This window comes from Paramisgurnus dabryanus, chromosome 22 (assembly GCF_030506205.2).
Source record: "Paramisgurnus dabryanus chromosome 22, PD_genome_1.1, whole genome shotgun sequence".
Taxonomy (NCBI): Eukaryota; Metazoa; Chordata; class Actinopteri; order Cypriniformes; family Cobitidae; genus Paramisgurnus; species Paramisgurnus dabryanus.
The window spans coordinates 6,610,994-6,673,757 of NC_133358.1; the positions used below are offsets into that span (position 1 = coordinate 6,610,994).

The following is a 62,764-nucleotide window of genomic DNA, read 5'->3' on the forward strand; positions in this document are numbered from 1 at the left end:
AACCCAGCAGTTGGGTTAAAACAACCAATTATTTTGGTCATTTTAACCCAGAAATGTGTTCTATCCTATAGTTACCCAGCCCTGGGTTAAAAACAACCCAATATTTTGTGGTGTATTAATATATTGAGTTTGATTATTACTGAAAGCTTAAATTTAAATAGTAAGCTAACTGGAAATAAAATTATAATAATTAATATTAATATCCACTGAACCGATGCTGCCTTCACGTGCTATCGTAATTATGGTAAATACCAAAATCCCACTTGGAAAATGCACATGAACACCCCTCATGTTGTATTTTCCACTGGGCAACTCGTAAAATATTTTGATGCCCGAGTTGCCGAGATGAGATTACCTTTGACCTTTTCAAAATGGCGGAGAGCAGCAGCAACGTTGTGAATGGTTAAATGACAACAAAAGCAATGGTAAATACCAGTTCACAAATGGAAAATGCACTTGAACGCAGCAAACTGGTAAATTCTAGTTCACAAATGGAAAATGCACTTGAACACAACACGCTGGTACATACCAGTTCACAAATGGAAAATATCATCTTTCCCATAGCACGTGAAGGCAGCAATAGTCATTTATAAAACATGACGCAAAAAAGCTATACAGTTATTATAGCCTGTATTTAATTCACATAGAGGTCCAGCAAGATGTTATCACATTAGTGTGGACACAAACTCATCTTTTAGGGCAAAACAAATAAACTCACAGGCCGGTGCAGTAAGAGGAGAAGTAAATTTGTAACACAGGTTAGAATTCAGCAATATATGAAACGGTTAGAAAATAATATAATTTTCAAATAATTTTAATTCTAATAAAATGCTAACAAAAAGCTGATTAAAGTCATTGTAGTTTAAAATAATAAAATAATAAATTGATTAAAGATGACTAAATGCTTAAGTGATGTAATCCGTCTAAGCCGAGACTGCGTGTGATGTCATAGACGTGAGACGCAGAGCAGTGAGACCGTGTGTCTCAATTCGTTCCCTAGCTCCCGAGGTCGTGAATCAGTATATCATGTACACAGGTTCGGGCACTGGTAAGGACCCTAGCTCACTTCACATTGGGACAATGTTCACTTATTTTTCTGTCACGTGGCTGCTTAAGCGCGTTGTGATTATTCACAGCTGTTACTCATCAACAACCGGCAAAACCAACATCTCTCTGACTTAATTTTAAAAACCGTACATTGTGGAAAATGCTGTCATTATTCTCTTACATATCTGTGCATAAAATTGGAGGCATATAATTACATTTTAAATGTAATAAATATATTTACAATTTTAAATAAATATTATTATTTTAAATATTGAGTAGATTGTGGTCCCTTACTGTGTAGCAATGTGTGTTTATATTTACAACTAAAACAAACGTTGTCTTTATAAAAGTTCTGTTACATTTCATAAAGTTTATTGAGTTGGATCACGTGATGTTCGGGTGGCGAGCGTCAGAAAAGGTCACGTGATTTCCGGTTAGGGAACATAGGGAACATCGATGCTCACTGGTTTTTGCGTTGCATTGTGGGAATTTTTAGGGAACGAACGTTCCAGTGCACTGAACGGATTTTGCGATTGAGACAGCCCTTAAAATGGCCGACTCCCTGATCAGTGCCCTGACTACTGAACAAGGGAGCTGATTGAGACACACGGAGAGACACGCATTGCTGATCGCGAGAGAAACACCAAAGTGAATCTGAGGCAAATATCTACATAATCCTTTCTGATATTCAAATAATATGATGCATATTATGTTGTAGACCTATTATTTAACTATATTGGGTGATTTTTAGAACGGGATTATTGATATTGTTGTGGATGATTCCTGATTGAGAACCCCTGTAAAATCCAATGCGGGTATAAAAGTGTATGAAACCCCCCGGATTTGGTGAGTTTCAACCTAATATTGTTCAAACTATTGAAAACTTGAATGATTTATTTGTTTACTGAAGTTCTATATTCCAATTAAGCACTTAAATGCTGTATTGCACATGATGACATATTCTTATATATTTTAAATATGTTGAATGATAGAGAAAATGATTTTGTGTGTGAAATAGTTTCTGAAGAAGTGTGAAATGTAATTTAATATTCCATTTGAGCACGTAAATGTTACACAGTACATGATTACATATTCTAGTATGTATATATGTTGAAAATGAGATGTTAAAGGTTTTTGAAGACTATTTTCATATAGAATGATAGTTGAATGATGAATGTGTAGTGTATATTGTGATGTTCTAAAGGATATGGTGTAAATGCTTTTGAAACTTAAGATGCTGTTTGTATAAACAGGTCAGGTTTTTTGTGTGATTGGATCAAACCCTTCGTATACCGTGATGGCGAGCCTCCCAACCGAACTGTTGATTTGAGAGAACTGCAGACGGAGAAATCCTTTGCAAACCCTTGGATTAGTGTTTACTACTGATCAGGTGGAATTCATTTCATTGTGTATATTCTGATCGGAGGGAAATCAGATTTTCCTTCATTGATTTCTTTGCACTACTGACTGTTGAAACACAGTTCTCATCTACACTGAAGGACTTTTGCATACACTAACATATCTTTTCATTCGGATGACAAAATAACATTTATACACAGACTGAGAAGATATTGACTGATATCGCTTGATTGTTCAAAGAGTTAAACTGTTCTAATTGAACTATTGTGATGATGTACTTTTAAATGATGTACTTTTCTTTATTTTGATTGTTTTATTTGGGTAAATCTTTTCTATGAGTAAAATATAAAAGGTTGAACCGGAAAACACTAAAACCCAAATATAAGAAAAGCTCTTATTAAACTGAAAGTTAGTGAAACTAAATATCTATAAACCAAAATAGAAATTAAACAACTTATACATAAATCAAATAACTAGGAGCAAATAGAAGATAAACTATTTAAATAGTTAACAGAGCTAAAAGATAAAAGAACAACGAACAATTATTTCATTTGTTTTATTTGTTTCATTTTATTATTTTTGTGATTGTGTTACATTTGTTTCCAGTATTAATTTGCACTAACAAAAATACAATTCAGTCGTTTTCTACTTTATTATCTGTGTCCTAGTGTGCCTTAATTATTTACACTCCTGTAACGAGCCTAATCACTGGTCCAATATCAGGTATTTAGAGCAACCTGTACCTGTTTTAGAAACTGTTGTTACAGAAGTGGCGAGCCAGCAGCCAGGAGTGGTATAGTTTGTAAAGTTTAAAATTTAAAAAAGGCACAAAGAAGAAAAAATCAAACTAAGTGGTGCAAATAGTCAAAATGGAAGTAATTGAGCTTGAAAACGTTGTAATTGAAAATGCAGTAATAATTAGGGGACTAACCAACACAGAAATTGATGAAGATCTAACTGACTTCCTAAACAAATATGGTAGAATCCATAGACGATCCCAAATCGCCTCACCATAAAGAAGTCATTGTAGAGTATGGCAGTCATTCTGCAATAGTGGCTCTGAAACCCATGTTGCCCTACACTTTCAATAGCCCACACAACGTAGCTTACCACATAAAGCTTCTAGCAAGTGTTTATGCATCAGCAGTAACTGAGAGTGCCACAACCCATTATTTTGCTGAATTAAAGAAGGTAGCAAAGCTCAGTGGGAAAACTTTTGACGATCTCTTGAAAGAGCAGCTTCTTGCAAATGCAACTGATGTTGTTGACAATCCAGCAGATGTAGATGACCGTGAGTCAATTAAAATTACTGGTCACACTCTTTCTGACATAATGTTTCCAACCAAGCGAACTGAGCATTCAGATGAGAGCTGGAATTCTGAGACAGCCCGAAGAGTTAGTACAGGAAGTTTCTCACCCACACTTGAGACAAAAGATGTAAACCCACCTGAAGTCCAAAGAATGATCATTGAGCACATTGTAAAAAGTGAGGGAGCTTCGAACTCTAGTGCGTCATTCAGGCTAAGAGTGTTCTCAGGCAAAGTTCCCAGACCGATTAGTGAAGTTGATTATGATACCTGGGGGAACAGCGTAGAGTTAATTCTCTAAGATCCTTCTCTGTCTGACTTATATCGTTCCAGGAAGATCTTAGACAGCCTGCTCCCGCCAGCGTCGGAGATTGTCAAGCAGTTAGGTGCAAAAGCCTTACCTGCTGCTTACCTTGATGTTCTTGATAGTGCTTTTGACACCGTAGAAGATGGTGACGACCTCTTTGCTAAGTTTTTGAACACGCGGCAAAATGCAGGGGAAAAACCTTCCTTGTACTTACAACGATTGTACACCAACCTTCTCAAAGTGATGAAAAGAGGCGGTATTCCTGTCCATGAAGCTGACCGACAGCTCCTGAAACAATTCTGTCGAGGCTGTTGGGATGAGACTCTAATAACTAACCTTCAGCTTGAACAAAAAAGGAACAAACCACCTGCTTTCCCTGAGCTACTTTTGCAATTGAGAAGTGAAGAAAACAAGTACTTCACAAAAGAAAGTCGCATGAAGCAGCACTTAGGAGTACAGAGACAGAAAGCTAGTTCTCATGTCGTCACTGCTAATCCTCTTGATCTTAACCACAATGAAGTTTCAGAACATACAGAAGTGGCCGAATTAAAGAAACAAATCGCTAAACTTCAGAGCCAGCTTTCTAAGCAGAGGAGCGTATCGACAAGACAAAGTGAATTGCCGTCAAATGATGCTGTTCTTGAGCTAAAGCAACAAGTCACAGAACTCCAGAGTCAGATGACCAAGCTCAGAATACATAAAAACTCAGAGCCAAAGAGCAATTTAAGCAAATCAAAGCAAGGAAACACACAAGTTCGCAAAGACCCTCCTACAGCTGACCATAAGCAACCTCACAGGCCTAAACCAGGCTATTGCTTTCGATGTGGCGAGGATGGACATGTTGTTTCAATTTGTGAGAATGATCCAAACCCATCCCTTGTTAATGATAAGAGAAGGCAGTTAAAAGAACGTCAAGTCCAATGGGATAGTCAGTATGGTCCAAGTGCCTCAGAAACTTTAAACACCACCCAGCTCTTGTAGCGAGACGTACGAGGGCTGTCACTTATCAGAATAGTCTCAAGAAACCAGTGAACATGTGCAACTTTAATTCCCATGCTAGAAACCGTCCAGTTGGTCTACCCAAAGGATTAATTGGTACCAAATGCACTGCTCAAGTGAACATTGAGGGAAAACCTTGCTCTTGTCTACTTGACACAGGGTCTCAAGTGACCACTATCTCCCATTCGTTTTATGAGCAGAATTTACCTGGACTAATCATAACTTCTCTAGACGACTTGTTGGAAATAGAAGCAGCAAATGGACAAGCAGTACCCTACCTGGGGTTTGTTGAAGTGAAAATTGCATTCCCCAAAGACTTTCTTGGATCTGACGTTGAGGTTTCTACTCTTGCCCTGGTTATTCCAGAAACTGGTGGCACTGCCCAACCAAAGGTGCTAATTGGCACGAACACCTTGGATCTCGCATATGACAAACATCTTGAAACAAATGATTCCGTCTGTCAAGCCGTTCCCTTTGGTTACAAAGCTGTGATTCAGACCATCGAACACAGAAGTCAGCAGAAAATAGACAGCAGCATAGGAATCGTTAGACTTCCTGATGTTACCCCTACTGTTGTTCCTGCGGGTCAAAATGTCGTTCTTGAAGGAGTGGTTAGTGTAAAGGGACAAGTAGCTGAAAAATGGCTGTAATGGAACCTCCTTCACGTTCACCTTTTCCAGGAGGATTGCTAGTTGCCACTTGTTTACTTAACCTACCTCGGCATCCATCACATAAAGTCCCAGTGGTGTTGAAAAACGAGACAGAGCATGATATCATCATCCCTGGGAAAAGTGTGATTGCGGATATTCATGCACTGCAGAAAGTTATGTCAGACAATGTTGTGCAACCTGATTGTTCAGAGTCAAGTGTCCATGCAAAATCCACCAAAGAACTTTGCTTTGACTTCGGTGATTCCAGTTTGCCAGAAGAGTGGAAAAGAAGAATCACTCAGAAACTGCGCGCCATGCCCGAAGTTTTTGCATTACATGACATGGATGTTGGACAAACAAGCAAAGTAAAACACACCATCAAATTACACGACGAAACCCCCTTCAAGCACAAAGCAAGACCGATCCATCCCAACGATCTTGAAGCTGTCCGCAGACATTTAGAGGAATTGCTTGATGCTGGTATCATCCGTGAATCAGAGTCATCCTTCTCTTCCCCTATTGTTGTAGTGAGGAAGAAGAACGGCGATATAAGACTTTGCATCGACTACCGCAAGTTGAATACGCAAACCATCAAGGATGCATATGCCTTACCTAACTTGGAGGAAACCTTTTCAGCACTTCGAGGTTCGAAATGGTTCTCAGTGCTTGATCTTAAATCTGGGTATTACCAGATCGAACTAGAAGAGAAAGACAAACACAAGACCGCTTTCGTATGCCCATTAGGTTTCTGGGAATTTAACAAGATGCCTCAGGGGATAACGAATGCTCCCAGCACATTCCAAAGGCTGATGGAGAAGTGCATGGGTGACATCAACCTCTCAGAAGTCCTAGTGTTCTTGGACGATTTGATTGTCTTCTCAGATACCCTAGAAGAGCACGAAAGACGTCTTCTCCATGTTTTGGGACGTGTGAAAGATTATGGATTAAAGCTTTCATTGGAAAAGTGCAAGTTTTTCCAGACGTCAGTGAAGTATCTCGGTCACATCGTTTCAGAAAGTGGTGTGGAGACAGATCCCCAGAAAGTAGAAGCCATCAAAACCTGGCCAAGTCCGAAGAACTTGAAGGAGTTGCGTTCCTTCCTGGGATTCTCCGGTTATTACCGACGATTTATAAAGGACTACGCAAAGATAGTGAAGCCATTAAATGAATTAACTGTAGGATATCCTCCGCTTCAGAAGAGCTGCAGGATGAAAAGTAAGGAAAAGACTTACCTTGACCCCAAAGCACTTTTCAAAGAGCGATGGACAGCTGACTGTCAGCAAGCATTCGAAACACTCATCTCAAAGCTTACCGAAGCACCAGTGTTAGGATTTGCAGATCCTGGTTTGCCGTATGTGCTACATACAGACGCGAGCACCACTGGACTAGGTGCAGCACTCTATCAGGAGCAAGAGGGAGTGCTACGAGTAATTGCATACGCCAGTCGAGGGTTGTCAAGAAGTAAAGCCCGGTATCCTGCTCACAAGCTGGAATTCCTAGCCTTGAAGTGGGCTGTTACGGAAAAGTTTTGCGATTATCTCTATGGAAGCAGTTTCAAGGTGATTACAGACAGCAACCCCCTTACTTATGTATTAACTTCAGCCAAGTTGGATGCAACAAGTTATAGGTGGTTGTCTGCTTTGTCTACATTTTCCTTTACTCTTCAGTATCGACCTGGAAAGAACAACCTTGATGCGGATGCACTTTCGAGACGACCTCATGGTGATCTGGTAAATGATCCCACATCTCAAAAGGAACAAGATCGAATACACCAGTTTACTTTGTACCATTCACCTGAAATTACAAATTCCATCTCTGTTTCAATGGATGCAATCCAAGCAGTCTGTGAAAAACATTCCTTATGCGAAGCAGGTGACAGTAATTGTATCACTCTTGTTGAGTCACTTTCCATGAGCCCAGATGCAATTCCTAAAGATTATGAGCAAATGGAAGGATCTTCTGTTGTTCCCAGCATATCAGAACAGGAATTGAGAGAGAAACAGAGAAATGATCCAGCCATGCGGGAAATAATTACTCAATTAGAGTCAGGATGTACTGTCTTACCTGTACTTAGATGTGAGCTTTCAGAATTTCCTTTCCTGTTGAGAGAATGGAAAAGACTTGAGTTAAAGAATGGAGTTCTCTATCGCAAAAGAGCTGTAGGAGACTGTACAACTTACCAGCTTGTTTTACCACCTGACTTAAGAGCCATGATAATGGAGAGTCTACACGATAATATGGGTCACATGGGAATAGAACGGACCCTTGATCTCATCCGGTCCCGTTTCTATTGGCCCAAAATGGCCATGGGTGTGGAAAATAAAGTCAAGACTTGTAATCGCTGTGTGTGCAGAAAAACCTTACCAGAACGAGCCGCCCCACTAGTGAACATCCAAGTTACCCGGCCACTAGAGTTAGTGTGCATGGACTTTTTGTCATTGGAACCCGACCATAGTAACACCAAAGACATCTTGGTAATAACAGACTTCTTCACCAAGTATGCGGTCGCGATTCCCACCCCAAACCAAAAAGCCCGAACGGTTGCAAAAACTCTGTGGGAACACTTCATAGTGCATTACAGCGTGCCTGAAAAACTCCACAGTGATCAAGGACCAGACTTTGAATCCAAAACGATCAAAGAACTCTGTGAAATTGCTGGTATCAGAAAAGTCAGAACTACACCGTACCATCCTAGAGGGAACCCGGTTGAGCGTTTCAACCGCACGCTGCTAGGAATGCTCGGTACCTTGAAGGCTCAAGAGAAAACCCGATGGAAAGAATTTGTGAAACCACTTGTACATGCTTATACTGTAATTGTACAAAGCACGAAACGACAGGATTCACACCGTACGAACTAATGTTCGGACGACAACCAAGGTTGCCAGTTGATTTGATTTTTAACACTACAGTAAGTCAAGACAATCCTAAGTTCCACTCACAGTATGTGCAATCACTGAAATCTCATCTCCAAGAGAGCTATAAATTAGCTCAGAAGAATGCAGCCAAATCTGCAGAAAGAAACAAAGTCCGTTTCGACCGTAAAGTAATTGAGTCATCTCTCGAGGAGGGTGACCGTGTCCTGGTCAGAAATGTGAGAGTACGCGGAAAACACAAATTGGCTGACAGATGGGATCCCGTGGTACACATTGTAGTGAGTCGTGCTGGTGAATTACCTGTCTATACTGTGAAACCCGAAAGACAAGAAGGTCCCTTACGAACATTACACAGAGATTTGTTGTTACCCTGTGGATTCTTATCTCCGCTGATGGAAGATGAAACTGATGTAACAAAACCTCAGAAAAAGCGTGTAACTAGACAAAACAGAGAAGTGGAAACCGACGAATGTCAGGAGAACTATCAAAGTTCTGATGAAGATGACTATGTACCCCAATTCTCTGAAGTTCCAACCATTACCACACAAAGGTTCATCAAAGAGTACAATGTGGTCAGGAAACCTAAAGACATTTCTTATAACTCTGATTCTGAAATTCAAAATTCTGTCCCAAGTCATGGTCCAGAGACTGTGAATGCAAGAAATGTACACAGAGAAAATGATTCTTCTGAAATGGAACACTTACCTGATGTTCAGTACTTACCTGAAACCCAGACTTCATCCCTTGGAACAGGGCCTGTAAAGGAAAACCTGGAAGAAAGAAACAACTTACCTCAAGTAGAGCAGCAAACACTGGATGTACCTGATGGAAATGAGGACAATAACACACAAGCTGTCCAAGTTGAGGAAAATGTAGCTGATGTTCCATTAAGGAGAAGCAGAGCAGAATCAGCTGAATCTACGGAACTTACTGAACCTGTGGAAGAAACAGATCAAAGTGAAAGTGAGGATGAAATTCAGTTAAGAAGGTCCAAAAGAGTGAAGCAGAAGTCAAAAAGACTGACTTACCCAGATATGGGAAACCCAATGATATCCATTATCCAATCCCTGTTGCAAGGACTGAACACTGCTTTTGTAGAGTCACTTGCAGAACATCCCAAACCAATAAGACACCCCAAGGTCTAAGTCTTAGGTCTTAGCTATGCAAAGGGACTTGCATAGATTTAAGAGGGGAGGGTGTAACACAGGTTAGAATTCAGCAATATATGAAACGGTTAGAAAATAATATAATTTTCAAATAATTTTAATTCTAATAAAATGCTAAAAGTATTAAACAAAAAGCTGATTAAAGTCATTGTAGTTTAAAATAATAAAATAATAAATTGATTAAAGATGATTAAATGCTTAAGTGATGTAATCAGTCTAAGCCGAGACTGCGTGTGATGTCATAGACGTGAGACGCAGAGCAGTGAGAGACACGCATTGCTGATCGCGAGAGAAACACCAAAGTGAATCTGAGGCAAATATCTACATAATCCTTTCTGATATTCAAATAATATGATGCATATTATGTTGTAGACCTATTATTTAACTATATTGGGTGATTTTTAGAACGGGATTATTGATATTGTTGTGGATGATTCCTGATTAAGAAACCCTGTAAAATCCAATGCGGGTATAAAAGTGTATGAAACCCCCCGGATTTGGTGAGTTTCAACCTAATATTGTTCAAACTATTAAAAACTTGAATGATTTATTTGTTTACTGAAGTTCTATATTCCAATTAAGCACTTAAATGCTGTATTGCACATGATGACATATTCTTATATATTTTAAATATGTTGAATGATAGAGAAAATGATTTTGTGTGTGAAATAGTTTCTGAAGAAGTGTGAAATGTAATTTAATATTCCATTTGAGCACGTAAATGTTACACAGTACATGATTACATATTCTAGTATGTATATATGTTGAAAATGAGATGTTAAAGGTTTTTGAAGACTATTTTCATATAGAATGATAGTTGAATGATGAATGTGTAGTGTATATTGTGATGTTCTAAAGGATATGGTGTAAATGTTTTTGAAACTTAAGATGCTGTTTGTATAAACAGGTCAGGTTTTTTTGTGTGATTGGATCAAACCCTTCGTATACCGTGATGGCGAGCCTCCCAACCGAACTGTTGATTTGAGAGAACTGCAGACGGAGAAATCCTTTGCAAAACCCTTGGATTAGTGTTTACTACTGATCAGGTGGAATTCATTTCATTGTGTATATTCTGATCGGAGGGAAATCAGATTTTCCTTCATTGATTTCTTTGCACTACTGACTGTTGAAACACAGTTCTCATCTACACTGAAGGACTTTTGCATACACTAACATATCTTTTCATTCGGATGACAAAATAACATTTATACACAGACTGAGAAGATATTGACTGATATCGCTTGATTGTTCAAAGAGTTAAACTGTTCTAATTGAACTATTGTGATGATGTACTTTTAAATGATGTACTTTTCTTTATTTTGATTGTTTTATTTGGGTAAATCTTTTTTATGAGTAAAATATAAAAGGTTGAACCGGAAAACACTAAAACCCAAATATAAGAAAAGCTCTTATTAAACTGAAAGTTAGTAAAACTAAATATCTATAAACCAAAATAGAAATTAAACAACTTATACATAAATCAAATAACTAGGAGCAAATAGAAGATAAACTATTTAAATAGTTAACAGAGCTAAAAGATAAAAGAACAACGAACAATTATTTCATTTGTTTTATTTGTTTCATTTTATTATTTTTGTGATTGTGTTACATTTGTTTCCAGTATTAATTTGCACTAACAAAAATACTATTCAGTCGTTTTCTACTTATTATCTGTGTCCTAGTGTGCCTTAATTATTTACACTCCTGTAACGAGCCTAATCACTGGTCCAATATCAGGTATTTAGAGCAACCTGTACCTGTTTTAGAAACTGTTGTTACAAATTAATTTTATTATTTCTATTAATACACAATGTAAGAAAAGGTACTGTAAAAAAACAAACAAACATGAAACCTACATGTTAGAATAAATGGACAAATGCCTATAGAAGGCTAAAAACAACAACAGTTTAACTTTTCATTATGTCCTCATTTGTTTTTCCCATACAGCTTTATTAAAGTGGCATTGCATCTGTTATGCAGTATAAGGTTGTAATAAAGTAATCTGTTATGTATTCACCTTATTCTGCCACGCCCCTTTTTAATTCTTCGCTCTTCCGCATTTTGTCAACCGACTTCCGCTGCTAATATGGCACAGTGCATTCGGTGGTTAGTTTGGTGGTTAGAAGATTGTTTGTAGTTGACTATAACTTTAGTGAAATGACAAATATCGCTACTGCTGTAAATGTTTTAAATTAGGAGCCCGGTTAACCTGATAAGGAACACTGTGCCGTACACGGCACACCCCCTCCCTTGCACGTGAGGCTGCATTACGTCATTGTAACTTTGAAGCATTAAAGGGGCAGTATGTAGGAAATACCCCCATCTAGTGGTAAAATTGAATTTTGCATTCAAACGAAGTGTGCTCTTTAGCGCCTCGCTTTTTCAAATGCGTGTTGCAACTACGGTAGCTGTTATGTACCAAGAAGCTATGACAACATGTCTTCCAATAGCACTTCATCAAGTTTTCTTTCTGGTGTTGACTCTGAGGTTCGTTATTCGAAACAAACTGCAAATTGACTCTCAACGAAAAAATAATGTTACAGTATGAATCACAAACCGTAAATAGCATTAACTATGTTAATTATAATAATTATGAAAGATTGTCGATGTACGTGCATTTAGATATCTTTAGTTGATCCTACGGTAGTGAGAGGAAGAGGTAGAGCGAGAGGACAGAGAGGCAGAGGATCGGTCGGAGCTAGGCGAGGAGCAGGACGACGAGGAAGAGGAGGAGAACGGGAGACACAACCACGTTGTGATAGACGCAGGTCTGCTAACGTTACAAGAGACGATCTTGAAAGAATTGAAGGTTACCAAAGGCAGAGAAGAGAAGCGACAGAGGTTTGTACAATTTATTTGGCTAGCAGCAGTTATGAATATTAATTTTCTGCCCAATCCTATGCACGTCGCGAAATAGTCACAACGTGAGCCAATTTGAGTGTTTTTGTAAACAAAGACCTATAGAAAGTTTTATAGAGAACAATGTTTTCAATAGCCACAACGTAATTCAATGTTTTTGTATACAAAGACCTGTACTTATAGAAAGTATTATAGAGAACAATGTTTTCAATAGACACAACGTGAGCTAATTCATTGCTTTTGAAAATAAAAGACCTGTAGAAAGTGATATAGAGAGCAATGTTTTCTTGTGCACCCTGATAACATTTTATATTGTTAACACTGATAAATAAAATCCCAGCATTGCCTACAGTACACATACTGCAAAACATGTTCAAACTGTTGGCTATATAGATCTACCCTAATACATACCTGGCTGTATATCTAATGGCCTAACACAATCTTATTTCATTTCATATCTTCAGAGACTTCTGCAGGATATGACCCTAGATGATCACAGACGCCTCACAGCTGGAATGTTAGAGAGGCAGCCGGGACTGATCTTTGACCTATTGTTTACGCATCAGCAAAGACATGGTGCCTATACAGAAAAATTCCCAGATCCTCATGGACAATACACCGGCTACATTCCAGGAATCTAAAAGTTTGCCATTAGAATTTTTGTAAATAGTTATTTTTTATATATATTTTGTATTCACTTCTACCTTTGTGTTCACTTCTAAGTTTGTTACAAAGAATAAAAGTTTTTTATTTGACTCAGTGCTGTATTTTTCATAAACTAGAGATAGATAAAATTATCAAAATTAGATTGCAATAACAAAATTGATACATAAAAAGATTGAAATAAATATAGTAGATTTATTAATATTTACAATGTTTTTTGACATGTGCTAATAACTCGAATACCAACAAAACAACAGCTTAATCTGCCTCCAAGTTGGTAGTAGCATGAAAGGCTGATCCTGTAAAAGACATGATTGCCATTAGTCATGTGCACACAATTCAATATTAGTTAGAATTACGGCATGTAAATGTTTCTCACTTACCTAAACCTCTGCTGACGTGTGTACGCAACAACTCTGATGTCGGTGGTGGAAGTATCGGGGGCACAACACCAAGCCGCCTTGGATCATCGGGGCATAGAGTCCTCTTTCGTGGCATCCCAACTCCGCTTGTGAATCTCCCTTTTAAGATGCGTGCTTGCAACTCAGGGATGTAAGCATATGATTTTTCACACTTTACAGTGTAAAGGCTGTATCTTCTTGCATTTTTGTTGTACTTCTTCTTAAAACTAAATAGAAACATTTTTAAAGATCATCTACTTATTAGTAACATTAAAAACTCATACTGGTAAGACAATTATTAATATGCAATTATTTGAATACAACAGAAATTTTTATGAAAATTTGACATACAGTTGTTGGCCCTCAGCCGTCCTGTATGCTGGACGTTCACGATGAAAATTGTAGTCCAGAGCTGCGAGCACAACTCTTGCATCATACACTCGGGGAGTGAAGGCCTGGCGCTTGCTGGCATACATCAGAATGTGATTCTGAAATGACTCCAGATGTGCTGTTGATCTAGAAGAATAAATACGAAATTAGACTCAGAAACACACCACTTATGGACCTGTGACATTTTTGTTTAATTGTCATGTAACCACCTGAAGCGCAGATACTTGTGGACATCCTTCTGCCAGCGCTTGTTGAGGACGATATCCACTAGTGCTTTGTGACTCTTGGAATCTCTTTCAATCCACTCTTTATCCTGAATGTCTTCAAGGTGATCGTGTTGGCAGCTCCCCGTTTCCCAGGTGTGATTGTTGCAAACATGATGTAGAACTCCAATCCAAAGTCCCTGAGTAAAATAAAACAAATAAACACACACACACACAAACAAATGATCATATCACAGGTATTTTAATGATCAAAATATTGTTGAAATTTTTGTTTAATCTTACAAGAAATTCCTGAAATGTCTCTGCTGTCTTACAACACCACCAGAAATGGTTCACTATATCCCTCAGCCAGTGAAGGAGAACAGCCTGTCCTTTCATCTTTGCAGCCTTATAGACAAAACAAAACATAGCAAGTTATTCCATGCATTTATTTTGCATGGAGACCAAACATAATATGATGATTTCAGAGATATGCAGGCAGGTACAGGACAGTGTTATTAATTACATTAGATGTATTTGAACTTACAGTAGAGATCTTTTTGGCAAGACTTTTTGCACCATGCCACATGTCCAGGCTGTGGTGAATTCTCAGATCCTTATATCTGCCTTTGTCTGGGTCTGTGAATTGATGAAACATTTTATTCCCAGTGTCTCAATCAGCATTTCAATATTTTTATTCCATTTTATCTGATTACCACTTACTCAAGAGGGCTGCAATCTGGACATGAGCATCCGTGCAGAACTCCACGACCTTTATCTCTTGGGTAAGCTTGTCCACTGTCTGTATAAAACCTTGCTTCTCCATTATATTGGAGTTCCAGTTGGTCTGCCGCTTGTCTATAGTGGCCACATGCACAATTTCCTTAGAGTCAAGCTCCATGGTCGTGTAACTGCAGTATTGTGCAGAATGTCCTGGTGAGTCATTTCTGCCATCACCTAAAAAAAAACAGAAATTTCAAAATACAACACGTGTATTTTAGGTGCTTGCAAAATTAGTTTCATTTTATAACACTGGAAAAAAGCATGTAGAATCAAATATTAAAATACACACCTAGAAGCACAACTTCTTTCCCTTGAAGTCGGCTAATGGCCTCAGACCTCTTCTCTTCCCAGAATTCTTTAATAGGGTCAATACAGTACGTGTCCTGGATGGTGAAGTGTGTGGAACGGTTGACCATTCGCATGTTCATGAATTTGAAGAGGAGAGCAACTTTAGCATAGTTGTTTCCGGAAAGTAAAATGTTTGTGGAAAGAAGAAAGTCCCCAGCCTGCATGCCAAACTTCATCACAGGCTGGGAATTCCACCGCCACAGGCAATGTCCGTTGGGGCAGCCCTAATGGTCAGATAAGAAAAGCCTAATAAATTCAAAAGGCATATACAGTGCTGTCTGCTATTATACATTTTGATTAGGTTTGCATAAATAAATATGCACACATGCATGTATAATTTTCAGACAAAAAATATATTTATATATTAAGTATTTATATATCATATAAATTACACAAATATACAAATGTGTATATACACATGTAAACATTTCTTTATTATATACATGCAAATGTGTGTATTTATTTATAAAAGTTATTATACACAATACACACACACATATGATGTAAACAATTACGTTTATTATGCAATAATCGTGATTAATCATTATGAGACCCTAATTGTGATGTAATTTGACTGTAAAGGCTTACCCATTCAACGATCATTGCAGTGCCCCTGAAGGTGATGTTTGTTGAAAAAGGGCCAACACTGTCACACACCAAACCAGTCCTCAAGACACCAGTGCATCTGTTCACAGGCAGAGTTAAAAATGTGACAAGCTGCCTCAAACAGTTCTCATAGAGCAATGCTGCTCTGACGCCAACGATGTCATCATCACTGAGGACCTTCTGAGGGCCTGGCAAAATTGGCAGCTCAAGACTCATGGGCTCATACGAAGGGGCAGTCTGGTCGGGCGCAGTCAGGTCGTGCACAGTCTCATCAATCCCGATAGTTGGGAGATTTTCAATTACCTCTGCTCCCTTCAATGCACCACCCATTCTGTAAAGGCAGAACATCAGGGATCATGCACAATTCAGTTCAATTAAATAATTTCCATGACTTTGCAGCATATAGCCATGACCTTATACATTCTCTGCACACACACACACACACACACACACACACACACACACACACACACACACACACACACACACACACACACACACACACACACACACATATACACATATACATATACACGCACGCACACACACACACACACACACACACACACACGCGCACACACACACACACACACACACACACATATACATACATACATACATACATACATACATACATAGATACACACATATATATATATATATTCCCTGATACATCAGTGTTCATTCTATTCAACTAAAAGAATAGAATTAAATATCAAAATAATTCTAAACATAGTTAACGTGTGAAAACAACACATAAACAAAGTAAAGGGTAGTAAAAGATTATGACTCACCGCAAAGAAATTGGCGGAAGATATTCATCATCAGAGCTATCATCCCGGTCACCATGACATGAGGGCCCCTCTTCTGCCCAATCAATCCTTTAAGATAAAACATACTCAGAAAATAGCAACTTTATGAATGTATACTATACAACTCAATAGAAACCAATTATAGAACAGAAGCCCACTTACACACTGTTCATGGGGTCATTGAATGCATTTTCGTTCAACTCCTCCTCATCAATGCTCATGTCATGCATGCTGTGAGAAGAAATGATCATTTAAAACATGTATCAGATGAAAACAGAGTATTGTGAAGGGACACAAACTACAGAGTTAAAACAATTTCAGCTTTTTGGTTACCTCTGCTCAAGGGTTCCAATTTCCGGTGCGTCTACTATTGCACTCAGATGTTCATCCCTGAAAACAATAATCATAAGACACTATGAGGTATAGTCAGATAATTTTTATATGAAACGTGTACTACAACAATAAAACATTATGTCCATGCAATGACTTGCCTATCTGTTCCACTGGAAATGCTTGATAATGCTGGAGCAGTAGGTACTTGAAAATGTTTTGACTTCATGGGGGTTGATGTGTTCCCAATCAAAAGAGTACTCTCATAACTGGACAAATCAGATGAAAAAATCTGATCAGGTTTATTGACCAATTATTCTTACAAGGAACTTGACACCAACAAATGTAGACTCTCTCTAATATGTATACAAATACAATGCATAGAAACTATACATACAGTTTAATGCATGGGTCTGTATTATTAAATGAGAGTTCACATTATATATATATAATATATTAACAGCTAATTTTATTATATAAAAACATGACATAGCCTTTTGTGTGCAACCAATACAAGATCATTAATATGCTCTATCAGATTGGTCTCTGATCAAACTTCTATGCTTACACAACGTATTAAAAACTTTTTTTACTTATTCCACTTTAGGCTGTATTCGATTACCAACCCTTGATAACTTTACCACATTCGCGGTTGGTGTTTGTCGTCAACACACCCATGTATGCGCTCTTAAACTGAATGACGAAAATAGAAATTTTCCGCGAGAAAAAACATTACAACTTGATGGCAGGCGTAACACAATCATGAAAAGAAGCTAACTTACTAATGTAAGTGGGCGTGGCATGCAACGCTTATTAATTTAACTTACAACAAACATAGCCAAAATTGGTATTCACCACACAACTTTAATACACGTTCTACTATTACGCTGCCTATGAAAAACACAACGAAGTAATGAAAAAAGATCGTGGTGATATTGACTTACCTGTCGAGAAGAAAGCAGGCAACTTCAGCATCCCTTTGGAATTCTTTCGCCTTCATCAGCTCTTTCCACCTGCTAAAAGCTATCCCGATATTTACTCTACTTTTTTGAATTCGCCTGTCACGTTTCCTTTTTAATTCCTTTTTGGTTGGCTCGGATAATTCCTTACTCTTTGCCTCGGCGTAAGTATGATCATCCATTGTGATGTGTTGTTCGTAACCGTGCTGTGCAAAGCGGCGCATGCGCCTCGCCGTCCGTTTCAGCTGGATCACGTGGTGATGCTGGCTCTGAAAGAAAACGCGTTGTGGAAACGCGTTGCTGTAGGCTAGTGCTTTGTGTCCTGCTCTGCTAATCGTAGTTTTTAAATATGGCGTAACGACATGGAAGCCTACTTGAGCTTACCCGTCCAATGTAAGTAAATAGAAGAAATTCTAAGCTTACAAAGGAAAGTCAGATCATCGGCAGAGGTCATTTGACACCAATGACGACATATTTATGAATAAAGACATTGATTTTCATTAATAAAGCACATAAATTCTTACAAACTGCCCCTTTAAATCTTCAAAATATACGGTCATGCGGCACATCGTTGTAAAGCTTAGACTTTCGGGATTCCATTAAGCGCACACAGAAAGCATAATATGATTTTTAGCAGTCATAAAACTGTAATCTAGTTGTTAGTTACCTGAACCGGGCGGCGCCGATTTAGGATATTTACTTACCTTCAAAATCTTTCCTTTATCCGCTTCGGTGAAATTGTCCAAAACAAATTGTTCATAAATCCCCAAAAGTCCAAGGAAATGGAATATCCAAGCCTTTTAATCCAAAACGATTTGTTCATCTCACAATCTTGACGTTTCTGACCGAATTTCGATATAAATAGTGTATACAATAAGTTCACTAACAGACATTCGTTCGAATCTCACTTTTCATTCATGATTTATAATGAATATATTCGGATGTCATGTTTATTGTGCAACGTCTGAGGAACAAATGCGCCCCCTTGTGGAATTTCAGCCGTTCCATAAGAGGCTACAACTTCATACGACGCTCGAATAGTCTTATATTGTCCCATCAATCTTCTCGTGGTTAGACGATATGAAGCGGCCGCGGCAAGTAACCTATGGGACATATTTAATTACCTCATCCTGTCAGAAGTTGATGGAGCAGCATTGGAAATTAATAAAGTACTTATGCCTACCAATATTTACACAGTGATTTTGTATTTTTTAAAACAAATGTGTACCTTAGCCAGTCCAACAACTATTTCGTTTTTATGTGGTAATGTACCATGAAAGAATTCATTTGCAAACTTGCCAACACTTATTCCTTTAAATCAGGAGACTTAAATCCTTTTAAGTGGAATCTACAAAGCTCACATATGGTTTAAGACAGTGCTTTAAGTGGGCCGGAACGCCCCGGTACTCAGTACCGCCACTTCAAAAAAATAGCTCTTGAGCGTACCACCACCTCTCTGTGCGCCCAGAACGTGCTTTTAGCGTACCGGAATGCTCATTTGCACATCTGTTTAAAAATCAGAGGTTTAATTTAATCCTTTGGCTGCGCTGCTGCTTTTCAGAGCGCCCTTAATGTACGCTTCCTAATTCGTCCCACCGAGAGCAGAGACTACATTACCCATACACCCTTGCGTTTACAAGTTAAAAGCGCATGCGTCCGTCAGTCAGTGTCAACGTGCTCTGGAGAGGTGTGTGTTTTTGTGTGAAACGCGCAACCATAGCTGCTCGGTTAAAATGAAAATACAAAGAACACGTAATATGCCCTCCTTGTTTTAGACTCTGAGTAGTAAAAGAACACCGTCAGAATCAGAGGACTCGCTGACATCCCACCAAGCCAGAATGATAGCTGCAGGACAGACGCAAGCCTTGTAGGTACGTGAATATCTCCGCTGTCGCGGCTGTCAGTTTGGTTCCCCACGACGCAACTTCGGATTTCCTCAGGCGATGTGCAGAAAACATTCTTGAAATTGTAATATACATTTAGTTTAATAGCTAAACTACAAGTAAACGAAATTTCAATGAATTTGAACGACGTGCACAGTAGTTTTACCACCCGCAAAATGGAAAACAATGGGACAAAATGAATGACTTAAGAGTTTCAAATGGCCAGTATTTTGTTATTCTTGACCCCATAGACATGGTCTTGGTGTCATTTTAAAGTTTTTTTTCAAGCTCTTTCTATCTGAAAAACTAGTTTTAGCATTTAAACATGCTGAAAATTTACTCGCATATCTACCTTTTGCACATTTTAATAATGTTCAAAAGCTCTTTCTACAGTAGCTCTTTCTAATGGTATTTTTTCAAAATCCTTTTGCACATTTTATTTATGTTCAGTAGCTATTTCTAGCTCAAGCAAATCCACAAATTTATAAAAGGATTTATTATTTTTTACAAGGTTGTCTGTTGACTGCTGAATATATAGGAGTCGAGTCAGCAAAAAAAGACAAAAAAAAATAGAGTACAGCACCTCTTTTGGGCCACTTAAAGCACTGGTTTAAGAAATTCCTTACAGATAATATCTGATCACATTGTAAAGGTTTAATATAACTACATGACAGGTAACAGCTGATCACATAGTAAAGGTTTAATATAACTGCACAACATCTGATCATATTGTAAAGGTTTAATATAACTGCACAACATATGATCACCTTTGTAAAGGTTTAAATGCACAACATCTGATCACATTGTAAAGATTTAATATAACTGCATGACAGGTAACTTCCGATCACATTGTAGAGGTTTAATATAACTGCATGGCAGGTAACATCTTATCACATTGTAAAGGTTTAATATAAATGCATGGCAGGTAACATCTGATCACATTGTAAAGGTTTAATATAAATGCACAACAGATCACATTGTAAATGTTTAAAGGGCGTGTTGCAGGTTAACCACCACTGTCGATTAATGGGTACATAAATCACTCAAGATATGTGTATAGTTTTTAAAATGTCTCAAAAATGGTCTTAAAGACCACTTTTTTTACGTTTTTGGCATTAACCGTTTTTTTACGCAATTCTGCGATGACGTCACGTTGGGGAGAAGTGGAGAAAGCCTCAGCCAGAGCCATAGAGATAGATGAGACATTTATTGCTGTTTATTACTTACGTATATAATTTGGAAATCATATATACATCGTAGGAAATATATAATGTGTTATACTGCAAAGTTACCATGCTAATTATTATTTATGATATATGTGGAGATAAATAAAACTTAGCAAATCTGCTGATTTGATCCATTCATGTCCTGACCACCAGGCTAGAGATTTTTAAACATCCTTAATCCACACTTACTAGTCTATCAAATAATATCTCAAATATATTGTTTTGTGAAATAAAATGATGCTTTGTTATATTGTTTATGCGATTATAACAAATCACACAATCATTTTATACGCAGCAGCAGTCAGCATCTGCAGCACACTCGGATCCGACCGCATACATAACAGGCGTTCGGCGGCTTTTTACATCACGACAGACTATGCCATTTGAGGAGGAACCGCTCATTGATCACCGTATTTTTATAAATCCTGTACATGTTTGGACCTGCCGAACAGGTTGAGCACTTTTATATACTTTGTTGAGCAGAGAGGCTGCAGAGTTTGACCAGCGGGCTGCGGGAACCGGCGCACATCACGCCGCCGCCAGACGGTGTTAACTCGAAATGTATAACTATTATCAGATCGGCCCACCGGGAAAGTCCCGACTCTGCCGATTGCCATTCCGCTACTGGCTGTAAGAAAGCGAGTGCGTTTGGGTCGCTGGTCCCCGCGGAACAGATGTGACATGCTTCACTCACCTTCCAGGATTAGAGACATGCTGCCAAAACCGTTTGTGCTGAAGATCGCATAAAGTTACACCCATTTCAGGCAGGATCATGGACCCCTTCAAGCCAGCATGCACGAGTATGTTAATTGTTTGTTTACTTTCTACACGAAGATATGCTAACGTTATGCTATCTGGCTGTCTGCCTATCTCTCTATACTAGCCTATCCATCTGTCTGTCTGTCTGTCTAAAATCTGCGCTATCAGAACTGTACTTTACTCGTCTTTCTATAGTCATTCTCAATGCTCTCAAGGCGGCTTTGGTAAATTCTCTCCCCAGCGTGACGTCATACAGTGCGTTGTGGGGGAAAGGAGAATCATTGCAAACCGCTGTACTTTTTCATACTTTTTCGGGTTTTGTGATACCCAACAACATAAAATACAATGGATAACAGTTTAAATGTTTATTATCAACAAGCAAACTGCACAAATTCGTTGAAAAATTTAACCTGCAACACGCCCTTTAATATCACTGCATGACATCTGATCACATATGAAGGTTTAATATAACTGCATGGCAGGTAATATCTGATCACATTGTATATGTTTAATATCACCGCATGACATCTGATCACATATGAAGGTTTATTGTAACTTTACAACAGGTAAAATCAGGTCACATTGTAAAGGTTTATAAAAATAACTATGGACTAAGAAACAACTAACTTTTCAGCGAGACCACCCTGCAATGAATTAAGATGCAGCTTTATCAGAGTCATCAGAAGCTGATCCCAAGTGTTTATCTGGAAGCTGTTGGTGTATGTACTGGTGACGTGCTTGGCGACTGTGTAATGCATGCAATATCAACCCTGTGTAAAGCTGACAAAGATGGTTGTTTCTCAGCAGCCAGCTCAACACACTTAGGCTTTTCACACCTGAAATTGTTAACCCTGGGTTATTCTAAAACCAGGGTTAACGGAATCCTGGGTTATTTTTTTCATCTTTCACACTGTTCAAACTTAACCAGGGGTTAAGAGATAACCCTGGGTATTCATAATTTGACGTTTCACACTGTGCATTCCTAAACACTGGGTCAGGAGTCTCCAACCCAGCTCCAACACACCTGTCTGTAATTATCAAGCAACCCTGAACACCTTGATTAGCTACTTCAGCTGTGTTTAATTAGGGTCATAACATTCTAACCCTGCTTCCTTTCACACTGCATGCGCTTGGCACCGCAATGCGGGGTTAACACCACAAATGCGGTGCTAACCCTGCTCCGGAGCAGGGTTTCATAACCCTGGGTAAAAAGCGGTGCTAACACCGCTTTCAAATTATAGGTGTGAAATGCTCCTTAACCCAGGGTTAAAAGCGGAGTTTCAGAGGTGTAAAGTACTTGAGTAAATGTACTTCGTTACTGTACTTAAGTATTTTTTGGGCTACTTTGTACTTGTACTGAGTATCAAAAATATAGGCAACTTTTACTCTCTACTCAATTACATTTTTGATTGGGTATTTGTACTCTTTACTCCACTACATTTGAAATGACACTTAACGTTACTCGCTACATTGTTTATTCGTCAAATAAAAACGAGACGAAAGTGTCAGAGGGTGATGATGGATAGAATCTGTGGTCGCGAGGTTACACGCACACACACAACTGAGCGACTTCATTTGGCGCTGCGCCATTGTGTAATTTTAGTTTACTAGAATTTTTTAAATATTAAAATTATATCTTTTTTAGGATAGGCCTATATAAGAATATTTGGTAACACTTTACAATAAGGTTCATTAGTTAACAGTAGTTAATGTATTAACCAACTTGAACAAACCATGAGCAATATATACATTTGAAAAATTTAAGCTTTAATTGTTTGTTCATGTTAGTTCAGAGTGCATTAACTAATGTTAACAAGATTTTAATAAAGTATTAGTAATTGTTGAAATTAACATTAACAAAGATTAATAAATGCTGTATAAGTGCAGTTCATTATTAGTTCATGTTAACTAATGTAGCTAACTAATGTTAACTAATGAACCTTATTGTAAAGTGTTACCATATATTTATATCACAAAGTTAGGCTATATATTTTTCAGCATGGCACATTCAAGTACACAATGACACTAGACTAAAATTAAATGGGTTTAAATTTAATTTAATGTAGATTTCTAGACTAAAATCTAATGGCATTTAGTTGAATAAAATTAGACTAAAACTAAATCAATTCAGATGACAAAAATATGACTAAAACTAAATTAAATTTTAGTCAAAAGACTATTGACTATGTTTAATCTGTGTTTGTTCTGCCAGGTCAAAATTTTGAGGTGTTTGATTTCTTTTCTATATTAGGAAATAAAACCTCATAAATAAACTTTCTTAGTTTTTACTGCCCAGACCTACAATGTCTCTTTGTGTTGAGGACTAGTGCATCTTTGAGCCAACATTCAGTACGAGTAAAAATACTTGAGTACTTTTAAATTGGGTTACTTTAATACTTTTACTCAAGTCGTATTTAAATTGGTGACTTGTAACTTGTAGTGGAGTAATTTTTACAGTAAGGAATTTGTACTTTTACTCAAGTATGGCTTTCAGCTACTCTTTACACCTCTGCGGGGTTTAGAATGAAGATAACCCAGGGTTAAGCGCAGTGTGAAAACCCCTATTGAAGCAGTTTCTTGGACAGGGTTTACAGGACTAGGCCTTAATTATATAAGGACATTTTAGTTTTTACAAACAAACCACATCTTGTGACAAAACAATGGCACTCATATGAGGTATGTCAGTACAAGGTGTTTTTAAATTATCGTAGCTGAAATAAGCATTTTAGCCTGTGACCAGCATAAGCCCTGTCCGGGAAAGCGCAAGGTTGTTTTGCCATATCAGATGTAGGTTGCTTCAGGTTGAGTTGTGATTTTAAAGTGTAGTGGTGGTCAGAGACGGATTGATCCTCCCATTGTGTTTCTGCACCATAGTTAAGGAACACATTGATTGTATCATCCTCACAGTTGTCCATTGCATCACTAAACATCAATGCATCTGTGAAAATAATATAACCATAAACATTTTTATGTTAGAATTTAAAAGAAACTTGCATCATGAGAATTAATATATAAATGACATACTTAAACAGAACAGTGTGTGAGAGAGAGATGCATTAAAAAGAAACAGTAACATTATACACACAACCTCTAACTTCAGTGTTAAATAATATGTCGTTTAATAAGTCATTATCATCAATATTCAGATATTATCTGAATGAGAAATGAACTGACCTTCTAGCATCTGAAATCTCGGTAACTTGTATGAATCACATGAGCTACTGTAATGTACTAATATATTGTTGTCTTATCTTAAATATAAAAATATAGGTGGGCAATGAAAATCATTCAAAATAATTGCATTTTATAAACTAAAGTTACTGATCTTAAGTTTATTCGTAGAACGGACATCACAAATTTAATGTTAGGCGAAAGAGCACATTAAGCTAAGATAGCTTACCTGAAACTGACCACCTTTTCAACACCCGGCATGGCTTCAAGTTACCGGAACATCGTAGTCAAACCATTACTTGGGATTAGGGTGTTCCTCAGTCGGCTTCCCGTCCGTTAAAATTGGTAAGAAACAAACATAAAGGCGCTTGAGTGAGCTTTTTAAGTTTAACGCATCGCCTTCGGCCACTGCCTCAGCTGCTCATCTTATGCAGCCGGAAGTACGTTGACAAAATGAGCGCAATGGCGCCGCCCTTGTTGTCGTGAAAAATAAGGTGAATAATACAAGTTTAATACAATGTTTAATACAAAATATCTCAAAAAATGTTCATGCTTTACAATAAAAATAGAAAATAAAACCAAAAGCAAAATAATGTAAAAGCAAAAGAGAAGTTGAAAGTGAAATTGAAAGTGAGACATGCTTGTCAATATTCAACACATAATCAAAATGTGACCTCTGCATTTAACCCATCAGAGTGAAGCACTGCAGCAGATAGGGTTAAGGTGGTTTGCCCAAGGACACCACAGTCACATCCGTTTGCCTTTAGACTCAAACCATCAATTTATGGCTTACAAGCTGGACTATCTAACCATTACGCTATGATGACTGCCCCTTCTTGGGTAAAATTTGAACAAAATAAAATGACAACTGTACAATTATCAATAACATGGAAATTTAAGAAGAGCCATCTCCATCTCTTTATTTGAGACCATATCATAACCTAATCCATTATAATAGACCGATAGTGAACAATTAATATTAATAGTGAATTTTAAATAATGAATTTAAAGTTTTAACAAATTTTATTCTAAAAGCTGGTTTAAGCTGGACCAAAATCAACAGCTACTGAAATCTCATTTGTTATTATCTTTATTATTTAAAAAAAATGAGTACAATACATTTTTGTAAGTTATTGTTGTGGGTTTTTAATTCAATCCGTTTGCTTTTCTCTAAAATAGATGACAGGATCAACCTTCATGCTTCCCTCTCTTTTCTCCTTATCATCATAATTTTCTTTATTACAGGTTTTTTTTGTTTGTTTGTTTTTACTTCAGCAAATCTCCCCATAATCAATACAAAATACTGTTCATAAGGACAGACCTGACACATATTTAATCTGTTAGTGTTTGTGTTATCATGGACTAAATGTTTATTTTGAAAAAGAACATGTGTTGATGATATGAAATAACTTGTTAATGATACATGTTTGCAGTGTTTTGGTAAACAGTGTGAGAGTTTACAATGTGTGATTTTGAGCATGATATTTACCCCCCTAGAAATTTTACGTTCCCATAACGTTCTCAGAACGACCCCGCTGGTGTTAAGGACGTTGCCCAGTAAAGTTCCCAGAACGTTATGAGACGGACGTGTTGTGGAGTTCCCTAAAGGGTTGGAGGACGTTATTTGGCAGACCTCCACGGAACATTCAGGACGTTCTGGAAATGTTAAGGGGACCATATTTTATGTACACTTTATGTTCCCATAATGTTCTTAGAACGACCACGCTGGTGTTAAGGACGTTGCCCAGTTAAGTTCCCAGAACGTTATGAGACAGACGTGTTGTGGAGTTCCCTAAAGGGTTGGAGGACGTTATTTGGCAGACCTCCACAGAACATTCAGGACGTTATGGAAATGTTAAGGGGACCATATTTTATGTACACTTTATGTTCCCATAATGTTCTTAGAACGACCACGCTGGTGTTAAGGACGTTGCCCAGTTAAGTTCCCAGAACGTTATGAGACAGATGTGTTGTGGAGTTCCCTAAAGGGTTGGAGGACGTTATTTGGCAGACCTCCACGGAACATTCAGGACGTTCTGGAAATGTTAAGGGGACCATATTTTATGTACACTTTACGTTCCCATAATGTTCTTAGAACGACCCCACTGGTGTTAAGGACGTTGCCCAGTAAAGTTCCCAGAACGTTCCGAGACGGACGTGTTGCGGAGTTCCCTAAAGGGCTAGAGGACGTTATTTGGCAAACCTCCACGGAACATTCAGGACATTCTGGAAATGTTAAGGGGACCATATTTTATGTACACTTTACGTTCCCATAATGTTCTTAGAACAACCCCACTGGTGTTAAGGACGTTGCCCAGTAAAGTTCCCAGAACGTTCCGAGACGGACGTGATGTGGAGTTCTTTAAAAGGTTGAAGGACGTTATTTGGCAGACCTTCACGGAACATTTAGGACGTTCTGGAAATGTTAAGGGAACCATATTTTATGTAGAAATTGTATGTTCCTAGAACGACCCCGGTGGTGTTAAAGACATTGCCTAGTAAAGTTCCCAGAACATTTAAGACTCACCCACAACTTATCCAGAACCCCCAGAAAATAGCCATAACTCAAACAATATAAATAAATAAAAATTTCATACTGTGAAATTGATACGGTTGGTGTGGTGGAGGAAAAAGGAGGAGATGAAGATCATGATGAATCCAAAATGATAATCTTTAATTAACCCTCATATTATGTTCCGGGCCAATTTGACCCGTTTTGATTTTTAAGCTGTCAGAAAAAACATTTAACCTGCGATTTAATTCTTGAAATTTTGTGACTTTTCCTCATTTAGGGCCATGAATATGCATGCAAAGTTAGGATACACTGATGTTTTTTGAAGTGTACATAAATCATTTTGTAACGATTTTGAGGTTCGCGGGTCAAATTGACCCACGTTTTTTTTTTGTTCCAAGGCAACAGTACACATCAAAATTAAATATATGTTTTAAGTATATGTTGTTATGTTGGTGTTTAACTACCCTAGAATGGGGGGGAAAAGCTGATTCTAACTATTTTCAGTACTGACAAAGACTTTCTCAGACACAGATGGTAAAAGTGAGCTATCATTTCTATTTACAATGTATATGAAATACTACTTAACTTATCTTTTTCTTATAGAAATTGTGTGACTTTTCCTCATTTAGGGCCATGAATATGCATGCAAAGTTAGGATACACTGATGTTTTTTGAAGTGTGCATAAATCATTTTGTAACAATTTTGAGGTTCGCGGGTTTTTTTTGTTCCAAGGCAACAGTACACATCAAAATTACATATATGTTTTAAGTATATGTTGTTATGTTGGTGTTTAACTACCGTAGAATGGGGGAAAAAAGCTGATTTTAACTATTTTCAGTACTGACAAAGACTTTCTCAGACACAGATGGTTAAAGTGAGCTATCATTTCTATTTACAATGTATATGAAATACTACTTTACTTATCTTTTTCTTAAAGAAATTGTGTGACTTTTACTCATTTAGGGCCATGAATATGCATGCAAAGTTAGGATACACTGATGTTTTTTGAAGTGTGCATAAATCATTTTGTAACGATTTTGAGGTTCGCGGGTCAAATTGACCCACGTATTTTTTTTGTTTTAAGGCAACCGTACACACCAAAATTAAATATGTGTTTTAAGTATATGTTGTTATGTTGGTGTTTAACTACCCTAGAATGGGGGAAAAGGCTGATTCTAACTATTTTCAGTACTGACAAAGACTTTCTCAGACACAGATGGTAAAAGTGAGCTATCATTTCTATTTACTATGTATATGAAATACTACTTAACTTATCTTTTTCTTATATAAATTGTGTGACTTTTACTCATTTAGGTCCATGAATATGCATGTAAAGTTAGGATACACTGATGTTTTTTGAAGTGTGCATAAATCATTTTGTAACGATTTTGAGGTTCGCGGGTCAATTTTGACCCACATACCCAAATAAATGTATTTCTTGGGTATATGCTGTTCTGTTGTTTTATTTACACCATAATTAAGCAAAAAATGAGCAGATTCTCACAAATTTCAGTACTGAAAAAGACTTTCAGACACAGTTGGTAAAAGTGAGCTTTCATTTCTGTTCACTTACATGTATATGGGTAAACCTTTTTCATCAAAGGTAGAAGCACAGACAAAATAAAAATATTTATTTTTTGTTATGTTTAATTCTCACTCCCCTGTGGGTGAGCAATGAGTATTCATACACTTTTTCTCAGTGCTGCAGTGGACTTTGACAGAGACAGCAGGGAAAATGAGCTCCAAAAGATTAACAGTCAAAAAAGTAATTTCAGAGATTTTGTGTACTGACACAGAAGAAGATGTTTCAGAGTTAGAGGATTCTTCAGAAGTGGAAGACAATGTTGTTGAAGATCCAGATGATGATGAATTGTCTTTAAATTCTTCAGAGGATGAGGAAGAGGCTGCAATATACACCTCTTCATCAGAGAGAAATTCTGAAGCAGAGCAACCAGGTGTGGAGACGTGGATGTCAAAAGATGGTAAGATTGCATGGACATCTACACCACAACAAAGCCAAGGAAGACTGCCAGCATCCATGGTTATGAAGAGCATTCCAGGTCCAACACGATTTGCTACCTCAAGAGTCCACAACATATACTCAGCTTTTGAATTGTTTTTGCATCCAATTGAGAAGATTCTCCTGGACATGACTAATCTGGAGGGAAGCCGTGTGTTTGGTGAGAAATGGAAACCACTTGATCTAGCTGATTTGAATGCGTACATAGGATTGCTAATCTTATCTGGTGTGTACAAATCAAATGGAGAGGCAACAGAAAGTTTATGTAATGCAGAGTGTGGAAGGCCAATATTTCGGGCAACAATGTCTCTGGAAAGATTCCATGTAATTTCTCGGGTCATTCGTTTTGACAATCGTGAAACCAGAGCTAGTCGGCGTGAGAGATATGCAATTAGGGATGTGTGGGATAAATGGATTGATATTCTACCTCGTCTATACAATCCTGGACAACATGTTACAGTGGATGAACGCCTTGTTCCATTCAGAGGACGCTGCCCTTTTCGCCAGTACATGCCAAAAAAGCCAGCAAAATATGGCATTAAAATTTGGGCAGCTTGTGATGCCAATTCCAGCTATGCATGGAACATGCAAATTTACACAGGCAAGCCATCAGATGGAGCACCTGAGAGAAACCAGGGAATGCGGGTTGTTCTCGAAATGAGTGAGGTCACTGTATAACCTGTGACAACTTCTTTACATCCTACAAACTTGGTGAAGAGCTACTCAAGCGAAAGCTGACCATGATTGGGACAGTAAAAAAAAACAAGCCTGAGCTTCCCAGAGAGATTCTGGATGTGAAGGAAAGAATGCTGCATTCGTCAAAGTTTGCTTTTTCTGAAACTACAACAGTTGTTTCCTACTGTCCAAAAAAAAAAAAAAAATTGTGCTTGTGATGAGTACAATGCACAGAGATGCATCACTGAGTGCAAGAAATGACCTAAAGCCAGAAATGGTACTGGACTACAATTCCACGAAAGGAGGAGTTGACAATTTGGACAAAGTAACATCAGCATACAGCTGCCAGCGCAAGACTGCCCGTTGGCCTTTGGTGGTCTTCTATAACATCTTGGATGTGTCAGCATATAATGCCTTTATCCTGTGGCGTGAGATCAACCCAAACTGGAATGAGGGCAAGTTGTACAAACGTCTGCTTGTCTTGGATGAGCTTGGAAAAGCACTTATCAAACCTAACATGCAGCGATGCTCCTGCCCACCTCGAGCACCAGCGGCTGCTGCAGCTTTGGCAGCATCAGTTACAGCAGATGAATCCGGACCCTCGGAAGAAGTGAATACAGGTGATGAGAAAAAGCGAAAACGCTGTGAGGTGTGCCCCACTCAACATGACATCAAAACCAGCACCATGTGTGCCAAATGCAGGAAGTTCATCTGCAAAAAGCACACGTTTGCTCTGTGCACACAATGTCAACAGTAATTTCTTCAATTTGTTCAGTTATCCAAAAAAAGATGACCTTGTTAAGGGAAAGAAAAGTTTATTGTCATTTAAAAGCAATGTTAAATTGTTCATTGAGAATGTTTTAAACATATCAAAAAAAAAAAAATTTGAATAAAAGATGTTGAGTGCAATTTTTAAATGTTAAAAGTTACAACAGTTATTTCTCAAAATTTCTTAAAACAAACATGTTAAAAAATGGTTGTTAGCAACATTTCTGAAAATGATACTTTTTAATATTATCTCTTGGTAATGTGTGGCAAATACTGACATTACATTTTTTCTGTTCATATCTGACTCCTCCTTGTTTTTTATAGTGCAATATTTAGAGAATTGCATTGAATCCAATGCGGGTCAATTTGACCCGCTCCATCAAGATCGTCACAAAAATCGAACACAATACAAGGGTTAATATAAAACAAGGAACATGGAAACTGGTAAACAGCAAAACACATTCACTAAAAACAAGAACTGACCTAGACAAAGGGAAAAGTGGGGTATTTAGACAATGGAGTGATGAGGGGGATGACTGTCAGGTGAGGATAATAACAAACACAGTTCAGGGCTGCGTTCAGCCCCGACAGAACGTTGCACAACGTTAAACTGAAACGGTGATGCATTGAACACCCTGTTGTGATGACGCAAGAGTTGCAACTACGGTAGCTGAGAAGCCATGCTTTGTGTTCTTTTTTAAATGTTTCTGAAGCCTGATGAAATCGTTATAAATGTGTGTTTAATACTGTAAAATACCCTCGATGTTACAGTCACTGACCTTGCCGTCCAGAATGAAAGACAACATTCCAACTTGAACCCATTGAGAGAGCTGTCTCTTTACTATCGCGTGGTTTTATACATCTTGCCGCTGATTGGGCTGACATTTCTGACACACCCACCAAACAAGAGAAAACGCTTCTAAAACCTGTTGGATTCCGTTGCACACCGTTTCAAGGAAACATGTCGTTCAACCCGGAAACCGTAGCAAAACGTTGCGCACCGGTGTGAGATTGAACGTGCCCCAGGTGAGAGAGTGAAAAGGATTATGGGAAATGAAGTCCAAATGGATGATGAACGGGGAAACATGGAGAAACAAGCAGGAACAAATTGGGACTGTGACAAAAATGTATCATTGAAAAACACAGAAAATAATTGAAGTGAGATTACAGGAAAAACAAATAGAAGGTCAAAATCTGGCAAATTAACAGAAGGTTAATAAAAAACAAATAAATAGCCAAAAAATACAAGAATACATAAAAGCTAACAAAAACCCACATTAATTAAATTGTTTAAAACAATAAAGATGCAATTAAAACAAAACATTTACAGTTGGAGTGCATAAAATGTAATAACAGATTTTAATATACAACAACTGGTTAAATAAAATAAAAAAATAACCCACAAAATATTACATTTATGTTTACAGATGTGCAAATGTGCATTAGATATATAAATGTAAAAAATAACACCATGCAATAAGGTCACAAGCTTGATAAACATCAACCTTTAGGAACTTCAATCTCCAGGTCTGGAGCCTGCAGAATAAGAGCATACAAATACAAATCCAGTTAAAAATACATTTACATAAAATGCATAAGTAAGGGCAAAAACACATATTACAAAACATCACAAATCCAAGAACTAAGATTTTTAACATTCAAATCGAGATGTGAAAAAATTATATTGGAAGATTTCAGACTTCCAGAAAGATTTTCAAATTACCAACTTAAAGAAAAGTATTTCCAAAAAGTGTCGATTTTTTGTTTTGTACACAAAACATTTGATCTTTGGTGGGCTTCTTTGTGGGCTGAGCATTAATTTATTTTGTAAAGATCGAACATCTTAAAGATTTTTTCAACATCCTCTTTATGAAAATTGTTTAGCTCACTGTAAGCCTGCATGTTTATCGTTATACTTTAAATGGCAAATAAGAATATATAGCCTAATAAAAAACATCACAGAAAAGAATAGCAAATAAACAGAAAAAACATTCATGTAACTCGCTGTAGAACAACGAGTGAAATCTATTTAGGTTTAAAAAGAAAAGTATCTTAACTTACCTTACAGTATTATATAAAGACAAAACAAAAATCACGCTTTGTCAAGTGTGGCAGTTTGAATTTCATGCAACTTCCGGGTCCTCTTGTAAGCTGTAGCATTATGGGAAAGGTAGTACTTTTCATAAAGCGGATTGAACGCTGTTGCTGTTAACTGACTACTGTTTCCAAGATGCATTGCAATCTACATCATCATATTCAGAGAGTACAACATAATACATATTAGTATAGTATTACTTACTAGTATTTTTGTGCTTGTTAACACAATTTAATGTAAAGTCTTATTTAATTACTATTTGTCTTTGTCTGATGTATGATAGTGCAGACTGAATCACTCATTTATTTTTCTTCATTCTGAAATCATTTATTTATTACTTTGTTTGTATGGTCCACTGCACATTGACACATCCTTTGTATTAACTGCCTATAAAAATAAAATGCTCTAACTGTAATTTCATATTTTGTCCTCCTAGTGATATCAGGAACATTATTAAATGACCAACAGAGGACCATGTGAGAACATTCTATTAATGTTCCAAATGTCCTCTTTGTAACGTTGCCATTTGACCACAGAATAACCAATATGGGACGTCCCCCTAAAGTCATATCAGGAACATTATTATATGACCAACAGAGGACCATGTGGTAATTAGACATGCTAAAAGATAACAATGTTGACAGTATGGAATACACACAGTATACATTATACGTAGTCACATTGGACATACTTTAACAGACATCCACATTATACACAAAAGCACACAATATACAAAACATAAAAATAAAAACTATGCCTATATACACATGTATTGTACACATAATGATGTGTGCTAGTGCAGATGAATAATGGAGCATGTAGATTATTATTAAGGTGCAGTGTTTGCTACACTTTATGCAATAAGACACTCAAAGCGACATTTGCACAATGTGATGGAGATGACAAACAATATCAAGCACAGGATTCACAGCCAAAAGAGGTCTAAGCCCTCTCCTCTAAAGGACTTCTTCTGCACGCCATAGTCAAAAAGCAGTTCTTCACTCACATCAATGTTCCTGGATGCTATAAAAAGGATTACATTCCTTTCTTCCCCATCAGACTCCACAGTGTAGACCCTGGGCCGTAGGTTGGTACGTTTCCTAGAGTGATTGATAAGGCGGCCAAAAGTCTCCTTGTCCTGGTGGCACTCACAGAAAGCCGAATGTGCGTCAATGCACATGTTCTGGTCCTTGCTGTTCTCGTAGAAGAACATAAAGCCAGTTTCGCCCTCACTGGTGTTACGGTGGATCTGCTGGCCCTCTTTGGTTGTGACGACCCGTCCGTGGTAATCACAGACCACCTCTCCTGCCTGAAAACAGCGGGTCACAATAATACCCTTGCCCTTCTCTTCAATGTCTGCGATTGCGAGTCCTTTCCACTTCTGACTGCGGACGAGCCTCCGGATGCTTTTGAGGTCCATCACTGTTTCCACCAATCCTGAGGGCTTCCATTCGTTGATGATGTGAGCAGGGGTGGGGATGTTACTCTTCCAGTCCTGCTTCACGATCCAGGAACTGACTCGGTTCTCAGAAGGAAGGCGCCGGCCAAAGTGTGCTGCAAAGAATGAGAATAGTTTACTCTAACGTACAACTTTAAATGACGTACATACACAGCATCATCCATTTCAATAACAATTAAAAAAGACTTACAGATGACGTGCCGCACACGCAGTTTCATTTGTGCCTTCAGCCAACGTTCGTAGAGCTGCCTTTGAAATGTAGGCGACGTCAGCATGCGCACCTCCTTATCTGGCACTTGCCCGTCCAGCGTCACCGAGTGTGTTTGGTGCAATGCGTTGTATGCTGCCTGCATGTCCATCAGAGGATTGCGCCCGCAAACAGCATCACGTTCATTGTCACAGACAGTAGGTGAGATATAATCTCCATCACTAAATAAAAATTCAGTCAGTGATGATTGTGCACATGCCAGGCATTTTAATTCACTGTACCTTAATTTACTGACTTTTAATATGTTGTTTTAATGTTGTTTTTGTCTGTGCTCTCTGTTTTATTTCTGTTTTTATTCTCTGCTTTGTTCAGCACTTTGGTTAGCGCAGCTGTGATAAATGTGCTATATAAATAAACTTGACTTACTTTTTATTTACATGATATAGCTTATGATGAATTTGAATATGATGACGAAATGCTGATTGCTTGTCAAACACAGTAAATATAAAAAGCATGCTTACCTTGTCTCACCGGCCATCTTGCAGATGAGCTTTTGTAGTGAACGTTTCATACTGTTATGCTCACAAGAAGGCTTAGCAGCGGTTTCAAAGACAAGACCTGATATAGGTACAGTATTAATAGAAGCACATATGGGAAAGGAAATGAATCATAATGGTTAGCTTACTTAGAGTGAAGACGGTTGAGATCATTGGACGCATTGTAAATTGGCTTCCCTGAGGTGGAGACAAAAAATCTTTTCAGTCTTCTGCCTCTACATTGTCCCGTGTCCTCTTACCCTTCTTGAAGGTCAGGAGTTTAGGCCTTAAATGCTTAAAGTACAGGTCAAACCACTGTTGGAAAAGTAAAAACAGGAACACAGATTAATTCCTGCTTTTAGTTAGTTTTAGTACTGAAAGGACATGTTTGATAAATCTAACTTAATTTGATGAATTTACCAACTCCTCCTCCTGGGTAAGGACAAATGAGGCCATCTTATAATACGATGCTCTCTTGTGCTCTTTAACACTCACAACGACACCAGACTCATCACGCTGTCTATTTCTCCACTCCTTCACCTGCACAAAACAACAATTAATAAGTAATCAGTAATGGTGGAAAAGGTAAAAAGTTAATTTTCTTACAGTAAAGACTGCAGTAATACTCACTCTCATGTGCTGCACCACGCCTGGTCCCTGGAGATATTTAAGAATCATCAGTGCCTCAAGGTAATACACCACAAATGCACACTCTGACAACTCCGGTGTGGTCTTCATCTTTGGAAAGATCTTATCCATTACTACCATAAAGTCTTTCTTGGCTCTCAGCAACACAGCCCAGCAGTCTCGTGGTGTCAGTGAATTCTTGTGAATCAATATGTCATTCCTAAGAATTTTTTTATGTATTACCAAATCACAGTGTTCCCTTTCAATACGGTTCACTTCGCATTGCGTCAGTTTGCTGACGCTATGGGGGGAAACTCCTGTTTACTCCGTGATTGAAGCCTATTGGTTAACGTCTGTAGAAAATACAGACCAATGACGTTTGAGCCCGCGCGGGGGCGTGGCACACGTCCCTATATAAGCCGGTGAAATACGTCAAGAGCTCATTACTTTTCTCCTTCAGCGCGAACCTTCTCGCTGCTCCGAAGAAGAAGCCCTTACTCGCCGTCGATCCAAGCACTGCAGCGGACTACAACACACCAGCGTGTTCCCCTGCCGCTTTCCGGTGAGCCTAAAAGAGAGTATCTAAAAGAGCAGAAGCGCGTTGAGATAATGTCGCTTCGGCATTGCGGCTCCTGCCGAGCCCCTTTGCCTGTGGAGGATTTCCACAAGGAGTGCGTCATCTGTCTGGGTCCTGCCCACGCCGAGGCCGTACTCGCCGAGGCGGGCTGCGCCCACTGCGAGCTCCTTCCTATCGCGGTGCTGCGCTCCCGCCTCGAGATCTTTAAACGGAAGGCTTCCCGTGCTCTCCCGCCTAAACAGCAGCGGAGCCGTGATGCTGGAAGACGCCCTGAGACCGAGTCCACGCCGGCTCATCCCCCGCGTGCTCTGTCTCCCCGCCGTCACCCTGTCACCTTCGCCCATGAAGACCTACGCCCCCTGCCGAGTGCTATGCAGCTCACTGCGACGGCGAGCTCGCCTTCGGTGCGTGGAACAACCAGTTGTCTCAGCTACATATCAACCAACTCGAGATGTGGGCGGTTATCTTGGCGCTACGACACTTTCGACCGAAACTCCAACATCAACACGTTCTAGTGCGGTCGGACAGTATGACGGTGGTTTCGTTCATAAACCACCAAGGAGGGCTGAGATCTCGCTCCCTATCCAGGCTGGCGAGACGGCTTTTATTATGGGCTCACGCGAACGTACGTTCGTTAAAAGCGACTCACGTACCGGGTGTAGCCAATACGGGTGCAGACATTCTCTCGCGCAACGGTCCGCCGCCGGGAGAATGGAGACTGCATCCTCAGACGGACGAGAGAATATGGACCGTGTTCGGCCGGGCGGAGATCGATCTGTTTGCGTCAGACGAGAACGCGCATTGCCCGATCTTCTTCTCGAGACACCACGATGCCCTGTCGCAAGCATGGCCGGCGTGTCTTCTGTATGCTTTTCCTCCGGTGGCTCTGTTACCACAGGTCCTTCAGAGGATAAGAGAGACGAAATGCGCGATAATTCTGGTCGCCCCGTTTTGGCACAATCAACCATGGCTCCCCGACCTATGGCAGCTGAAAACATCAGCACCATGGCCAGTACCGCTGAGGAAAGACCTCCTATCTCAGGCGAGAGGGACGATATGGCATCCACAGCCGGAGCTATGGAATCTACACGTTTGGTCTCTGAACGGCAACCATCACGCCTTTCAGGACGGGTGTTAAATACTCTAACTGAAGCTAGGGCCCCATCTACCAGGCGCCTTTACGCTCAAAAGTGGTCTATTTTTTCTGACTGGTGCACGACGAAAGACTTAAACCCAAACACCTGTGAAGTGGAGCATATTCTCTCCTTTCTGCAGGAAATGCTGGACAGCGGTCGCGCGCCCTCGACGCTTAAAGTGTATGTGGCGGCGATAACGGCGAATCACGCCCTTATCGCCGGTCGCACCGTGGGAAAACATGATCTCATCATTAAATTCCTTAGAGGCGCTCGCAGACTAAACCCACCGCGACCTAACACGGTCCCGTCTTGGGATCTGTCCACGGTCCTGAAAGCGCTGCGCGGTCCCCCTTTCGAGCCCCTCGAACAGGCTGACCTGCGCGCTCTCTCGTTTAAAACCGCTCTCCTCCTGGCGTTGGCATCGGTTAAACGAGTGGGCGATTTACACGCGTTTTCAATTGACCCGTCGTGTCTGGAATTCGGTCCTAACGATAGCAAAGTGATCCTTAGACCGAGAGCGGGATACATTCCTAAAGTTTTGACCACGCCATTTAGAGTTCAGGTGGTTTCACTTCTCGCCCTTCCGACGGCGGACGGCGAACAAACCCCGAACACGCTCTGCCCCGTCAGAGCGTTAAGAATATACACGGACCGTTCTGCCTCATATCGCAAGTCAGATCAGCTGTTCGTAAGCTTCGCACAACATTCCTTAGGTATGCCGCTCACTAAACAGAGGCTATCTAAATGGATCGTCGAAGCCATTGCTTTGGCTTACGCCTCCCTGAATGAACATTGTCCAGTTGGTTTAAAAGCTCACTCCACGAGGGGTATGGCTTCATCTTGGGCTTGGTCTACGGGGATTTCTATCGTTGACATTTGTAACGCGGCCGGCTGGTCCTCGCCGTCTACGTTTGTCAGATTTTATAGCCTGGATGTACCTGCCTTACAAGCACAGGTCTTATCGGCTTAATGATTCACGCGACTGCGTTTCTGTATGCCTTCACGGTGCGTTGCTAGCTCACCGTCATGGCTACCTATTAATAATTCATGCACAGCTCGCGGCGCGCTCAGGGAACCCGCCGTCTCGTGCTCTATTGTATATGCATCATGGTGCGTTTAGAAACTTCACTGTATGCGTATTACTGTCTCATATATGGTGCTTACACTTGCGCTCGCTAGAGCTATGTATATGCTGGGTTAGGGCCACATGCAGTGTCTCTCCGGTAAGGGCACCTCAGTCCGTTGTGTATGCACGGCGGGATGGGATTACGTTCCCCCATAGCGTCAGCAAACTGACGCAATGCGAAGTGAACCGTATTGAAAGGGAACGCTTAGGTTACTCACATAACCCCGGTTCCCTGAAATAACGGGAACGAAGCATTGCGTCGCTGGCCGTGCTACAAACGTCTACGCAGCGAGTGTTATTCGGCTGCGCGCTTCAGTCGAATAATAATGAGCTCTTGACGTATTTCACCGGCTTATATAGGGACGTGTGCCACGCCCCCGCGCGGGCTCAAACGTCATTGGTCTGTATTTTCTACAGACGTTAACCAATAGGCTTCAATCACGGAGTAAACAGGAGTTTCCCCCCATAGCGTCAGCAAACTGACGCAATGCTTCGTTCCCGTTATTTCAGGGAACCGGGGTTACGTGAGTAACCTAAGCGTTTCTTGCCACAGTGCTCACATATATAAAGTGTGATCCATTTAAAGGGAATGGTACATATCTCTTTTGGGTGATCTCTTCGTCAGCGCATTTCTTCTGCAGAGACCCAATGTATTCAATGAATAATGTGCATTCATCATGCAGCCTCTCATCTTCATTCTCCAGGTTGGTGTTCATGGTGTGGTACATGAGGAATCTGTCAGAGGAAGTACAAGTATTCACATGTATTCAACCCAATGAAATTGTGCTCTACTCAACTGTGGTTAAATATAAATAACAAAAATATATCAAATGCCAACCTTTTCAGGCTTTTGAGGTAGTTGAGCTGAGTTGATTTGGCCAGCTTGGCCTCAGAGAGCTCACGGAGGTACTGTTTGGTTTTTGGCCTGTTCCTGACGAAAAGAAGGCTTGGCTCCTTTGGGTTCATGTAATACAGGAACCTGGCCATGTTTTCAACCTGAAAAGACAGAAAAGCATTTCAAATTACCATATGCTCAACATTTAAGCTAATCTTGCTACATAAAGTTTTCTATAAACAATGTTTTTATTGTACCACTTGTTTGAAATTCTCATTGTGGAGGTCTTTCTCCAGGTGTGTGCCAAAGTCCTTCAGCAGTGAACAGTGGCGTGTTTACCATTTTGGGGGCCCTAAGCAAAGTCCAAGGACCTGGGGCCCCCCATGCCCCAACATTAAGAAAAAAATTATTGGTTTAAAAATACAAAAAGTGCCCATTGTCTTATTCAAAAGAATAAAGAATCATTATCTGTCAAAAACATAAAGGTCTTGGTTTTACCGCAGTGGTTTCCAAACTTTTTCCAAAAGGCCTCCCTTTTGTACAGAAAAATATTTTTAAGCCTATCTCAGATATATCCTTTGCTGGCAAATTCCTTATAGGATGTATTTAAAATGATGTAATTAATACAGTACTGCAACTTCAGTGTGTGATCTTAAAAAAAAAATAAGAAAAAAGCGGAATGCTTACCACGCAGACTTTTTATAACTCTGCAATCATTAAATAAAAAATCATTAAATAAGTTAACCGCTTGTGGACAGTAGGGGGCCCCCCAAGCCCGTGGGGCCCCAAGCAATTGCGTGGTTTGCGTGGTGGGTAAACACGCCACTGGCAGTGAATCATTCAGAGAGTGCTTTTTGTAAAGGCCTTTGTCTGCCATGAGCATCCTGGGATTAGTGTCTGTGTTACTGTAATGAAGAAAACACATTTTGCTATAATAATGGTTATTGTGATTCATGTGACTCGCAAACCAAAACAAACCGCATGACTGAAGCTGTTCAACCAAGATTCTCACCATGGAGAGCTCTCATCACTGCAGACCTCCTCAGGTGTCTCTTGTGTCAATGCTGGTTTTGTGGTTGTGCTGGTGGAAGGCCTGACGTTGATGGGAGTGTTTTTCAGCAGTGGAGGAACATTTGTCACCACCATGTGATGTCGCTCCAGTTCCTCAATCAGCCTTTTAAAAATAATAACATACTGATTACCTGATACTACATTTCAGACAGAGACAGCAAGAAATAATGTTTAAAAAAGACGGAAAGGCTTTTTCACCAAACGGTTAAGTGAATCTGGATTGTTCAAAATCCTATGAAGGTGGCCATAGCTAAAGATCCTGCCACAATGCAGAATATTCAAGACATCTGACTTGGCCTTTTCCACCACATTTGTGATGGCCTTTGGTGTAGATTTCTTCATGCAGACCCTGCGTAGATGTATAGACAGAGTGGCCTGGGTCTTCTTACAGATGGGACAAAGCAGGTAATGTCTGTTCTTGTGGGTTCTGGAACAAAATAAAGACATTCTTAGTAAAAAAAAAAACTTTTCTAAGAAAATTTTTTGCAACTGTGCCAAAAGTAGGAGATAATGTTCATTCATTTTCAATTAATAGGGCTGTTAGCCAGTCATCACGTTTACATTGTTAAGTCATTAATGGCTCGTTTTACGGGTATTTGCATATTCACTCAAGCACGATCAAGATTAGCTCACAGACTTTGCATGGGGGGTTAGAATAAAGTGTCTTATCTTGAAATCCAGTTAAAATAAAATAAACACAACCCTGCTTATCCCTAAACATCTACTGAGGGAGAAAATATTTGTCCCCAAGACGAAAAAACGCGGAAATTCGTGATAATATCACGAAAAAAGAATACAAAAATACGTGACTATATTACGAAACTTTGAGGTAGTCCAAACCATGCCCCAGCGTGCTTATCCGCACTCCATACTCCCCCAGATGCAGTGCCGGGTTAAGCCTTTGTGAGGCCCTGGGCTAACGCTGGTTTGAGCCCCCCCCCCCCCCCCCCCCAATATACACTGAAAAAAATAGGCTGGATTTACTAAGTGCCCCATTGCGAATTTTTTTTTAGTAAAACTTACTAAAAAAAAGGGATGCAAAAACGATGCACTGTCTATATTTTTAGTAAATCCAGTGTTTTTTACAGTGTATGTGCAACATTAAATGGCTAAAATTATTTAAATAAATTAAACAATATTATCAAATAATTTTACAATCAGAAATAGACCAGAAAATAACATTTATTTAATAAAACTTACAACAAAAAGTGCTTCTTTCTGCTCTTCTTTAAAGAGAATTCTTCAATTTAATCATTAAAATCAAGTTGACGCAAAAGTAGGCTAAAATTATTTAAATAAATTAAACAATATTAAGTAATAATAAGTAATAATTAAGTAATAATAAATATAAATATAATAAATATATCAAGTAATAATTTTACAATCAGAAACAGCCCAGAAAATAACATTTATGCAACTCACAACTAAAAGTGCTTCTGTCTGTTCTTCTTTAAATATAATTCCTCAATTAAATTATTAAAATCAAGTTGACGCAAAAGTAGGCTGAAAATATTTAAATAAATTAAACAATATTATCAAGTAATAATTTTACAATCAGAAACAGCCCAGAAAATAACATTTATTAAATGCAACTCACAACTAAAAGTGCTTCTGTCTGTTCTTCTTTAAATATAATTCCTCATTTAAATTATTAAAATCAAGTTGACGCAAAAGTAGAAGAGCCCAGAATTCTCAGCCGAGTCCGAACTTTTTAATTCTCCCCATTAGGAATCTGTTTCCGCAGATATAGTTACTGCATCGCGTATGTTTGTGAGTAGAAGTCTGTGCTGTCTGCAGTGAGGTTTTTTTGAGAGCAGCACAAACTTTTTAATAGTCTATTTAATATGTAAAACTTGAATTTGAAATAAAACTTACTGCGGAGAAGTTAATGAGATCTCTATCGTCTCTCTTGCTACGTGACGCGACAATTATTTATTATTTCAAATCCGTTTACAAGATAAATATATATACATTGTGTTGTTAAACTGATGAAATTATCTTGCTATATACGCTATATTTATTATGAGAAGCCTTTTCTTTTTACTGTTACACTGTAGACAGTAATATAATAAAAAACTCTATGGTCGTGAAAGCACATTATCCATTATCTGTTGGTTCATGTTGGTCTAGTTTAATTCAGGGTAATCCTTTAATAAAATGTATAATATAGTTATAAAATATTTTATTGTTTTGTAATATTCACAGCACACATTCTCTCGGATCGTTTTAAAACATTTTAAATCATTCTGCAAAATTCCGCATAGATTTTGCAAAAGAAATCCGCAGAAATAGCAAAAAATAACTGCTGACACAGCTTGTACAGCTGTACTCTTGCAGCAATTAAAGCAGTTCAGTTTTGTTTTAAATTGCAAAAATAGTTATATTTCTTTTTTATTTACATTTTAGAGCAGTTTTTGTTTGTTAAAGTTTTTTATGATAACTAGTGGTTAGCGGCCGACAGCAAGATGACGACATGTATGAAGAATTGAGCCTCTCAAATCAACACTTGCCTATAATAACAACTATTTAAATAAATATTTTTAGCATATCACAATGTTAGTTTAAACGTTTATTATCAACACATACTATTTTTAAAAAGCGAAGGCAGGTTGCTCTGCTGCTTGCAGTTGCAACGGGCGCAGAAATAAAAAAATAAAAAGGGCTATACAAAACGAAACGAAATAAACATGAAACAGAATAAACATGCATGTTGCCTTATCTTACAACTTCGCTTTTGCATATACATTTTTTTTTTATGTAAGGACTTACCACAGAAGATGGCTATTCATGCATCCATCCAACAGTTAAGAAAAAAGTCGATCCATACACAAACAAGAAATAAAGACACAGCCTTCTTACACGAAATAAATACAGGGAGAAGTCTTTAATAGATTATGTCTTGGATGCTGTCCGCATAGATTATGTACAGTATCCAAGGTTTTAATCTAGTACTCCATTTATAATTTTTCCTGGTGGGCTGAAGGTCCCAGAGTGACCGCGGCCTTGTACAAGAGTGGAAATGATCGATGTTATTTGTCGGCTCTTAAAGGACAAAATATCCCATAAGCTATACGTAGCTATTATACAATTTTTTTTCAGAACATTCTTGCGACCCAGTGGTTGGGGGCCTCTGCTATAGGTAGCACTTACGCATAATTACGTCAATCAAAATGTTTTTAAAAACTCAAAATAGAATTGTCTCGGAGGCCCCCTAGTGTTCGGGGCCCTGGGCTGCAGCCCATGTTGCCCATTAGGATAACGCGGCCTTGCCCAGATGCACGCACTTACACTGTACTTTTATGATCCGAGCCTGGGCGCGCTTTCATCATTAAGACAAGAATGTTTTAAAGCAGAAAGTAAGCCGCTCTCTTAATACTGGAACCCAACGTAATGTTAAGTCTGTGTTTTTTTTTTAATTCTGAGTGGTTTGGTGCGCGATGACACACAGCCCTCTCCTTCCATCATATTGCTAGTTGGTCTGTCGCATGTGCATACCAGATGGATTTACGAAACCGTGTTGCGCATATCAGAAGGTTTCCAGAATGGCAGATGAAGGTGAGTGGTCATGGCGCGATTTGCGTTTCGCGATCACAAAGCGAGTTCCGCGCTTGAGCCCAACCGACCTTCCAGTCCACCTCTGCAAGCTTACCTGGGCACAACCAAACCGTGCCCGGTACAGAGCGATCACACTAGTCAAACGAACCAGGATTTGGGAGTCAAACGAGCGCGGTTTAGATAGTGTGAGTGCGCCCTCAAATAGCCTACAGTGATTTAAATTCTGGTTGACTTACCCTTGAGAAACCATTCTTAATGATTTAAAAAAGAAACTTGTTAAATGAACAGCAGGAAAACAGTAGAAATCCTCAATTGAGTTCGAAGACCTTCTCTAGAAGTAGAATAATAACTGAACTTCGAACTTCTGGTGGTCTCATATTTTATGTCCACCATCAGCCCCGCCCAGAAACTTGCAGACCTGAGAGAGGTGGAGTCTAAACTCTGGGGGGGGGGTTCATTTGTAAACTGCTTCAAATATCTTAGAACCTTTAAAATAAGTAAAAGAAAAGGCAAAGATTAAATTATGTTTGCACAGATTAACTTTATAATACATTTATATTTACATTACATTCATTAACAACATTAGTCAAATTACAAAAGCGTTTGTAATACAAAATGATAATAAATGTTTAAAAAATCTTAAACTATCAATCAGATACAAATACAGTCAAACAAGAGTTAACAATTGTTAGATACATTTGTGTTCATTTTTTATTAGTTCATAAGTTTCTGTTTTATGTTTTTATAATTAACACTTGGTTTATTCCCAGCAAGCAATAGCCGTCATTTCAACGTCTCGTTTCAGTATAGACCCGATATAGCCGGGCTGTGCCTAGCCCACTTCTAGCCCAATTAAACTTTAATTTGGTTACATGTGGTTTTTGACAAAAAATATTTGTGAGATGGATGCTATTTTATCATGTAAGCAAAGTTAACCGCGATTACAAGGTATTTCTTTTCATTTCTTTAAAGTGTTTTATGCATCGTCTGTACGTAGTCATAATTTAGCTCATAAATAGACCGACTACGAATAAACCACGTTTAGCCCAGAAATAACCATGAATTTAATTACATGTTGTTTTGCCAAAATGATTTGTGAGATGTATGATATTTAATCATGTAAACAAAGTTCAAAGCGATTAAGGTATTTTGTTTCATTTCTTTAAAGTGTTTTATACACCGTCTGTACTAGCCACTATTTAGCTTACAAATAGACCGACTACGAATAACCCACGTTTAGCCCAGAAATAACCATTAATTTAATTACATGTGGTTTTTGCCAAAATAACTTGTGAGATGTATGGTATGTCATTGTAAGCAAAGTTAACCAGCGATTACAAGGTTTGTTTAATTTCTTTAAAGTGTTTTATGCACCGTCGTACATAGCCACTATTTAGCTCATAAATAGACCGACTACGAACAAACCATGTTTAGCCCAAAATAACCTTGAATTTAATAAAATTTTGTTTTTGCCAAAATAACTTGCAAGAATTATGATATTTTATCAGGCATGCAAAGACACCAGTGAAATTAAGATGTTTGGTTTTATTTATCTTATCTGAATATCTGCTGTCACGCATAACATTCATTATTTGACCGTATTTCAAAGATAAACAAAATCCAGTTACAACTCCAAACCGCTAGATGGCAGAGTACACAAACACGAGGCCAAATCTCACGAGAAAGATTTCCGCTGTTTGAAAAGCAACAACATCAGCGAGCAGCCACGAGGAAAGCATGTACCACACTCGTTTGGTCTTGTAAGTTTTTTATTATTATTTTATTTTACATGTGTTTAAAATTGATTTACTTTATTTGTTGTTGGAATCGCGACATTCTTGCGGGTAACTTAACAGTATAACGTAGTAAGTAACCCATGTTTTATAAAACCTAAACAGTACAACCTGCAATGTAATAAAATAGTGGAGGTAAATGAGTCTATGTAACGTTACACTGAAGATCAACATGAGTGATTTGTAGGCTGCTTTTTAGTAACAGCAGTAACTTAGCTAAGTTATTACTGTGTTGCTTACAGTAATGTTGTGTAGTGTTGTGCTTTACAATTATGCATGCAGAGATAGATTGTGGGGGAAAGCTATTCCTCCATATGGATTTAACTTACAGGCCTTCAGTCTGTTGGAAAAAGAGTTTTATTGTGTTAGTGAGGGAAAACTTGCAGGTCAGTGGGCATTAACCTTTAAGGTTGGTAAACACTTGTACACTGAAGCATACAATACTGTACAATTACTGACATAGGCATGTGCTATTCAGGTGTCAAAGCTGTGCGAAACTGGAGGGAGAAACTTGAGAGACCGTGCCGGAAGAATGCTGGACAGGTAAATTCTCTAAACATGCAATATTAATCTGACATTGTGGTGTCAACAGTCTTTCATGTGGTTACAAAAAATCAGAAAATATTTCAGTCTGCAACTGTTAACGACATTGTTTTTTGTATTTTAGAGTTCACTAAAATTCATTCATTTCAAAGTTCAACATGAATGGTTGTGGTCCACTGCAGAAGCAAGCATTTGAAAAAACATCACTTCTCAGTTATTAAAGGTAAGTGTGTTTGTATGTAGTTTTTGGCTGAATGGTGTTTCACAAAATAATACTTTTAATATGACATTAGGCTATGTGAGGAGTAATTGACGACAGTCCGGTACTGCCTTAATATTTTCTAAATATTAAAAGCCCCAGATTAAATTACTCTTTGCCGATACAACAGTTTACTCATCCACACAATATTTTTTAGATGTTTTATTTTTAGACATTTGACATGTTTTATGTCAATAAGATTGTATTGTGAATATTTTATGCTTTGCATCTTAAAGGGCAGGGTATTTGATTTTGAAAAATACTAACTTTAGCCTACACGCACCAACCAGAAGCACACTCCTATCTCATTAACCAGTAAGACTGACAAAGTAAATAACATTACCAAAATAACCAACATAAACAACTGTTTTTAATCCGAAATAAATACAGCACGTTTAGAAATTTGAAAAGATAAATATCATTACACTAATTCGTAAACAAACTACATAAGCAACAAGTTTCATTAAAATACAATCTGAATCCATCAAAATAGAATCACACTGCATACCTACCTTTCCAAAAGAAACACTGCAACGACCCTTTCAGACCTGTAGCTGTTTCCATCTTGCAGAAAAGCAGTGAACTTACCAATGTTAATTTGGGTTTTTGCTCTTTGCTCATCCAGATGTTTTTTTTTGTTGTTGTTTCAAAATTTCTTTCGTTTTGTAGCTCCTGTGTCAATTCAGCAGGAAGGTTTATTTGATTCTCCCTATTTTTACAGAGTGTGAACAGGTTGTGAAGTGGCATGCAAAACACGTTCACAGAAGAGGGGCAAATATTTAATGCGTCCAATTATGGGCCGGAATGAGATTCTGGCAGTATGATAACCGTAAGCAAAAATACCACGGTGTTGTGGTATTGCCATTGTGACACTAAAATGTGTTATTTTCAAATGTCTGCATATTAAAACATCAACTTTTCAACTGGACACAATACATTTTATTTTTAAGCAACAAACAACGTTTATGCCAGGTAAAAATAAAGCCTTTAAATGATAATATTCTTTCAATTGTAAATGTAAACATGAATTTAATTACATGATTTAATTCACTTTGTGTAAACACAGTTCATACATTGAAAACGGTATCACAGAAAATTTTTGTGGTTTTTTTAAAACCTTGACTCTGAAAATCTCGGTATACCTTCAAACCGGTAACTGGCCCATGCCCACGTCCAATTATTGCATTCGGTCAGGGTTCAATGATTTGTTGAACGTTTTTTGGTCCTACGCCTTTTACAGGTGACACAAATATATAAAAATACACATTTAGACAACTTAGCATAGTGAGAGCTATCAATATTTGAGGAGACTTTCAACCAGCATAACTAAAAAAAAATCTGGATCAAAATCAGATACCCTGCCTTTAAGCCTCTTTTGCTAGTTCCAAAAATGTCATTAAACACACGCAGAGAAACATGCACTTCTGTTAGTAATGAGAACGGTATGATTACTGTTGTTGACCTGTCAATATTTATATGACTTTTTCAAAAGAGAATGACTATCACATTTAACATAAAGCAGAAATACTTGTCTCATGCATTCTTTTCATATCATATTTGGCAGATGCTGTGTTGAACAACTTCCCAGCAGCAACAGAACTGGAAGTGAAGGATGCAATGGGGGCATTTCAAACAGGCACCAGGGAGCACGGGGGGGGGGGGGGGGGGTCTAGAAATTAGTACAATTAATAAGTTGACGTGAACTGAAGATAGTTTGTTAATGTTTAGATGTTATTTCATTTTTAAAATTGTATTTTGTTATATATGCTTTTATTTTGTTACTCTTTTTATTCTTTTTGTTAAAAGTAGTTTTTCTTCATTTTGTCTTATCTGAATTTCTATTGTATTAACAATATTTTTTGTAATAAATTGCATGATTGCATGTTTATGAGAACCTTTTTTAATGGATTAAAAAGAATTCTTTAGCCATTCTTTTGTTCTTTATTAGACACACACGTGTAGTCGTTTAATAGCCGTCTATTTAACGGCTAGTCTATTCTTGGGCTATGATAGACGTCTACTAGATTTTCACTGACAGCCCAAAATTAGCCTTGTTTTAGCCTAGACCCACATTCACTGTCTATTAGACGTATATATGTAGACGTTTAATAGCCGTCTATTTGATGACTAGTCTATTTCTTGGGCTATGATAGACGTCTACTAGATTTTCACTGACAGCCCAAAATTAGCCTTGTTTTAGCCTAGACGTCAGGGGGGTGTTTAGACGGCTACTAGACGTCTATTAGCCGCAAAATTGCTTGCTGGGTTGTTAGCTGTATATAATGTCATTAGATATGCATTACATTATCAACTCAAATTAACACTTCTGAGCTGAAACACATGTTAATTTATCTTGCAGTTTGTGGAAATAGAGCTAACTTATTTATGATTTACTGTATGTGTTTAGTTACTTTTTTCACCAGTTCTTGACGTTAAAATGGTTTGATAAACCAAAAATGCATTTTGCTATCTGAAGAATGAAAACGTCGTCGGTCCGTGTACTTTTTCGTTCATTCATTATTCTATTTCGGAATGTCAGATGAAATTTAAAAAAGGGTGCATCTTGGTTTTTTGTTTAAAATAAAAAAGCAGAAATGACTGTATTTTGTTTTCCAAATGTATTGTTATCATCAAATAATAGTATTCGAAAAATGGACAACATTTCGGTAAGAATCAGGGTATATTTTACTAATTTGATATCCTATCTGAAATCAAGTAAAGAAAAATTGGAAATCGGCTCGTTTTTTCGTTGTTCCGTTTAGTTTAACAAATGGAAAATGAGATTAGGACTCAATTTTTCATTTTTCATTTGTGGGTTATAAATCAGTTCATGAGTTCTATATTTCATTTAAGCCTCTGGTCGTCGGTAAAACGCCCCCTTCATCTGATTGGCCAAACCGCGCCCTGGCTTTCTTGTGTCAGGCAGGTTAAGAGTCACTCAAGTTCGCGACATGAAGCTGGGCTCACTCATAACTCCCCATGATATTTGATGCAGAAATATATTTCTAAAAACATAATTAATGCTGCTGCGAAGCTTTGCCTTTAATAAATAACACTTGAGAGATCGCAAGCACAGTATACTGACACAGAGTTTGAGATTGTTAAGAGCATTTTATCATTCTTGTTGTAGGTCTACCTTTTCATGTTGATAAATGCAAAAGTAACATTACTTTATTACCCACTGGATGGGAAGTGATTTTACATACTTTAAAATCACTAACAAAAATTACAATGTCTGTAGTATCTCCCACTTGCAGTTTTGATATTTTATAAAATACATGAAAGATATGTGAGCGGAATAAGTGGGCCAGGTAAAATATGTTATTAAGGATTTCATATTTACTTCATAAACCATGCATGCCATCTGTTACCATATAGCAGCACTATTTACAGTATTAATGTAAAGTGAATTTATTTCATACTGAACCATCAATTATCAATGATATACAAAGCAATTGTACACACGTTATTTTATTTAACATTTGTTTGTCAAATATGACAAGTAAAACACATGACATTAATGTACATTCAAAATGACAAACCGCGTAGAAGTTTCAAATACAATGAGCTGAATAAACTCTGACGCGCCGTGTTTGTCTACGCATACAGCCACATTGTGCAGTAATACAATGATCAGAAATTGATTATTTTACACACATTTAGTGGCAAAGTCTTACTAACATTTTGGTGACCTGAATAAATAAAAATAGTCACGATTATTCTAGCAGCTTATGTGCACAAAAACTGTTACTGTACCCAGTTAACATGACAGACTCCGACAGTATTCAGATAAATTAAATTAAAGTTGTTTACACAAGAACACAGACAATATTTTATTAACAAAGTAAATATTGTAAATGTAAATATTCATAAACTCAACACTTACCAGGATTTTTGAGGAGTTTCTAAGGTGTTTCTCGTCTGCAAAATGCGCAGTTTCTTCTGCTGCTGATTAAAAACCTGTGATTTTTTAAATTAATGTAATCTATTTAATTTTTTTGCCTACATTCACTCAAATAATACAATGTAAAAATGTTTCACCAAAATATCAATAAAATCATAGTTAAAGTTAGGAGTGAAAAATACTAGTTGATGTTAAATACAAATAATATTAATTTGAAATGAGCAATTACAGTTTTAAAAACGTAAATATATAAGTGTGATATTCTCAAATCTATTGATTAAAATGTACAAGAAATATGTACAAGGATATCCATTAGAAATAATCTGTTAGTTAAATACTTATTTTATTTGATGAATACACCACAATAATATACATTTTAAACATATCTGTTCAGTTTTAGTCATTTATTTTGGTGTGTCCAACTAAAAAAAATTATTAAGATACTTTTTACAGTGCAAGATTTCAAAGGGAGTCTTTAAAACCGTATAAACACATAGAAAATATTAAATAAATAAATAAAATATTAAATAAATTGTGTCTTTATTAGAATGTTCAGTTGTTTTTTTATCTAGGCCATTTTAATGATAATTTTATTCCTTTAACAAGTGCGGAACAATTAAATAACTAAGATGCATATAGGTGCAGACAGATGCATGTCAGTCAATGCGATAGAAAATTATGTGCAAACATTTTATTTAAATTTCACAAAGATGCAAATAAGCTTGTTTTGAGTATTAAGATATCCTCACAAAAGTGTTTATGAATGCTCATACCCTGTTTGAACTTTATGCTTGATCATTATGTCAAACCCCTTTGTGATTTCTAGATCGGGTACACGCCTTGCTTATATAGCGACCAAAATTACTGCAGAAATATTACAAACATACAAAGCTATTTTTTTTCGTGTAAACGGAGTACACACACGCTCAGTCGGACTTTTTAACTTTATTATTATTATTAATAATTCAGTTGTGACACATGCACACCGAGGTTGGCTATTAAGTGTGATATATTGTAATATTTTACACTTGTACTTGACGTAAAAATCAACATTTTAACATATTTAATGTTAACATTACAATGATTTTTTTACGTCAAATAATTTTCCATCCAGTGGGTAATAGGCTACAGTACCAGTGCCGGCGCCAGCCGAGCGCTGATGAGTCGGCGTCTAAAATACCAGAGGGGGCGATCACATGAATGCATATAATTCCCCCAGCTAGAAAATACATAGTTTTGGTACATTAAGTTTTAAAGTGTTATAAACAAACATCTCTGTAATACAACCACAAAAACTACAGCTATAGTGAGCAACGTACAGAGCTCTGAACAATACAACAACAACAAAAAAACGCATACCTAAGGTCACATATTAGCACAACACTACTCATTAGAAGTTCAGACCCAGAGGTAGAAATACATTTTACGTAATGGTGGGGGGCAGTGTTGGCAAATAGAGTTGATGGTTTTCAGCCCAAAAACGGTCCAAACGCAACATTTTATCAACATTTTGGTTCAATTTGATCATATAACGTAGTTATTTTAACTGCCACAAGTAATGCACCAAGCTAGCGATTAAGCAGCTAGAGAACCACAATAGCAAAATGGCAATAACTCGTTTACATATAAAGCTATGCTGTAGGATAGGCTAATTCAAATTCGTTAGTTATAAATTTAACAATGTCTGTTTTTTATCTATTTACTCCTGATAAACAGGTGTGTGAGAGAGAGAGATCGTACAGGCTTACCTTTAACGTTAAATGCAGAACAATAATAGGCTGTTGGTTGTACGTTGACTTGCAAGGATGCTGAAGAACATGAACATCTGAACTTTTCAAAACTATGTACAGTCTGGCTGAAGTTCATGGTGCCCGAATTGACTTAATGACAGCCGAATATTTGGATCTTTGCACCTGAAATGCTCCGATAATTCATCCACGCCACGGCATTAATTGATGTGTGACAATCCGGAGTCCGGTTTGTAGAACTTCCAATGCTATTTTCCATATATCCATTGCTACAGGGCAGGCCCAGGTCACTCTCACACTCCTGTCTGTAAATTTTTATATAATTTCCCACTTCGACATCTTGATTTCCCTCTGAGACTCAGAACGCGGGCTCATTGTCGGCGTGCCTCAAGCCGTCAACACAAATTTGTTCAACTTCAGACGCGGCTGCAAGAACCAACAACCACATGACGTCAAAGTACCGCGAGAACGATTCGAGAAATCATACTAAGTGTCGTTTCGTCTCGCTCTCGCGGCATTTTGACGTCTTCGCCTGATGAATTCGAACAAGCCTAGGCTATACATGAGTGGGCGTGTGTCACGGTAGAATACATGCACACTTGTTTTTTTGTTTTGTTAAATAATTAGACTTTAAAATTCCCTTTAGGAAGACAATACACAAGGCAAACGTGATTTTTAAATAGCGCATTTTATCATTAAAATCCCATTCAACATTAAAGGTGATCTGAGGGGGCGGGATAGTGCCAGTGCCCTGTACAGTACGTTTTACTTTTGCATTTATCACTGGGATACGGAAAGAGCTACAACAAAAATGATACTCACAAAAATAAAAAATATACAATCTCAAACTCTGTGTCAGTATACTGATCTCTCAAGTGTTGTTTATTAGAGGCAAAGCTTCGCAGCAGCATTATGTGTTCCGAAATATATTTCTGCATCAAATATCATGGAGAGTTCCTTGAGGTAGCCTACTCTTTTTCTGCCTGACACAAGAAAGCCAGGGCGCGGTTTAGCCAATCAGATGGAGGGGGCGTTTTAGCGACGACCAGAGGCTTAAATGAAATATAGAACTCATGAACTGATTTGTTAAACTATAAAAAAAAAACGAGCCGATTTCGAATTTCTCTTTACTTGATTTCAGATAGGATATCAAATTAGTAAAACATACCCTGATTCTTACCGAAATGTCGTCCATTTTTTAATACTATTATTTAACAACACATCCTCATCCCATTGCGTCAATATTTGACGCCACTTGACCATGCGTCAATATGTTACGCGGAGGGTATACCCTTCGCGTCATTTTTTGACGAACTGGGGACTTCAATACTATTAGGTACGCGAAATTAAACAGTTGTCGCCTGACATTGGGGTTAGGGATAGGTTTGGGTAGGGATGTCATTATGTAAATCTAACCCTAAACCGACGCGAAAATGGTAAGAAAATGGTACGAAAATAGGAAAGAGAATGCAACGGACTCAATAGTATTGAAGTCCCCAGTTCGTCAAAAAATGACGCGAAGGGTATACCCTCCGCGTAACATATTGACGCATGGTCAAATACATTTGAAAAACAAAAAACAGCCATTTCTGCTTTTTTATTTTAAACAAAAAACCAAGCTGCACCCTTTTTTAAATTTCATCTGTCATTCCGAAATAGAATAATGAATGAACGAAAAAGTACACGGACCGGGGGTCAGAAACGCTCCCAACATCTCCAAACCCCAGTACAGTAATGTGCTGTTAACCTCCGCGGTGTAAATGTATTTTTCAGCCTCGTGATTGTGACAGCCTCGACATTATTAGTAGATTTCTAGATTCATCTTGGTACTATAACTTCATATAATAGGTAACATTAAGTGCAACAATGCGTAATTTTGTATAAACATATTTTAAAATTGTATATGTGCAATAAAAATAAAAAGTTGAAAATAAACAAAAGGTGTAGATTACAGTATTATTGCTTTGGCAGCGTTGAACATTAAAATCAATCACGTGATTCTTGTTTATGTAATTTTAATTGTTTATATACTTTATGGATTTAAAATAATAAAATAATCATTAGACAGAACATAATTCATTAAACAGAACCTAAATAAACAAAAATGTCATTTCAGATATAAATATAGCCTACTGCAAATACGTAATTATTCCGATTTAATTAATTGATATTACTATTTTATGTAGAAGTTAGTCAACATAATAATTTGACAGTTTTCACATGAATGCAGAGGGCTCAGATTTTTAGAAATGTAAGTGGGAGTTCCAAGAAAAGACTGAACGCTCTGTAATATTTATTTTAATGTTTTCACAAATTTCTGTGAGCTGTGCACACTGGGCCCATTTAAAAATTGGTGCATGGTGGCGCCCCTGAGCGCTTATAACACTATTTTAGTATTTGTAAGATAGGTGTTAAAAACAAACTGGTAGCGTGTATAATGTCATTATGGTGGCACTTAGTACAGTATGTAGGGGAAAACTTCCATTGCAAATTTCTGTTTAACTTTAACAGAACAACTCTTTCACTTTAAAAACGAGCGTAATTTCATATCTACTCACACGTTGCAGTGTCCACGCTGATGAGAGCGCATTTATTATTTTGTCTACGATTACAATTTTACAAGTACTTCCACAAAAGCACCAGGGTTGAAAAACACTGGTCTATAGGCTGTATGAAACATCAAGCTCAGACGACTAATCATAATAGAGCTTAGTTAACATGGCGGACGCTGCCTCACGAGGGCTGGCTGTATCATCTGCTTCTGTATTTAAACGTTCTCGTCTGAAACCTGAGATATACAATACTGTTGACGGGAAAGTTATTGTTGAGGATGAATTCCTTAATTTTCTTGCTGTCAAAATTAAGACTCTGAGTCAGGATGAAATTGTCCTGTTGGCTGCAAAAACGTTTGACTCTGATTGGATTGAGGCCTCAAAGAAGGTATTGTTTGAACTGTGTCCTACAACACAACGGAATGTTTCTCATAATTAAAGGGCCACAGAAAGACATCAATAACATAAAAAGCTGTCTTAAAGTGATAAATGAATGTGGCGAAGACATTCCTAGATTTGTTTCCCATTTCTTGGATGAGTTACCTCCAGTGTCCTTCGATAGCATTGATGTCTCAAGTTTGCTTGGAAGAGTGGAGCAGCTGAGTGTTGAGCTTTGTACTATGAAACACGCAATGCAACTACATGTTAACGCGGATGAAGATCTACGAGCTATCACAGTGGATATTAATCGGAGAGTGAGTGTTTTGGAGCAAGCGACGGATGGGATGCAGGTTGCCAGCATGGAGGGCTCTGCAAAGCCCGTTAGTGCTAATGCTGCGCGGACAGAGGGTACGGCACTCGGAGCTGCGTCAGTTGAAACTTTTGAAATGGACATAAGCGGTGAAGGAGTTTTGATGGCGAGGTCATTATCGTTGAGTGCTGATAGAGTGGAAAATCATGTGTCAATGGAGGGAGCCACCGGATTAACATCTTCCTTGGATTCCCCGAAGTGGAGTCGCGTCGTAAAAAAGGGTCGTCGACAAGGCTTTGTGAATGCTGATTTTAAAACAAGATCGTCTAATGATACCAGCATGCAGAAAAAGAAGTCCGGTAATGTTAAGTCTGTTGTTGGCACTGGAGCTGTGGGCAACATCCGAATGATTAAAACCAAACTGGTGAGTGTTTTTGCCTCCAAGTTTACACCTGACTTCAGGGCAGGACTTAACAGGGTGGAGGCCCCTGGGCTTGAATAAATTTTGGGCCCTACACTATCAGAACAAAAGCTGTCACTGGGACGGTACCCTTTAAATGGTTCGTAATATTGACCATTTAGGTACAGATATAGGCACATTTGTACCCATTATATGCACTCTTTAGGTACAAAGGTGTACTACTTGAAAGGGTACCACCCCAGTGACAGCTTGTGTAAATTATCTTCTGAGAGTGCGCACATACAGTAAACAACCTAAAATAAAGAATATATCATAGAACTATATTTTAGGGAAGTTTCCCGACATGGTTTAGATTAATCCAGCACTAGGCTTATTGCTAGGTTATATTAGGGCATTCAAGTAGTTTTTACAAACAAACCTTACAAAAAACATGATTGGTGTGCGTCAAACATGCATTTTAGTCTGGGACTAGGATAAGACCTGTCTAGGAAACTGCCCCTATGTCTCTATAGCAGAACATAAACCCAGTCTAAAATTAAATCATGTATTTTTAGGGATGTTACAAATCCAGATTAATCATGCACATTAAAAAATACCCCATAACAACATTTAAAATCATTGTGTAAGAAAATAATGATATGTCTTGATAAACATTCACCTTATTACAAACCATATAATGTTATAAACATAATCAACAAGTGTACTTTGTGCATATAGCCTAAGTGGTGCAGTGTTTAAGAATGAAAAACAAAAGATTTTAGGATGTAATTTAATAATTATGACAAGAGCATCATGTAATATTAGACACCAAAAACCAAAGTGGAGAAGATGATCATTAATTAATTTTTGCGTCTGATCTGAACGTAATACATTAAAACGTTGAACGTAGATATAAAAATGAACACTTTTCAGAAGTTTAAGCTGTGATTCTGTTAGCAAACATGCTGAAAGAGAAACTACAGGAAAGTTAGGCTAGCTAGTGGATTATATCAAAAACCATCAGGACATCAACATGGCCATTTAGTGAATCCTCACCTCCAGATGAAGTAATAAGCTGGACTGATGATATAAATGTTGACATAATCATGTGCGTTGTTAACTCTCCGGATTTTGTTATGTTTCGTAGCTCTGCTCCACTCGTTTATTTCTCCACAGGCACTGTTTGTATGGCAAGCCGTTTTAACTTTTATTCATTGTGTTCTTGATATCAACAATTCAATTTTCACTAGTTAAAATTGTAATTCTTGATATCAGATATTACATTTCTACTAGTATCAATGGCAATTCTTGATATCAGCAATTACATTTCCACTAGTAACAATGTTAATTGTTGATATCAGCAATTTAATTCTTGATATCAACAATTACATTTCCACTAGTAACAATGTATATTCTTGATATCAACAATTCGATTCTTGATATCAAGAATTCAATTCTTGATATCAACAATCGAGTTCTTGATATCAAGAATTCAATTGTTACTAGTTAAAATGTTAATTCTTGATATCAATAATTCGATTTTCACTAGTGACAATTTTAATTTCTGATATCATGAATGGGATTGTTACTAGTAAGAAAGCCATTTTAGATATCTGAAATGATATTGATATCAGAAATACAATTTCAGATAACAGAAATTAACATTGTTACTAGTGACAATCGAATTATTGATATCAAGAATTAACATTTTAACTAGTAACAATTGAATTCTTGATATCAAGAACTCGATTGTTGATATCAATAATTTAATTCTTGATATCAAGAATTTAATTATTGATATCAACAATTAACATTGTTACTAGTGGAAATGTAATTCTTAATATCAAGAATTGAATTTGAATGGCAGCCTATGGTGATATTTCACTTGTGAAAATACAATTACATATATCAAGAATTTAATTGTTGATATCAAGAATTGAATTGTTGATATGAAGAATTAAATTGTTGATATGAAGAATTACCATTGTTACTAGTGGAAATGTAATTGTTGATACCAAGAATTGCCATTGTTACTAGTAGAAATGTAATTTCTGATGTCAATAATGAAAATTTTAACTAGTGAAAATTGAATTGTTGATATCAAGAACTCAACGAATAAAAGTTAAAATGGCTTGCCATACTGTTTGGTGTCGTGTGAGCTGCAGACTGCGAGCAGATTGGATTTCATTTGGCGCTACGCAGACCGCTTGGTGATGTCAAAGTACCGCGAGAGCAAATAGAAAGCAGACTTCTCTGTGTGATTTCTCGAATTGCTCTCGCGGTACTCTGATTTCATTCTTTTGGCTGTTGTGGAACCACATGAATACACCCGTCTGCTTTACAGTCACTTTTGCGATTTGATTTCATATGATGATCGGATCGCGCAGTGCCGCATGAAGTCACATGCACCAAATACCAAATAGCCGACTGTATATGAGGTTAAACCCGCCAAAGTAGCAAGTGAAGCGTGCGAATGGTGAGTGATTCAGATGTCAATTTATGAATGAAAGTGTCAAAGGTTTGTCACACACTGTTAAGTATTTTCACGCTTTTTTAAATGGGTATATGGAAATCCTTGACCATTAGTGGGTAAATTGCGTATAACGGCGTATCACGTTAGATTACTAACAAACAAGAAAAAACAGAGTTACAAGACCACAGCCTAGTCTAGTAATCTTTTTCATACTGAGCGCTTCATTTTCGCGTTGCTCTTTCTCATTATCTGTAAAGCTCATTCATGACTCCCATTTCGCGTATTCGCTATTGTACTTGCATTCAGGGCCGGAGTGGGACTCATTTTCAGCACTGGAGTTTCATGCCTTAGACCGGCCCACTTAAGTTCACGACTGACTATTAAAATAATATCTTTAAACCCTCAGTAGTATAAGTCTGCAGTAGTGCACTGTTCTCTGCAGCCTTGCAATTCACTGTATTTTTCAAATAATTTCATATTCCGTGCAAATGCAATAAACAATTATATTTTTTGCCATAATCATGCATCCCTACCATAAGACCATAATATTACTAAAGTAAACTTATTCAAAAACTAAAGGAAACAAATGTGTTTGTGTTTTCCTCTATATTTCTATTTCTAAAAAATGGTGAGTCTTGAGATTAACTGTTGGGTTGATAACGTTTGGAAACCCCTGATATACAATACACAAGCAAGATTTATCAAGTATGCATTGGAAACAAATGGAAAAAATCTGTCTTATTTTTTTAGTACTTAGATCATGTCTATTGCTAAATAACGTAGGCTAAGGTACATTGGCCCCTTATTTATCAAAAGTGCGTACACCAAATTTCCAGCGTACACCTTGCGTACACCCAAAACCACGGTGACTTTGAGATTTATCAATATGGACGTTGGCGTACGGCACGCTCAAATCCTACGCCAGCTCAGGAGGTGGTGTACGCACATTTTGAGTTAGTGCAGAAATGCGCAAAAACTTCCTAACACCACAAAACGTACTGACAAACTAAAATATATGATATATTATGACCCACTGTAAAAAACATAGTAATTATAAACTTCAGTGTTTATTTTTATGCAACAATGTTCAATGTTTAATTTTTGAGACTTTACCAAAGCATTTGATTTGTATGCATATGTATTCCTTCAGTTGAGAGCCTGTGCGCTTTACCTGATGTTTCAGAGCGAGCATGTGAACGGAGCTTAGTGGGAGCGGAGCTTTGAGCGGTGCGGTAATATTACCATCAAAGCGCCTTTCCGAAAATTCCGCTCCCTCAGCACCGCTCGTTGAACCCAGAACGCCCTTTGATAATTTGCTAGTTCGATAATCTGTAAAAACGTCTAGCAATAAGTTATGGAATTCAAGCCTTATACATAAATGTAAAGTAAAAATCAAAGTTAAGATTGAGCAGGAAGAAAAAATTGAAAGGGACTGCGGAGAGACTGTAAAGAGTTAGCAAATATTCTTCCTGGAATCTGAAGCGGCACATTGCAAGAAAGCACAAGGATGTGCTACGAAAACATGGTAATGCAATAAAAGGTAAGCTAGTTACGTACCATTCGATGATAAATAAATACAGATGAGGTAAGGTAAAATGCTTGTGTTGAATGGAGCCGTAAATCCGATCATGATGGACAAAATTATGGCCACGAATAATTTTTTATGCTATGGACACTTCTTTTTCTTATTTAGTCTAAAGTATGGCCATAAATTTAGAATTTGTTCCCAATATTCAACAGTTTGTTCCTTGGAATTAATTATTATAATATTTAGAATATTTCGTAATTACTATTACAATTATTATTACTTCAAATTATGAATTAGCTTAGCTAAAACATGTGGATGTCTTGGAAACAAATTGTTAATTTGAATTATATCCGGAGCTCCGTATCAAACTGGATCTAAGATACAGCTAACAAACAACTGTATGTAAATACAGAACAACACACTACAAAAGTTACTACATCATTTTAAAATATTATATAAAAAAAATTAACTGAACCATTAAGCAGACATAGAATTTAGATGTAGGCAACAGTAAATAATAATAAGAATAAATAATTATTCTTCTAAATATCAATTAATAATAAAAATAATAATAAGAATATTACAAATTGTCATCCAATTATTAATGTGTCTTTAATCCCACTCTTTAAACTGCCAAATAAAACAATTTTGTTTCTTTTCACTTCCCCGGATTCTCTTCTTTGCCGTCTTTCGTGTGTCAATGGCGTAAAATGAGGGCGTGGGGGAGGCGGAGACTTGAATTTATATGGGCTTGTTATTCTAATGACGCTCGTTTTCGGCCGCGGCATTTATGAAGGGCAGATATTGCGTACACCTGAATATCAACGGTACACAGCAAAATCACTGGTGTTAAAATAACACCCAGGGTGTCAAATTTAACACTGGAAAAGTGTGTATATGTGTCCACACTACACTGTGTTAATTTAGTCAAAAGTGTAGTGTTAATTTAACAACACTCATTATATGTTAATTTAACACTCAATATTGTTAAATTTTACACTTTATTCACACTATTCATTGTTGTTTCCACACTACACTGGTGTTGGCACAGAAATACAGTGTTAAAAATTAACACTCCTAATTTAAGGTCAACACCAGTGTAATGTCAATTCAACAATGTTAAGTGTTAAAATACGGATTAATAGCCACTTTTGTTAATAATGGGTTGTTTCTATAAAAGACAAATGACAAGAAATATTGCAAAACCTCTTTTTATTAAAGTACATCACATTTAATATTTACATTGATACACACAACACTTTGCATTTAACACTGCTTATTTAAATACCTCAGCTTCAATTAGAAACAAAATACAGTATGGAATAATGAAAGTTATCTTATACCACAGCGCAGTGACATGAAAACCACTTATTATAAGGTCTTTAATATATCAAATGAGAGATTTAAAAAAATTAGCCACCCTACTCAAAACTTGAACATTAAAATACACTGCAATTACCTTACTGGCAGGCAGAAATGCTTATCCTTCACAATACTAAAGATTTTTCCATAACAAAACAGACATTTAAATTCAAAAGACGTTTCATTTTTCTTAAATACGTTCCAACCTGGTATTTAGTTCTGTAGTTGGTTGTTTTACTCATGATGTAGTGGAAGGCTGCATCAGTGGTCTTCATCATGGAATGGCTTTTTGGTCCAGAATGATGCAAAAATTCTGGATGCAACTTCTGTTCCCAACGCAGTGCAGGCAGGGCTGTGCTGATTCATCCACCTCAAAGCATGGATTGATGCTCATCACCTAAGTGTTTTAAAAGAGTGTATTTGATGAATGTATTTGATGTGTATTTATGAACTTGTATGCATTTACATGGGGTGAACAATGCAAGCAAACTAACTGCTGAATAAATAACTAGAACAAAATACTAAAAAAAAAAAACTTACATAGCACAATCAGTAGCTTCAGTTGCACATTGACCCTCTTTCTTCTTTCTTCCTTTCACAAATGAAAGGCAAGAGGTGAATGAGCCAGGGAAGAGCTGCCACATAACTGTCCCGTCCTAGCAAAACAGAATTTAAACACCATGAGTATACAGTTAAACTTTAAAACCGTAAAAGTAGCAAACCCATGTACACTTACCATATTTAAACTCCTTTAGACAGAGGGTCATCCATATTGTTGTATGTTGGCTATTTTGCAATACATCACCTCAGCATATTTCTGCAGATTTTCAAAGACAAAAAGAGTCAAGAAAATACCAAAAAGGGTGCAGTTTTAACCGTTATTTGAATCAAAATCATCTCAGTATAATAAATCATGTTAGAGACAGTGTACAGTACAAATGTACTGTGTGTACTCACATAACTAGTTGGTAAGCTCTTATCCTCCAAACTGGGTTAAGGAATAACAGTTCCAGAATTCATGGGTATGCCGTATTCAAATATAGTCTGGTAGGGTCCTATCACAAAAAATGACAATAAAGACTCTGAAAACTCAACATTCTTTTTATATTAAAAACAGCACTCAAGACAATATGAATCTTCATTTATACATTTTCAAAATAGTAATCAATTTGATTGCTATTTAATATGACATCAATAGCAAAACGA

The 62,764-nt window shown here is 37.6% G+C and overlaps 2 protein-coding genes and 3 long non-coding RNA genes across 7 annotated transcripts in view; 1 reads left to right on the forward strand and 4 right to left on the reverse strand.

The window, feature by feature from the left end:
• Positions 1-13,444: 13,444 nt before the first annotated feature.
• On the reverse strand, positions 13,445-18,605 carry LOC141281430 (uncharacterized). 2 transcript variants are annotated; one of them, XM_073813181.1, is made up of 15 exons: positions 18,048-18,605; positions 17,265-17,372; positions 17,107-17,163; positions 16,936-17,004; positions 16,756-16,842; positions 15,944-16,292; positions 15,297-15,579; positions 14,948-15,181; positions 14,772-14,863; positions 14,528-14,632; positions 14,370-14,424; positions 14,231-14,333; positions 13,983-14,147; positions 13,614-13,858; positions 13,445-13,529 (listed from the first exon to the last, which is right to left on the reverse strand). In XM_073813181.1, the coding sequence occupies exons 1-15, from the start codon at positions 18,284-18,286 to the stop codon at positions 13,489-13,491; spliced, it is 2,232 nt and encodes a 743-aa protein (XP_073669282.1). In that variant the 5' UTR covers positions 18,287-18,605; the 3' UTR covers positions 13,445-13,488. The 2 variants fall into 2 exon arrangements, with proteins under 2 accessions (XP_073669282.1, XP_073669281.1); XM_073813180.1 differs by having other exon boundaries at positions 14,231-14,424.
• A 14,948-nt stretch (positions 18,606-33,553) lies between these two features.
• On the reverse strand, positions 33,554-36,256 carry LOC135785536 (uncharacterized). Its single transcript, XM_073813184.1, has 5 exons — positions 36,009-36,256; positions 35,528-35,918; positions 35,364-35,460; positions 34,825-35,063; positions 33,554-34,729 (listed from the first exon to the last, which is right to left on the reverse strand). The coding sequence occupies exons 2-5, from the start codon at positions 35,559-35,561 to the stop codon at positions 34,101-34,103; spliced, it is 999 nt and encodes a 332-aa protein (XP_073669285.1). The 5' UTR covers positions 35,562-35,918; positions 36,009-36,256; the 3' UTR covers positions 33,554-34,100.
• Positions 36,257-40,507: 4,251 nt separating this feature from the next.
• Positions 40,508-41,171, reverse strand: LOC141281438 (uncharacterized). The gene is made up of 3 exons (XR_012335776.1): positions 40,949-41,171; positions 40,692-40,853; positions 40,508-40,584 (listed from the first exon to the last, which is right to left on the reverse strand). It is a non-coding gene; the product is annotated as an uncharacterized lncRNA (long non-coding RNA).
• Positions 41,172-45,076: 3,905 nt separating this feature from the next.
• Positions 45,077-49,165, forward strand: LOC135752621 (uncharacterized). Its single transcript, XR_010533188.2, has 4 exons — positions 45,077-46,065; positions 46,577-46,641; positions 46,766-46,864; positions 48,465-49,165. It is a non-coding gene; the product is annotated as an uncharacterized lncRNA (long non-coding RNA).
• Positions 49,166-61,058: 11,893 nt separating this feature from the next.
• The window catches only part of LOC135745794 (uncharacterized), a 2,992-nt gene continuing 1,286 nt past the window's right edge, over positions 61,059-62,764 (reverse strand). For both annotated transcript variants that reach the window (XR_010531336.2, XR_012335685.1), the window contains 4 exons: positions 62,516-62,613; positions 62,295-62,375; positions 62,099-62,214; positions 61,059-61,955 (listed from right to left, as the gene is read on the reverse strand). This is a non-coding gene — a long non-coding RNA (uncharacterized lncRNA). The remainder of the gene's footprint in view (positions 61,956-62,098; positions 62,215-62,294; positions 62,376-62,515; positions 62,614-62,764) is intronic.

Excerpts from the sequence above, each read along its gene's own strand:
- LOC141281430 (XM_073813180.1), bottom strand. The coding sequence starts at position 18,286 with ATGCGCCGCTTTGCACAGCACGGTTACGAACAACACATCACAATGGAT. Across the intron at positions 14,633-14,771 it reads TTGCCAAAAAGATCTCTACT|GCTGCAAAGATGAAAGGACA; the intron begins GTAAGTTCAAAT and ends TTTGTCTATAAG. Across the intron at positions 13,859-13,982 it reads ACGGCTGAGGGCCAACAACT|TTTTAAGAAGAAGTACAACA; the intron begins GTATGTCAAATT and ends GTTTCTATTTAG.
- LOC135785536 (XM_073813184.1), bottom strand. The coding sequence starts at position 35,561 with ATGCGTCCAATGATCTCAACCGTCTTCACTCTAA. Across the intron at positions 35,461-35,527 it reads CTCAACCGTCTTCACTCTAA|GTCTTGTCTTTGAAACCGCT; the intron begins GTAAGCTAACCA and ends TACCTATATCAG. Across the intron at positions 34,730-34,824 it reads GCGTGTGCGGCACGTCATCT|CACACTTTGGCCGGCGCCTT; the intron begins GTAAGTCTTTTT and ends CATTCTTTGCAG.